The sequence below is a fragment of the Ruditapes philippinarum genome, unplaced genomic scaffold (genome assembly GCF_026571515.1).
Source record: "Ruditapes philippinarum isolate M1 unplaced genomic scaffold, ASM2657151v2 ctg754_1_1_1_1, whole genome shotgun sequence".
Classification (NCBI taxonomy): Eukaryota; Metazoa; Mollusca; class Bivalvia; order Venerida; family Veneridae; genus Ruditapes; species Ruditapes philippinarum.
Genome location: NW_026855630.1, coordinates 80,084 through 152,172, shown reverse-complemented (window position 1 = coordinate 152,172; position 72,089 = coordinate 80,084). Strand labels below are relative to the sequence as shown.

At 31.7% G+C, this 72,089-nt stretch overlaps 1 protein-coding gene across 1 annotated transcript; it reads left to right on the top strand.

The window, feature by feature from the left end:
• Window positions 1-19,964: 19,964 nt before the first annotated feature.
• Window positions 19,965-68,060, top strand: LOC132743957 (protein RRP5 homolog). The gene is made up of 42 exons (XM_060732560.1): window positions 19,965-20,095; window positions 23,057-23,166; window positions 23,827-23,982; window positions 26,847-27,017; window positions 27,736-27,894; window positions 28,713-28,836; window positions 31,021-31,151; window positions 31,957-32,028; window positions 33,052-33,156; window positions 34,646-34,855; window positions 35,060-35,127; window positions 35,825-35,881; window positions 36,628-36,688; window positions 37,767-37,913; window positions 38,478-38,657; window positions 41,084-41,218; window positions 41,890-41,955; window positions 42,769-42,960; window positions 44,954-45,031; window positions 48,513-48,608; window positions 49,162-49,381; window positions 49,791-49,928; window positions 50,765-50,901; window positions 51,183-51,296; window positions 52,938-53,005; window positions 53,375-53,497; window positions 53,770-53,863; window positions 54,712-54,794; window positions 55,397-55,550; window positions 56,333-56,416; window positions 57,333-57,432; window positions 57,659-57,896; window positions 58,325-58,444; window positions 59,762-59,884; window positions 60,488-61,346; window positions 61,822-61,941; window positions 62,831-62,903; window positions 63,859-64,039; window positions 64,490-64,658; window positions 65,256-65,409; window positions 66,487-66,652; window positions 67,316-68,060. Exons 2-42 carry the CDS (start codon window positions 23,086-23,088, stop codon window positions 67,482-67,484), a joined length of 5,976 nt encoding a protein of 1,991 aa, XP_060588543.1. The 5' UTR covers window positions 19,965-20,095; window positions 23,057-23,085; the 3' UTR covers window positions 67,485-68,060.
• The last annotated feature ends 4,029 nt before the right edge of the window (window positions 68,061-72,089 follow it).

Sequence of the window (72,089 nt, the reverse complement as noted above, 5' to 3'; positions counted from 1 at the left end):
AATTTCTTATTTACATTTAGATTTATATAGAACTTTTTACGATTCGATATTTTCATAGTATTGGATGTTGCATTTCGCGTATGCACATTATGCGTAGGGCAAAAAAAAAACGCAATAACCATGACTATAATTAATTTTATCATGCTTAAAGGCTTTAAGCATGAACGCCGTATGAACACATCTGCGGATGTTTCTAAATTCAAAATTTTACTATTTCATGTTTAAATGTTGAATTCTGCTTAAGCCGGTGCTAGGGGGCGTGGACGGTAACTTTCACTTTCCAGTACCGTCCATGAACAGGCTCAATCAAACCGAGCCTGCAACATTTTCAATTTTGCCGTGTTGGGCTTTCTTTAGGGATTCTGTATTTATCTATTTTAATAGACGTGGTTCACGATATGTCACCCAGAAATAGTAATTTTGGGATAACTTTTCTTAAAAACTTGAATTGATGTTTATAATAGATATACGAAAATATGCGGGACTATTAACTCATTGATAAAAAAACGCATACAAAAGTCCACTGTTTCAAGTATCATTTGAAACAGCAGGGTGTTAAAGATAAAATTTTATTACCCCTGTATTACATAATATTACACAATTAGTATGAGTGTAATGGCAAGGCGGTAAGTTTCAAACAGATTGACACGTGACCGATTGTTTTTTTCCAGCTTGTTTACAAAATGTGTGTTATTCCACAACCCATCTTAATTTCTCACAATTTTGAAAAATTATTTAAATATATTTTAAATATGTGACTTAAATATTTTCTCTTTGGCATCACAGTCAAATCGGATAAAGGATAAAATCATGTAAACTGAAAATTAAAAATTCATTACATGTATAACCTGTGGGCGTTAATAAAAACGAAAGGAATAAATCACATGCCAACATAATACATGAGTCATTTTTATAAGATTTCAAAATTCAAATACATGTGGGTATTATACCAATGAGTACACAGCATATATACAAACATACATACATACAGAAACATAATATCAAGGTCATTAAACATATATAACATATATTTAACATTTACTGTATATTTGAGACATAAGTTTGGTTTAATATGAACAGAATAATCATATTACAGAAGCACAAGTTTTGCACAATGATATCAATTAAGTAACATTACATTTACTTTCCTAGCTACTATAATTTACGAATATTCAACATTTGTTCTTAATTCAAACATTTTAAAGATAAACATTGATAATTTTCTTATAACATTTTCATTTTGAGATGTTAACAATTCAATAAATTTTGGTATATTTGTTTTGTTTTTTTTCCAATAATATTTATCTATGAGCTGTTTTCTCAAATCATTGTACTGTGGACAATCTAATAATACATGAAATCCATCTTCTAGTTTTAAGCAAATATATCTTTCATTATAAGGAATTGCTTCAGGTTTATGTCATCTTCCAGTTTCTACTTATAATCTATACGAAGAAGTCCTGAAACGTTATAAAGATTTCCTAAAATTTTCAATATTAATCATTGACAGATATGATTTAAAACCAAAATCACAAAATAATACTTAACTTCTTGCTCTTAATGAATCTCTTAAAGTTGCATACCAATTTTGTATAAATGTATCTGTTAATCTTTGTTTTACTACTGCTAAAATAAATCTATATCTCCAACGCTCCTGATTAATCCAAACTTCATTGAAACCTAAAGATTGTAACAAAATTATAACAGACTTAGCCCAGGACATTGAATTTGGTTTAAGTTCTAAATCTCTACACATAAGATCATATACAACTTTGACATATTTTGTACTACTTGAATGAACAACTTTTAATCAGTATTTTATAACATTAATAGCTCTCATTGTTTTTAAAGATGTCCTTCAAAGTTCATCATAGATAAAATTGTTTTGTGTTTGTCTTTTAACTCCTAACAACTTCTTACAATACTTTAAATGTATATTTTCTAATACATGACTATCAAGTAAACCCTATATTTGTGATCCATAGTTAAGAATTGGTAAAATAAGTTTATCAAATAAATCCAGTTTATATTTAACTGACATACAAGGGAATCTTAGAAAGAATTTCGGACATATTATGGTATACCCTCTGGCGTCCGTCCGTCTGTCCGTCCGTCCGTTAGGAATTTGGTTTTCTGAGCATAACGTAAGTTTTTAAGTCATTTGGTCCACAATATTCAAACTTCATGGGATGATTGTCCATATTGAGTAGAAGACCCCTATTGATTTTTTGGATCACAAGGTTAAAGGTCAATGTCATTATTACCTTAAAACTGAAAATAGTTTCCGCTCAATAACTTAAGTATTAATCAACCTACAGCTGTAAAATTAAATAGGATGAACAGCCATGACCAATGCTTGACCCCTATTGATTTTAGGGTCATAAGGTCAAAGGTCAGGATCACAATGATCTTTACACTGAAAATTGGAGTTTCTGGAGCATAACTTAAGTTCCATTTGGCCCACAGTGTTCAATCTTCATAGGATGATTGTCAATATCAAGTCGAATACTCCTATTAAGTTTTAGGTCACATGGTCAAAGGTCAATGTAACTATTTCCTTAAAACTGAAAACGGTTTTTGCTCAATAACTTAAGTATTAATCAACCTACAGCTGTAAAAAATTTTAGGATGATGTCCAATACATGACCACTATTTATATTAGGGTCATGAGGTCAAAGGTCAGGGTCACAATGACCTTAATACTAAAAATTGTGGTTTCTGGAGCATAACACAAGCTCCATTTGGCTTACAGTGTTCAAACTTCATAGGATGATTGCTTATATTGAATAAAATATCCATATCTATATTGGGGTCACAAGGTCAAAATCAAATTACCTTAATATTGTTAAAAGTTTTACAACTGTCAAACGTCATAGGGTGATCACTTATATTGAGTACATTTTGTATATTATGCTATACCCCTGGCGTCTTTCCGTTCATCCGTCGTAGCATTTTCACTTACAGGATAACAACTTGATAGTGCTGTTTTGGAAATAGCAACTGTACATATAAATATATATGAAGGTTCTTCAGCTATAAAGGAGGATTGCTTTTTGAAGGAGGTAATACTTTTTATTTATGTGTTACTGTATCAATTTATTTAATTTATGTATACATGTACATTGTATTTGCTTCATAAATTAGTACAATGAAAGATGGCTGTTTTACAGAAGTCACATTTCTTTTGTTTATTCATTCAAAACTAACGCTTTTTGGGCATATAATGCTCCGCCTAGCAGTGCTATTGTTGATAATGTACAGGGCAATCTATCAAACGGGTATAAGTATTCAAAACAAAAAGTATGTAACTAAAAGGTGAACATTTCAATAAAGCGATTAAAATAATGCAATTCATTTTATGCAAATGTAAACGGAACTGACATATTTTGGAAATCTTCAATATATTTCAGTTAAAGTTCAGGAAGCAAATTGCGTCTTTCATATAACTTACTCAAAATGGAATGGAATATTCCACAAAAAATATAATTACATTGTATTCATATTATTGTTGATGCATTTTTAAAAAGCTGATAAAGAAGACAACTTTCACAATACAAATAAAAAACAAGTTACTTTACCCTATGTGGTTTTACATTTGCGTCTCTCGTTAAACAGTACGACTACATCTTAATCAATGTATTTGTTGACATTTAACAAAAATAATTTCTAAGCAAAACAAATGTGCACGTGTCATATGGTGTGTGTTTTATGTACAATTCTTACTTAGTAAGATATTTTAAAATATATTTGTTGAAACTATGTTATCACTTAACTTTACTGCATATTGTGCACTGCTAATCGTTTTCTAGATGACGTACACTGTGTTCCATTTGTTGATAATGTCTGAAATATGTTGCAAAAACTTTCAAGTGATCATTCTGCTGAAATAGAAATTCAGATTTATGGCCTCGATTTTAATGGAAATTGACATAGAAACTCAGCCAAAAGAGAAACGTTTATATGACAGGCAATTATAAATAAATGATTGATTAAATGAGAGTGCGATGTTACCAGAAAGTGCAGTTCGAAAATAACATGAAAGCTGACAATAAGCATTGGCACAAATGTAAGTTAATTATGAAACTAGATGTTGCAACAAATATCTGAAATATCAGATTGTCTTAATTTATCTAATCACTAAAACCTAATTTATAGAAATGAAAGATTGGATAAAGATATACATTGGCAAGGAGGGGTAATTCAATGAGCCTTTTATTAATTGACTGCAAGCAATTCCCTAAAAGTTGTGACACTAATCTTGGATACTTCCCAGCAGGAACTCAACAACGTTGAAATATGGTCGTGACGTTGTTCAACCAATATTCAACTATGGACGACCATACGGATCTATTGCCAATGTTACTTTATTCAACTTTGATTCAACGTTGTTTATGGTCGAAGTTTTACATAAAGTTTAATCATTATATAAACTTATATACCACTACTTTTGTGTTTTAAATCCTTTATTGAATTAGTCTGTAATGAAAAATTGTGTTCCAATTTTTTTCCGGATATTCAAAATTAGCGCTTAAGCAAATAAAGTTGAATTAAATATTTGAATTCTTTACAATACAAAGTAGGCTATAAATATTTCAACTACTGGATATTTATCTTGTCTTAAAATACATTATTTTCAGAATATTCTTGTAACATTATTAATATAAAATTTACATGTTTGTTGATTTCACGATGCATAAAATGGTCTTAGCTAGAGCCTAACTGATGCACCTAACTGTTTTTTCGGCACTAAATCCTTTACAGAGGTGGACTATTGCTTGCCTTCGATATATTAAACATTATTCACTACTATTTAATGTTGAGCGCCAAGTCATGAGCTGTCAGTACCATTTTTCATGTATTTTGTATCACGTGGCTTGAACTAATAACCTTTTTTTTTTTTTTTTTTTTTTTTTTTTTTTTTTTTTTTTTTTTTTTTTTTTTTTTTTTATTTCCCTCGTCATGGGTATGTGGGGGTCGAGGGCATCCCCCTCCATACCTTACAAAGATTTTATTTATCATATTATATATACACATGTATCAAATATTTGTTGATTTAGTAACAATTATTGTCATTGAGTATTAATCACAACTTCACATTTCCACAATAATATATACAAATGTACATACACAAAATAATATACAAACAAAATCACAAGGAAAATAAAAGAAGAGAAAAAAGGAAAGGTAGCTCATACATTGAACAGAGAAAACATTATGTAGTTGTTTCTTATACTCAAACTTTTAACAAAAAGCAATGGCTGTATATTAATAAATTATAAATTTATATTACTTTAAAAAGAATTAAATGATTTTTTGAACAATTGTCCAATTTCTTATGTTATCTTTTGTATTTGTTGCACATGGATCAATAATTGAAGAGGCTAATTTAAAACTTCTAATTAATCCATCTATAATTGGTAAAATATTTTTTCTCCTACATAAATAAACATATCTCTTTATCTCTAGACATAGGATATTGTACTTTGACTGGCTCTTTTTTTGTATAACCTAATATAAAAGTTTGACAATTAATATCAAATAAAGCATCATGATTCCTAACAATTTTAATAATTTCTGTAATCAATATTTTGACAAATGAGCATTCCCAAAATAGGTGTAACAATGTTTCATGTTCTGATTTACAAAAAGTACACATACTTGTAACAGATAAATTCATTTTCAAAAGAAGATAATTAGTAGCTAATATTCTATGTGTTAGTCTTGTCTGAAACCATTGCAAGTAAGAATCATTGGTAATGTCAAAAACCCAACTATGTATTTTATTCCAGTCAGATTGACTTAATTGAAAGCAAGTGTTCCATTTAGTCTGACAAGTTGGAATATCATCATTTTTTATGTATATATTGTACATGTCTGATGTACCTTTAACACAAAGTAGTATAGGCTTTAAATAACAACATATAATGGGAGAATAGGAAGCAATTTCATAATTTTCACATAACTTTAAACTTAATACACTTCTGTATTTCTTGACAGCACTTGTAATTAATTCATAGTAAATGAAGTTTACTTTAATGCCTAATCTTGCTTCCAATTCATTCCTTTCAAGGAAAATACCATTCACATTCATAATATCTTTGATAAACCTTATACCTTTATCATACCATGTTTTTATAAAAATAGGTTTTCTATCCATCAAAATATATTGGTTATAGAACAGAGGCATTTCTAACAACATTTCCATAGAAATAATCGGTGTTTTTTCTACAAATTCTACATAAGCACCTAAAACATCTTTCCAAAATGAATTTTTCAAAATATTAAATATATATGCTGTATATAACTTTCCACAATTAAATAGCTTCCTAATATCTAAAAAGTTTTCTAAAATAGTGTAACATTTATCACATTCAGATGATACAATTCTTCTTAACCATGAAAGTTTTAAACTTTTCATGTAAGCACATACATCAATCATTTTTAGACCACCATTTACATATTCTTTCACCAATACAGAAGATTTAATCTTTGGTGTACCTTGCCACACAAAATCATAAAACATATTACTTATTTCCTTTAACATCTGAGAATTTGGATTTGGAAGTGATATAAACAAGTTAGTTAATAAAGGAAGTAACAGTGACTTTACAACAGTTATTCTACCAATAGGTGTTAAAGCCCTTCTTTTCCAACACTGGATATATTTTTTGATATTTTCAATTTTTGCAGTATAATTCAAAGTTATCATTTTTTCTAAATCAACGTGAAAGTTGATACCAAGTAATCTAAATGATGTACTACCCCAAATTAATTTCCACCTAGTTTTTATTGATCTAGTGCTATATTTTAAAGAGCCAATCCATATAACATGTGTTTTTTCAAAGTTAACTCTTAATCCAGAAATAATAGAAAATTCATGTAAAATATCAAGCGTACAATTTAAAGACTGATCAGATCCATCTAACAGTAAAGAGGTATCATCAGCATACTGTGAAATCTTATACTCTGTTCCGTTGATATGTATACCTTTTATATTTTTATTAGTTCTTATTTTGATGGCTAATATTTCGGCACATAAGATAAAAATATAAGGACTGATTGGGTCTCCTTGACGGCAACCACGCCCTATTTTAAAAAAGTTAGACAAAAATCCATTCATTTGAACAGCAGTTTCAGTATTTGTATAAAAAAGAGATATCCATTTTCTAAACATTGGGCCAAAATTAAAGAATTCAAAAGTCTTATTTATAAAATCAAAAGAAAGTGTATCAAATGCTTTTTCAAAGTCAATCATTACTAATAGTCCTGGCATTCTTTTTTCTTCTAAATAATTCATTATATCGTAGACTAATCGTATATTCTCTCCGATAAATCTTCCTTTTAGAAATCCTGTTTGGTCTGTATCTATCAAACAATTTAAAACTGACTTAAGTCTTTTGGCTAATGTGCCTGAGGCTAGTTTTAAAGTATAATTCAATAAAGTTATTGGTCGCCAGTTTTTTAAATATTGTTTTGGTTTGTTTTCTTTCGGGATACAGGTAATTATACCTTGCCTTTGGGTAAGTGATAATTCACCTTTAATAAAAGAATAATTAATACTTCTGACAACAAAATGTCCAATTTGTTTCCAGAAAACTTTAAAAAAATTTGATGTAAAACCATCAGACCCTGGGCTTTTGTCATTTTTCATATTCTTAAGTGTTTCTGAAATTTCCTTAAAGGTAAAGAGACCTTCTAGCGAATCTGCTTGATTTCTGCTCAATTTTGGGACAGTTATGTTGCCTAAGAACTCTTCCATATTAAAATCATCAGGAGAATCAGTTTTTGTATACAATGTTTCATAAAATATTTTACTTTCTTTTAAAATTTCTGACTGCTCATATATAATGGTACCATTAGTTTTTTCCAAAAAAGGAATGATTTTTGAAGTATAGTTATATTTTTCAAGATTACAAAAATATTTAGTTGGTGTTTCACCATTATCAATCCATTCTGCTCTAGAGCGTATGAAATTACCTTTAATTTTGTCTTGTCTTATTGTTTCCAATTCATTTTGCAAGTTTGATAATCTAACATTTCCAGGATCATTTGAATTTTTTTCTAAATATGTAATCTGTGATATTAAATCATCCTCTCTAGATTTGGTTTTCTTCTTCTTAAAACTTGCATAAGAAATAGTTTTTCCTCTTATTTCCATCAACAGAGTTTCTAAAAATAACTGGTCATCAATAACAAATGATAGTTCACTATTGCTAATATTTTCAATATTTTCTACATTATATACAGGTAAACAGTATTGTTTTTTTATTTCTTCAATTTTTTCATTAATAATATTCAAATATTCTTTATCATATAAAAGAGAGTTATTGAATTTCCAGAGACCTTTACCATGAGGCACATTGCTAAGATCTAAACTAAGTGTTACAATAGAATGATCTGATCTATAGCTAAGACCTACATCACAACTCCTTACCTGAGGTAAAAAATCCTCAGTAATCAAAAAGAAATCTAACCTAGCCTGCTGTGTCGGACTTGTCCGACGCCATGTATACTGTCTAATATCTTTATTACATTCTCTAAACGGGTCAAATAAATGTCGACTATTAATATTTTGAAGAAGTAAATCTCTAGCTTTCTTATTATTATCCATTGATTTATAATTGTAATAATCAAGGTTAGTATTTAATACAAGATTGAAGTCACCACAACATATATACGAATCATTTTCTAGATTATCAACAATTTGAAAAATGTGGTCATAAAATTCTGGCATGTCTATATTTGGGCCATATATATTAACTAACGTGAACTTTTTAGAATTAAGTGTAAGATCAAGAACAAGGTAATTACCATTATCATCAGCAAAAATCTGATGTACTTTCATATCTAGATTTCTTTTGAACAAAATGGCCACACCACGGGCATTAGAAGTACCAAAACTAAAATAACATTCAGCATTCCATTGAGAATATAAATGCTTTTTCATATTGGACGTAAAATGTACATCTTGAACTAATAACCTACTTTAGTCGGTCTACTTAAAACCTTATGGAGTATATTTTTTTTGGAGAAATGCTAATGTATTAAAATTTACTGAGCTTTTAAACAATGATAACAAAGTAGTTATTCAGAAGTTATCATTGTATGTCTTAAAAAGTTTTGAACTAAGAACACAATATTTGAACCGAATTATGTAAAATATATATAGATATATACATGTGCATGTACAAGAATTGATGGATCTTGCATATATCGTATTATGTAATTGTATTATGTAATTGTTAAAATTGTATTTCTTTATTATTTTTTCTTAAGTCACCAGAAATTCTCCCCTGTTAAAGTTAAAAACATGATTTGTGAATTAAAATCAGTTAGATATATATTTTTTCCAGGTGATTGCAGATTAGATACAATTTGTTATTTACTGTTTATATACTGTTTGACTGCCATTGTGATGATATTTTACTGTGAAATTTAGATATTACAATCTTTTGTGTATTAATATATTTAGCTATGTAAGATGATGGACATATCATGTCTTTTCTCTGAATAAAGTATATATATATATATATATATATATATATATATATATATATTATATATATATATATATATATATATATATATATATATATATATATATATATATATATATATATATATATATATATATATATATATATATATATATATATAATCTGGTAATTATTATAAATTATATATGGAATATAAAAAATACACCAGCATAATGCTACAGCATAATGCGTCCGTAAGATAGACATTGATAAATTTTATTGTAATTTATCCAGGGATTGAAAGCTATTTTTTACACCATGTCTAAATATATAAAGAATTTGGTGCAGATTTAGGGTAACTGGTTTATGATGTAAATACTAATGTAGTTTCATCATGCTTACTTAGTGTCTAGATCATTTATTTCGGTAGGATTTTTGCTTCCTTATAACCCCACCTCAATTCTTACTGAAGTGGCAGAAATGCATCAAATGCACACATAGATACAAGTTCTTCGAGTGACGTTATGAGACACCCGTACAATTATATTATTCTTTAAATAAAACATCCCAAAAGGCACTGAACACTATCGTTCAGAACTTTGTTTTGGCAACGATCTTATCCGACTTTTATGATATCAACATTATTTGAAAAAAGTATAAGTGTATCATTGAAAGACGGTATCCGGGCTTTAATTGTTTACTGAGACGATGTACTTTTTAAACAAATGCGAGTACATATGGCGGTCAGGGCTAGAGTAGATGGAGTAGAACCACAGGAATAATATTATTCAGGACAAAGACATTATCACGCAATACATACACAAATTATTGTTGACAATGCTGGTGTTATCCGTTACTTAGAAACCGCGTTATTAGAAAATGTTAGATTATTTTGAGATTATCCCTTTATATAACTTGTCCTCGATCCTCAAACCCCGTTCCTCATTATAAGCCGCAAATGTCTAATAACCACATCCAGATTTCTAGATGTTCTAGTTTATTCTTCTCACTGCAAATAATGCATGAATCTCGCACATTGCTCAGAAGCGTTTTTAGTACATGCTTTACAAATATAAATATGGTGTATGTATTAGAGAAAAGCAAAATGTATGGTAAAAAACTGAACAAATTTATTTTTATATAATATTAACTTACATCTTAATTTTCACTACATGATACCTGTTTAAGAAAACATCAAGGAACTGTCTTAAGCTTTTAAGGGACTGTTTCTAGCATTGTAGCGTATGAGAGTTGTGATCCGAACGTTCATGGCTACGTTAGAACCTATAGCTAGGGGTAGCTATCTTTATCAATAAGAGAAAGAATGTATTCTAGAGTCTTACAAAGTACACATGTCAATGAAAATAGCCTGTAGTTATGTGAGTTTGACCTGTCACTCGTCTTACAGATTAGGACTACATTTGCAGATTTTTATATTGATGAGGTATATGTTACCCCGATCTATTGATTTCTAAATGAGGATTCATGAATAGATGAGGGCTCAGATGCTAGTGTTTTAAAGGGACTCAACTTAGGTTGTTTTATTAATGGGACTGGAAATATTCTTCCGAGATTAATATTCCACTTGATGGAGGTCAACACTTGTGTGCATAATTTCAGATCATTAACTAACTCCGTTATTCTAGAATATATATTCTTATACAATGTAAAATGACCAAAAATTGAAATTGAATTGAGTTGCAACGCTTTCACTCAAATTAAACTAAGAAAATTGCTCAGAAATAACGATTTTCAATTTATTTCTAGTTATAATTCACAATACCCTGGTTAAATTACATTTTTTTGTAATTGCTGTTTTAAGTGCATCAGCTTTTTTATGTTACAAATTCAAATTTTATGTTTTTTAAGATTTTTGACCCGAGTGGATAGTTGGCTTTATTGTTAAGGTCACTGCCATATGGTGTTTAGGTTGACCAAATGTTTTTTCTCTGTCATTTCTCGTATTAAGATGTTGGGTATTTTTGAGTGGTAACTGTTGTTGACATACGGCGGTGAAGCGTGATTTGCATCATAATCATACACTATATTTGTCCTGGAGTTTCATTTTACAGAATCGGACAAGGTTTAAATGTGACTTAGTTCTGGTTTAGTGCACTCGTTTTGAAATTGTATAATGGTGATGTTTATTTTGAGATTTAAGAGATGGAACTTATGCTGAATCTTGTTTTAAATCCTTTAAAGGGAGTCTAATGTTTTATTGTGTGACAGTGTTTTTAAGTTTATTTGGTTGATTGACATTAAAGATGTCTGCTAGGTACTGTCGGTGAGCCTCATAAATAGTATGTAGCTATAGTAGATGGAGCTGCTGCCAAACGGACACAAATGTCAGACATGATTTGAGAAACTGGATAAATAGTGACGTTTGGCCAGCGCTTGGAGACTTACATTTCTGTATATCGGCTGAATTACACTTGTACAAAATCGAATCCGCAACTTAAAAAGACGGATGTTGTACTTTTAACGATGACGTCTATTTTAGTGATAGCTCGTGTATAGATAACTCTGATTGGTTTGATAGAGAATGTATCAATGCTAGAATTTTGTATTTAGATGCTTAAAGGGTTTTTAATAGAAGTAATAATGATATTGTAATGGAATACCTCCCTTACAAATTTTGGACATTTCAAATGACATGACAATTTACGTTATACTTTCAACAGAAATCAACATGTGCATATATAATTCTATAAATCATGAACTGTTCTTACTTAAAATGTATTAACAATGATCAAATAGTGCTACCTTTTTAACAAATGGACTTTATTCCACGAAACACAACGTAAAACTTGAATATCAGCATTGTTGACAGTTCTCTTTTAAGAAGAGTATCACATTAGGATAGATAACTCTCGCCACAAAATGGTCAGATGACCCTAATTTATTTCCTGATGAATATCTAATAATTTGGAACATTTACAGTTACTATAATATATCACAAAGTGAATATCTACAGACATTATTGGAAGATTCAGACGGCGCTTTCTTCTGTCATTTTCCATGTTTAAAAATGGCGGACACAGAACTTTGGAACTACTTATTTGTATTTCGGTCTGGCTTTTTATGAATGTATATTTGTTTACATTTAAACTTTCAGGATTTCTTATTTATGTAAAAATAATTGTAAGCCTGATTTGAGCCGGATGATTTTCTGTCTTTATCATATTTTATTAAGTGAGAACTGTATTTTATCTGCGTAATAGAATACGTCTGCATATATTACTACGCTCGAGTATTTTGGACCGGCTTTTTGTTAATATGTATTTTTAAATGTTATTTCAGATATGTTTATGTGGCTTTTCAATTAAGCCATATATGTGCTACTTATGTCTGTTAGAACTTCTATTGTTATTGCTATATTGTTAAATATTGTTAAAGACTGATCACTGGACCTAGTCTTAAGCCGGGATTTTCATTGGCTGGGGCACTCTTTGTAGCGTCCCAAAAGTTTATAAATAGGGGTGACTGTCGTCATTTGGCATCTTCTTCTCAACCGTAAAAACTTGAGAAGTACCAAAGCAACAAAGCTTAAATTCTTTGAGCCTTAAGTCGTATTGCGTCTGATATATCTATATATATATATATCCTGCAACCACTTACTTGCTTACTTATAAGGTATCTACTATATATTAGATAAATAATAACTTACCTTAATTTGCTGGTCGTTAAGCTATCCAGTACTATCGTAAACAACAACAGTTTACTTACAGAAGTCTATTACAAATTCATTTGATGCTGAACCTAATATGAATTATCACGTTATGGCAGACCCTAAAAGATGTATTGGTCTTAGAAATTTCCAACATCCTGTCATACTTTACATTTATTTGTAACTAAATGTTCATAACCGAAGAAGATCCCATTGCATAAGCCTAGGTCCTCTATTGTCGAGTATTGTCAATGCCGGTATTTAATCCATCGAAGAAGAATTGTTAATGCCGCCCGATATTAATCCGTTTATAACGATAGATCTACGTCACAGAGTAGTATTGTCAGCGAATATCATATACATATTTATTGAGATGTACTTGTTATATATGATGTCACATTATTAAATGACGTTTACATGTTAATCGAGTTACTGATGTCTTGTACCAGTTTCCTGTGTTTATACCAATGCAGGACTTACCTATATTTGTACACTCCATCCTAAGTAATAGGTTGTATAAATCCTGGTTATATAAATATCCTGACAAGATGACCAGATACTTACAAAGAATCCCTTGATGAAACTATGATGTCTCTATTATGATCTGAGCCTACCTCTTATGATGTACTGGTATACTACAAAGATGGCTAAGATGTGTTGAAGCTATGTCTGATGTTAAAAACAACAGCTACTTGTAAGTGTATGTAATATGGGGTAGAAGTATTGCCATACACTTACTAGTTAATACAGTGGCCGGTATCCTGATTAATAAGGATTTGGTAACTACCCTAGGGGGGTAGGTCCTTACAATATCAATAGAATAAATTTTGTGTAAATATAAAACGGAATATAAAAGTATTATTCGTAAAAAGAAAGGAATATATTATTGTAAGATGTCCGATATAGAAAATTTAAAAAAAAAGTAAACCGAAGCAGTTTTGGAAATATTTTAAAAATAAGTCGTCTGCAGACAATAGCAATATTCCAATAGATGTATTTAAAGAATATTTTGCTAATTTAAGTAATGATATATCAAATTGTAACAATATTGAGGCTGAAAAATTTTGTGAAGATTATTGTTTTGATGAGATAAATACTGAGTATGATGAGTTAGATAAACCGATTACTTTAAATGAAGTTCAAAATGCAGTAAAAAAATGTTAAACGTGGAAAATCATTAGGTAGCGATTGTTTAATAAATGAATACTTCATAGAAAGCATCGATATTTTAGGTGCCCATATATGTGATGTATTTAATGTTGTGTTAAACTCTGGTTTTTGACAGAGGGAATTATTATCTCTCTTCATAAGAAGGGGCGTACTGATGACGTCAATAATTACAGCGGCATAACATTAGTTAGTTGTTTGTCAAAATAATTTACCACTGTACTTAATGTTAGAATAGCATCCTTTTGTGAAAGTAACAATATCATATCAGATGCACAATTTGGTTTCCGTAAAGTGCGTTCTACTACCGATGCTATTTTTGTTCTTACGTCATTAATTCAAAAATTTGTTAATGAAAATAAACGTTTATATGTTGTTTTTGTCGATATGATGAAATGTTTTGACAGTATATATAGAAATGCACTATGGCTAAAAATGTATAAATTAGGAATAAAAGGTAAATTGCTGCGTATTATAAGAGACATGTATCAAAAAGTTAAATCTTGTGTCAAATCTTTAAAAGCTCTTAATGTTTTGTTTTACAATTGTAAAAAGTTTGATCTTAAACCTAAGATATTATGTCAATTATTTGATGCTTTCATTGGGTCTATTTATGATACGGGTCTGAAATTTGGGGTAACACGACATCTAAAGAATTGGAAAGAATCCAATTAAAATTTTGTAAACGTTTGCTTAATGTTAAAGCGAGTACTTGTTCTGCTGCAATATATGGTGAGTTGGGGCGTTATTCGCTGTATGCCACTTGTTACGGAAGAATTGTCAAGTTTTGGTGTAAGTTGAAAAACACTGATAATATTGTTTTAAAAACTATGTATGAAGATGGTTTATTTGATTGTAATAAAGGACACCGCAATTTCAAATGTTAAAAAGCTACTCTGTAATTATGGTTTTGCTGAAATTTTTAATGAAAATTGCGTTGATGCAAAAGTGTTCCCTATGCATTAGTTATGAAAGTTATCTTGATATTCTGCCTCGTAAATATAGATATTATTTTTGTAGATTAATATTATCTGTACATCCTTTAAGAATACAGATTGGGAGATACAATAGGAGTAATACACCTCGTGATCAGCGATATTGTTTATGTTGCAAAACATTTGACATAGAAGATGAATATCATTTTATATGTGTATGCCTTTGTTTTAATAGTCTTCGAATGCAGTATCTTAAAAAATGTTATTATGTTAGACCATCTGTGTTTAAATTTATAGATCTACTTTCAACGCAAAATAAAACTATTTTAATTAAGTTATCAAAATATATCCAAGAATCTTTATCGTTGAGAAACACAATCATTAACTCTTAACATAATTGAATTGTTATTATCATCTTGCATAAAGTTTGTCCTCTTTAATCATTGTTTATTTATCTAAAAATGTTTATAATTTGTATGTTTATTTAAAAATGTTTATAATTTGTATGTTTTCACATGCCATGTGACTATGTTTGATCATTTTTTTTGTTAACAAGACGGTGTACATATGTATAAGTTTGTAAATAAAATTCTGTTCTGTTCTGTTCTGGTGTCGAAGCAGTGGCTATGAGGGATATGTGTATTTACTACTTTTACGTATTAATCAGAACTCAACAACGAAAAACGGGCCACTGGCGCCGAGTTCTCGCGGGAGTTCTACTTGGGCTAGCGTTATGAGACTTACATTTCGGAACATCGCTTGATTCACACTTGTACACAATCAAATCCGCAACGGAATCAGACGGATGGTCTGGAAGCAATGGCTGTTGGCGCACCGTGTTTTTACAAAATTTAGCGTAATTCATTGGGTATTAATACAAGTCGCTACTCTGGTAAATACCATGGAAAAGGAAGCTGAAAATTTATAAAAATCTTTTGAACTATCAGAAAGTAACGCAAATAAATATGAAACTGTCTTAACAAAATTGGTCGAACATTTTAATCCAAAGAAAAATATAATTCACGAACGAGCAAAATTCCATAAGAGAAACCAAATGCCTTGTGAAACAGTAGAAAACATATCATATTACACAACATAGTGTTAAGAGAACGGGCCCTGCTGTCAACATAGCGTTGACATTCAAAGAAAAAATGGTAATTACTTTGCACTATGCCACATTGACAAAGCGGAGATGGAGAAATATTTTTCTTAAATAGATGCTGATTTAGAGAACTACATTCAGACCACTATTAATTTCGCTGTATATTCTATATTAACATTAAACCCTGTGGCAATTTTACTATCTCTCCAATCAAATCAAATTCACTTTTGCTTACAGTATCATCCAAGATAAATAATTTCAGCTATAGCAAACTAGGGGTCATGCGGCATTTTTTTCAAAGCATTTCAGTTCAAAACACATTAATTAGTCTGACAGTTTTCAGTAATCGGCCAGAACCATGTGAATTCTGTCATGTAGAAAATCCCTCAAAAATTACCTAGTCGCATACACAGGCAAGAGTATCGGACCTGGGAAGAAAAAATATGACCAGATTGATAAAAAAAACCTGTGTTCATCTTAAAAGTGTCAAAAAACCAAAAAAAAAATGTAAATAATGACCCCCTTTAAAATATACTATAAGTTAAGAGAAGGCCGGGAACTCCAGATTCGAGCCTACGAGCAAGGGATTCATTTCCCGGGCCGTTGTGAAAACAATTGGCCAGACAATCAAAAAAAAACTTTTATCACTATTTCACGTTTATATTAAGCTTCAAAATGAGACCAACCCCAAGTCTCTAGCCCTACCCGTTCATGAAATATCTATCAGGAAACGAGCGACTTCGTGCTAAAAATCCTTGGTAGACAGAATTGCGGCACAACAATTCGGTACGTAAACATAGACTAATACATGTATGTCAGCTGACTACGGGTCAAAATTACTTGAATTTACTAAATAATATTACTAAATACATTCAGTTGGACCACTCACAACCAACAGTAGCATCTAATACACATGAGATTCGAGTTTCAAACATTTACACGGTCTTTCAATCGCTTTCTACGCCATTAGGCATCTTGTGTGAAACATTGCAGTTTTCGTTGCTATTGGCCAATCAGAAGACTCGTTACAAAATATCGAACAGCTGATTGACAATGGCGTAGAAAGTAATCTAAAGACCGTGGACAGGTTTGAAATTCGAATTTTGCGTGTATCAGATGCTACCTACGGTTGTGAGTGGTCCAACTTAATGTATTTAGTAATATTATTTAGTAAATTCAAGTGATTTTGACCCATACTCAGCTGACATACATGTATTAGTCTATGTTTACGTATCGAATTGCTGTGCGCAATTCTGTCTACCAAGGATTTTTAGCACCAATTCGCTTGTTTCCTGATAGATATTTCATGAACGGGAAGGGCTAGAGACTTGGGGTTGGTCTCATTTTGAAGCCTAATATAAACATGAAATAGTGATAAAAGTTTTTTTTGATTGTCTGGCCAATTGTTTTCAAAACGGCCCGGGAAATGAATCCCTTGCTCGTAGGCTCGAATCTGGAGTTTCCGGCCTTCTCTTAACTTATAGTATATTTTAAAGGGGGTCATTATTTACATTTTTTTGGTTTTTTTGACACTTTTAAGATGAACACAGGTTTTTTTATCAATCTGGTCATATTTTTTCTTCCCAGGTCCGATACTCGTGCCTGTGGTCGCATAAAGTATGGATCAAAATTGGCATTTAACAACTACATGTATTTGAAATGAATTCTGTCAGAAAATGTCCTTAGTCTATCTCTTTCATTCAATTATTCATTTATATCTGGCATTAAACACAGGCACTCTTTTATGTGGACTTGCTTCCTTATTTTGGGCAACGAAAGGCAATGAACGAAAGGCAATCAACTGTGGACTGATTCCACTACAACAGGTTGTGTCTTATTCCGTATCGGGGTGAGTTCTATCAAAAATTTTCAATCCTACTACGGGTACGTTATGATACCGAAATCAACTTGATTTAGGTAACTTTTCCGAAATCAACTTTTCATTACCGAAATCAACACATAAAAACGGCCCAAGATAAAATATGTTGCTTATTTTTGTACATAAATAACAGAAATTGACTTCCAGTGAAAAAATCTATGAAAAATATTTTATTTAAATGATGTTATTGACATAAAAACATTATTCGAATTACTTCCCTTGTCAGATACTAACCGAAATCTGTTTAGCATTACCGATTCATTAAGTACGTTAAAATTATATAATATCTAATAATGTTTTTCAAATCTTTGGATATAGATTAATGAATACAACTTATAAGTTAAATATATTGGGAAAATATTTTGTTTTGATGATGGTATTGACAAAGTATATTATTTGATTTACCTTTCTTGTTTGACACATCGAATACACACTATGTAGTGTATAACTCTTATGAATGAATGAATGAATGAATGAATGAATGAATGAATGAATGAATGAATGAATGAATATTAAGTTAATTTAAACAAGTAACATTTTTTGTTTAAATACTAAAAATGCTATTTTAAATTAATAAGCAATTAAATAGATTATGTAATATATATCTATTCAGATTTGTTTCTCCTTTTGGACATTGTTTTTTAAAAAAAAAATCATTTTGATGCTATTAACGTTTGAACAATGTTTAATGCAAATGAAATCTATTGTCATTGTTATGGCCACACAGTTACTTTTAGAACATTAATTATGATATACTGTATACACATGTATTTGATTTTACTTATATGAAATCGTGAGTTTTAGCGAATGCAAATTAAAAAACTCTATTTAAATATTTTTCTTAGATCTTTTCAATTATATATCATTTATTTATCACATGAATTTATTATTAAAAAGCTAATAAAAAAGTCTTCAATGAGGCATATTTTATATTTATACAATAGCTTTTCCAAAATTATTCTTGTGTCAGTATCGATAAGATCATCAAAATCCTTTTTTTTTTTTCTTAGTTTTTATGTCAAATGAAATCTTCATTTAACATTAAATATCACAACAGGATTCACAAAAATTATTTAATTTTGCTTTTACACGTCGATTTCTGCATAGTAATGATCTTCCTTTGCGCTTACATTAAAAATACGAACGAGACTTGTAAAATATCAAATATAGAGTTTGAATTGAAAATGTACTTAAATTGCAGTTTGTAAACGTATATTATCAGAATTTAATAATTTGATATCAATTAAACTCTATATTTTGATATTTTAGAGGTCACTTTCGTATTTTCTATGGTAGCAAAAGGAAGATTGCTGAACTTGTATGCTGAACTTGTTTATAGAAATTATGTAAAAAATGGGGTAAATATCATCATAATGATTATTTTTGAAAATAAATGATATTGATTTCTGATAATATACGTCTACAAACTGCAATTTTAGTATAAATTTTAATTTAAACTCTATATTTAATATTTTACCAGTCACTTTCGTATTTTTCAATGAGAGCTAGCTAGCGAAAGGAAGATCTCAGCTAGAATTTGTGTATAGAAATTATGCAAATAAATGGCGATTAAATCATCATAGTGATTATTTTTGAAAAGAAATATTATGTGCTGCTAATAATATACGTCTACAAACAGAAAATTCACTGTAAAATTCTATTAAACCGGTACAATTCAAATTTTGAAAGTCACTTTCGCTCACTTTCGTCAAAAATCTCACTTTCGTATTTTAGGCATACCAGTACCGTCCTACGACCGTTCGGAATATACCGGAAAAGACAGGATTTAGACTATTCACAAACATGGCTGCCTCCATCCAAAACGTGTTTTAATCTTCTGATTTGGCAAATACTCATAGCTACTTAGAGGTAAACTTCATATTTTTCAAAAGTTCAATGACTTATAATTACAACATCCGTATGAACACTTTGAGAATCTGTCCGGAGCAAAATCCTAACCATATTATTAGTGATGGGCCGATTTATATATGGCACAAAACCACAAATTATTTTTTCACCCCCTCATGGCAAGGGATACAAAGGTTACACAAGGTGACAGTGGGATACAGTTAATTTTTACACTTAATTTTCCTAAAGTTACAAATTTCTGGTGAATAAATTATTATTCTATTATTCATTTCACAAAAATATTGGTTGTATGACCCACAAAATTAATACATGTATCAAAATTTTATGTGTTTTGGAAAAGAGAATCTGTTTTCTATGAAAACATTTTGTAACCATAAGTAACCTATGTAACCCTTGTAGCCATGTATCCTTAGCATTGGTGAAAAAGAATTGTGTTTTTAGGACATTTCTAAGCCGATTAGCTCACAGGCGTACGGCACATTTGCCATGGCAATAAAGGTCAAATTACATGTATCATAAAACAAACACCACTTGATCATCAAGAACAAAATTACTATCTAGCACCCGTTACTATATAAAATATATAAAAGGTAAGTAACTCGATGAAGCGAATTCAACCGACCTGAAACACACTGTATTGTCTACTCTAGCCATACGGCACTTTTCAAAATTGTTTGAACGTCGATAATGCATATGTTTTTTTATGTTTTAACCGAGGATTTTAACCAAATGTCATTGTGTTGGCTAAAGAAAGAATATCGATCGTCTTCATCTCCAGACGGCGATAAAAAGAGTGTTTAGTTGCAGTTGAATAAGATTAATTGAAATCGTTATTATACATTATTATTATAAGAATCCTTTTTTGTTTCAATAAGTTAAATTTTCAACACCTTTAAAAGGCTTTATAAATAAATAAAAACACCAAAACTAATTGTTGTTTGAGTCCGATAATTTTGTCAATTACTGATAGTAGAAGCTTGCCCATCATTAAGGAAAGCTATTTTGCATGTTCCCCATTCTAAAATTTAGGTTTATTGATTGTGCTTTTATGTTCAATATTTATCTATTTAAAAATACATTTATACAATTGCTATAATTAATTTGCTCATATTGTTTACAAAAATTGCTTTCACTGGTTTTTTTTCTTCAATGACAATGTTCTATTTATTTATCTATTCCACTCAAATCATGCCGTTATGAAAGAAGCTTCTCTGGGTTGAAGTTTGGCTGTTATGATTATCTATTCCATGCGGTTAATTAAAGGCACTCCACTGAGGTTTAAAAGCCTAAAAACATAACATTTGATTTTCTTACATAAATAAGCTCGGGCACTTTAAACAGGAATATATTCTAAGACAATTAAGAAATATACTTTGAAATAAATTGAAAATCGTATTTTTATGCTTTTCTTTGCCTGATTTGAGTGAAAAGCGTGGGTCATCTTTTTACAATTTGAATAATTATTCTGAAAAAACAAAGTGCGTGAATGATCTGAAATTTTGTACAAAGATAAGTGGTCTACACCTACATCAAATGGTACATTTATCTGGAAAAAATATTTTCAGTCCCATCATGTCAAATAACCTCAGTGGAGTCCCTTTAACAAAAAATGATTCAATAATTCATCTTTCATGCAAATAAAACAACAAATCATCAGCATAAAAACAACTATGTTATAACTTAAACTATTTATGATTCTATCATAAATATAACTTTACATACAGTATGTACTCTGTATAATGCGTCATGTAACTTTGACAAGATGACAACGCTTGAATTTCCTTCATATTCTTCTTTTTTCACAAAATGGCAGAGTATCTTTATTAAAGTACATATACGACAATAAATGCCTGTTCTGGCTTAAAATCCTCTTTTAAAGACACAAAATAACATGTGCATTTTCGACTTTCATACAATTTTGAAAAGTGACGTACGGCTAGACAATACTATGTGTCCTGGCTAGCCGTACTTGACTCATGTATGGCTTAAACTTTTGGCTAGCTAGCCACTTTCTTTTTTTTAATACAAGACATATGATGTTTCCATTCATAAACGTGCAAACATAGCACAATAGATATCTTTCAGTAACCGTTAAAAATATTGAGCAATCTATCTTCATTTACGATAAATGAATTATCAAACACATTTTGGCCACCTGAAATTCGAATAATTTTCAATTAAAATACCAAAATCTGAGAACGGAATTTTACAAATACTTTGTCATGTGGCAAAATAAAGGAAAAAAGGCCTGAAATTATCATAATCTCCCCATGATCATCAAGAACAAAATTACTATCCAGTACCTATGGCTATGCATTGCCATTTTTTCTGACGGGATACTTGTATTTCCAAAAGATGTGATTTACGATATGCAGATTTTGAAGAAATGCAATGCATATTGTGATCCTTACGTCATACCATACACCACTAAAGATTTTTCTTCTAAAACAAATAACTTAACAATAATAATAATAACAAGTGTTTAGCAATTAGGTCAAATGTGTAAGTGTATTTAATGTTAAGTTTGCAATTTTTGCTAACACTCCACATCCAGTTTTCTAATACAATGCCATTTCTGTTGGTTCCCAGAAACCACAATGTTCCCATACTCGTGCCTTATGATGAGGGTAGATTAACTATAGTATCCCCTTCTTCCAGATATTTTTGCAGCCAACATATTTTTCTTAAAGGGGTAAAATGATGTCGGGAGAAATGAAAGTTCAATACATGACGAATATCACATTCATCCCAACTATATCAAAGTTGTCTTTTCCCCCCAATTTGCTACATTTGTATACAAAATCATCTAAAATAGCATACAATTTTTAAGTAAGGTTAGTATTTAACAACCTTGTTTGTCTGAAATATTCCCATGAAATGGGAACTGTGTTTGTTGTACTAAAACACTAGACATTTGTTCAGCTTGCAGCACTATTTATAAGTGTTTTTTTTTTATTTTAGATAAGAAATAATAACATTCTATTGCAATAATGGAAGAGGAAAATTTCCCTAGAGGAGGTATCAAGAAGGTTGAAGGAAAGAAACACAAAAAAGAATACAGTTTGTTTCAGGTACATTTTGTACATTAATACTATTGTATTTCAACATGTTCATGACTGTACTTTTTAAAATAAGTCGTAAGAAAGTAGAAATCATAATAAAGTCAGATAAATAAACTATAAATTTTAAGTTTTTTATTTAAAAATAAAGCATATAAGGATTGAGAAGTGTATTTGCTGATACAGGTGATTATATCACTGGTATCCAACTGACAAATCTTTTTTTATATATGCATAATAATAAATAATCTGCATATATGTATAATGAACTATTAAAATTAATTTATTAAGTGAAATAGTATATGTACATGCATCACCATATTCACAACTGACATATGCAACAATTTATTAACTTGTTAGCTGTCTAAAATATCAGATTAGATTGTAGCTATTGTACTCTGTAAGAAAAAAAATACTTTCATCCCCTTAGAACCTGAAAAAAAACTTTTGGGTATCATATGGGCAAATTTGTTAGGTAGGTAGGGAAGGGGAAACCAATTATATTTTATTTTAGGCCTAGGGGCTCTGAAAGCTATATTTTTTGGAGTTATGCCCTTTATAGTATAGAATTTTTGTCAAATTTGTTTATTAGACAGTTGACTAAGACAGCAATATAGCACATTGAGAGCCAGTGTTATACATGTATCCTTTATGAAACTGTAAATATTATAGAGCCCACCAGATGATGTAGAGAAAAAAAAAGCATCTAAAAGAAAGAGGAAAGGAGGGAAGAATGATGCTGGGCCAGAAGTTAAGAAAAAGCACAAAATGGAAGGACAAGTGTCTGGTCAGGTGGGACAAGAGCAGCCACAGCACCTCACTAAAAAGGTATTCATGTGTTTGTGTGTGTTGATGAAAGTGTCAAATTTGTGAATGGTGCTGGCTAGAAAAGTAGAGAAAGGGGCCATTGGCCTGGCATTTATGAAACAAAAGAAAATAACAATAGAAATGGCCCTTGGTATCTGTGAATCATTCCATGAGGTTGTTATGTGGCTATTTTCATTTGTGTTGCTAAAATAACTATAAAGTAGCCACATATAAGTACTGTCTCGTTTAGAATGTCTATCCATCTGTGTGTATGTTAGGACTACACCTCAAAAAGAGCTGAAACTTTACAGGAATGATAAATACCTTGAGTCTAGTTAGTATAGTTTGGTATATCATCACCATTTTTCCATTAAGTGATTTTTGTTAAGATTTATAGCCTGAATGATTTATATTTTTTTCAAGTTTGTCGATACTCGTATACTACTGACTGATTTTAATAAAATATTGACAGATCGCTACCTCAAGCAATGTACTTGGGCATATTTAATGCTGTTTTATTTTTGATTGAATAATTTTTTTGTAACAGTCCAATCATGCAATATTAGCTATCATTAGGGAAAACATGTAATCACTGATAACCCTTGTTCATACATACACATGTATCCAGTCATTGTTTACAAAATAAGTTTTATTTTCTATTATCTTAGTGATCATGAACCAAATTTTCGTATTTCAAGTGATTTTCATGATTTAACTGTAACAAAACAATATGAATTTGCCTATAATATATAGAATATGTGGATTGGGAGATACAATAAAATCCTCCCTGTCAGCAATCCATTCTAGAGATGAACGTCATATATCAGAACAACACCTCATTTAAAAAATATCACTAATCAAGACCTTGGCCAACTTGAGTACATGTATTATGACAGGGTGCCACTCACCAGTGTAGTTGATACTGCCAGTAATTAATATACAGTAGAACTTCTATGAGTCGAACTTCGATTAGTCGATTTTCTCGATGTGTCGAAGAAAAATGAAAGTCCCGATTTTTCCCCCTATATATTCCTTATAAAGACTTATATATGAGTCGAGATTTTATGTGTCGAATATTTCGATGTGTCGATGTTTTTTTAGGTCCGTATAAAGTAAATCTAGTGCAATTTAACACAAATAAGTCGAAGTCTTTCGATTATTTTGACACCTTCGATCTCGAGACATTTTTCACACCTTATCTGGCTGCGAAGACGATTTCCAATCAACTTGTGTGACAGGTGTCAACAACACATCCGTGTGTTCAAACAGCCTTTGTTTGCGATAAAATGTGTGATAAAATGCTTTAATCGTTACTATTTTAATTGCCGTAGTGGTATTTAAAAGTAAACAGTAAGAACTACTTTCATTTGAAAACATCCATGACCCGGTGTTGCGTGAGAATAACACGCGAAATATTTACTATATGCCGGTTTAGTTATCGCCCTTTCTGACTGTTTCGCCTTTTGTAACTCTATTGTATACGTCAACGGGTAGTCAAAATAATAAGCCGTGAAAAACGTTATCTATCATGCTATATTTATCATAATTAAATGTAAAATATCTGATTAATGATTGAAAAACATGAAAAAGGTTTCGTTATAGATCTTAAGCACTAGTCACGGGTCGAAATTTTGTCATGGAATTGAGAGCGATTCATGAGTCGAAGTCTCGATGTGTCGAAGTTTTTACCCAAGTCCCTTCAACTTCGACTTACCGAAGTTCTACTGTACAAGGTTCTAGTAATTGATACTTTAAAAGGTATAATTTGTCAAAACAAGCAATTATCATAGTATTGCAAGCAATCCATAAGTCCCCTACCGGTTAGAACCCCATCAACATTCTGATGGGCCATTGGCCATTCAATTTTACCAGTGAATGAATGACATGAATGAACTTAAATCTTTTGAGTTCTAAGTTTGTCTATATCACAGTAATGTGTTAAGTTTCCCTGCCTAGCAAGGAAATTATGTTTTACCCTATACAACCTTGTCATATTATTACGATGTGGGATTTTAAAGTAAATCCTATAAGGAATGAAGAAGTTGGAGTGAAAAATACCAATTTTTCGAAAAAAATCTTAGTTCAAGGGGGACATAATTCTGGAAATAGTCTTGCTAGAGTATTTAACCTTCTTAAAAATGTTGAGTGATAATAAGAAACATATATATGAAGTTTGAAGTAGATACATTAGGAAATAAAGAAGTTATTTAAAAAAGACAATTTTTTTTTTCATAAAAATTCTAAGTTCAAGGGAGGTAATACTGATAATTTTTGTGCTAGAGTTGTAAACATTGTCACATATGATGTGGTTGATGACCACAAACTTATATTTAAAGTTTGAAATAAACACCTTAAGAAATAAAGAACTTATAGTGAAAAAGCTGAAAATTTTAAATCAGAAATCTTGAAATTCAGGCTTTTTGTTGCCATAGCAACCAGAATTTTCAACATAGGAAGAAAAGAAAAAGATGTGCATAATCTCCAGACTGCTATCTACCCATATTTCAAGTTTCATAAAAATATTTTCAGTTCTTTTTGAGTAATCACTGGATCCAGTTTATGTGTTAAATTTGCCATATTTTCAGACTATTTGTTGCCATAGCAACCAGAATTTTCAACATAGGAAGAAAAAAAAAGACGTGCATAATCTCCATACCGCCATATATCAAGTTTTATAAAAATATTTTTAGTACTTTTTGCATTATGGCGGGATCCAGTTTTGTGGACAGACGGACTGACAGACAGACGGACGGATGGAGGGTAAACCTAAAGTCCCCTCTGGTTAAACCAGTAGGGGACTAATAAAATTAAAAATATGAGGCTGTGTGGAGGTTTGTATTGAGACATTGTATTGAAACTTACTTAGATCTTTCATATATTTACAGTTGCTGTATCCAGGAATGATGATGCTTGGATATGTTAGACAGATAAAGAACTATGCTGTCATGATTGCCCTGCCTAATGGCTTATCAGGTGTTGTACCAATAACTAACATCTCACAGGCATACTCAGAGAGTCTACAGAGATTTTCAGAAGGTCAAAATCAAAATGCAGAGGTAACTTAAAGTGTTTATGTCTGTTTATGAATCTATCTTTCAGTGAGAGGTATCCTCAGTTTGTCTTGATACCAGAAACAAGTTGTGCCGTAAAAGTAATAAAAGATATATCTAGAAAGCAGTCTTAGAGTATTTCCGTTATAAATACTGAAAAAGTGCAATCCTACTTGGGGATTGAAAATTCCACACGTCCGTTCGTATTTACGAGCATACATCAATGCAGGACGAGTACAAAATCTTTGTATTCTCATCCACCAGGACAAGTGGAAAATTGCCAATGTAATAGAAAGCTAGAATTCTTAAAATCATTTTGTTTACATTTACGATGGAAAACCGGAAACAAGTTTGTGTTTTAGGTTTTGTATAATTTGCACACTTGATAAAGCTCTGAACGTTAATTGGTTACAGGTGTGACTGGAATGACCCTGGCAATGCCCTACAAAGTGCACAATTTTATACATAATAAGCTTTGTTTCTCGTTTTGGTCGTTAAATTTATGTAAAGAAATTGATTATGAGAATTTTTAGCGGTCTTTTGCATAGAAATTACAATTTGCCATACAGACAAACCATCTTTGGTATTTTTAATTTATACTAAATAATTGCATGTGAAATTATTTTGTTCATATTTTAATACCCTGAACTAAACAATGAAAGGACTATTTGAAAGCTATGATAAAAAGCCCCATTGGGCTGATTTAATTGTGTAATATTTTCAGGGTATCTGCACATTGGCAGAGCTGTTTCAAGTTGGCATGATAGTGCCGTGCAAGTTGACAGAGTTGGAAAAATCAGCAGAGAATAATATGCTGACATTGACCATAAACCCGAAGGATGTGAATAGTGATCTTTCATCAGCCAGTCTTAGACATGGAATGGTAAATGTTTATCTTAGCAATAATTTGCTGTACATTTTATGTTATGATTTGACACAATATTATTAGTGTCTAAGATTGTAAAAATTAAGACTTTTTTATGACTTCCTAAAAGTGTCTTTTTGTTAAATGGTGCTGGTTAGCAAAGTAATTTATGCATAAAAGTTTCATGAAATCCATGATGAGGCATGATTTTCTTGTACTGTTGATAATTAAGCTTTTGGAATCATTTCTTCATTGCAAAAAAAGAACCATCCTAATTTATTCTAACAAACCTGTATGAAATATGGCGTTGGACACTAAATGATATCAATCTTTTAAGTTCAAATATTCAAAATTCAGGATGTTGTTGTGTTCCAACTTTTCTTTCTTAGTTGTGTAGAATCTAGTTTTGTGAATTCTGGAGATAATCAAGTATTCCTGTAATTATGCTGTTTAATCAGTTACTAGGTGTTACTACTAATATTGTTTATCTTCCAAAATCTGCTCAAATAGATGTGTTTGACTTAGTTTTAAACAATGTACATACATGTACGGATATAAGCAGAAATCAAGTTCACAGCTTACTAAATAATTGTTGAGAATGCAGTATGTCAAAATATTGTATTGACTTACAAAAGGCATATTTGAAGAAAGAACAAGAGCTATTGGTTTGATGTGATTATCTTCAATATATCTCTTGTCCTGTTATTTGACAGTGTGTATATGGAAGTATATATCTTGTCCTGTTATTTGACAGTGTGTATATGGAAGTATATATCTTGTCCTGTTATTTGACAGTGTGTATATGGAAGTATATATCTTGTCCTGTTATTTGACAGTGTGTATATGGAAGTATATCAAGTGAAGAAGACCATGGATATATAGTTGATATTGGTGTGAAAGGCGTGCAGGCGTTCCTGAAGAAGAAATATGCAGCTAGATATATACAACTCTATAATAATGGTATGCTATCTTTTACTTGGATTTGTTGAAAGTATTTTGGTAAGTGGTAAACATTACATCTGTAAGATTGCTTAAAGTAGGGTTCATGTTATTTTGCTAGATATGCCTTCAAAAAAAGCTCATGTTATTATAATCCCCTGCCAATGGAATCAGAAGGAGGATATTGATTTGCCATTGTCCTTTTGTCTCTCCATATTAGAACATAAATTGAGCCACGTCATGACAAAATCAATGTTATGCATTTGCGACCAGCATGGATCCAAACCAGCCTGCGCATCCGCGCAGTCTGATCAGGATCCATGCTGTTCGCTATCAGTTTCTCTACTTGTTATAGGGTTTGTAAGCGAACAGCATGGATCCTGATCAGACTGCGCAGATGCACAAGCTGGTCTGGATCCATGCTGGTCGCAAACGCATTATGTTGGTTTTGTCGTGGCGCGGCTCAAATGAAATGGTGTTAATGTTTAAACTGAGCATTTTCTAATAAGATAAATTAAGTCAAATTTACAATTGAAAAGACAACATTCAATGCAGATTAGGAAGTGTTACTAAAAAGTTGGTTTGAAACATTTTTAGCTCACCTGTCACAAAGTGACAGGGTGAGCTTTTGTGATCGCTTTTCGTCTGGCGTCCGTCTGTCGTCCGTCTGTAAACTTTTACTTTAAATGACATCTCCTCAAAAACCACTAAGCCAATTTCATCCAAACTTCACAGGAATGTTCCTTTGGTGGTCACCTTTAAAAATTGTTAAAAGAATTTAATTCCATGCAGAGCTCTGGTTGCCATGGCAACCTAAAGAAAAAACTTTAAATATCTTCTTTTAAAAAACCCTAAGAGCTAGAGCTTAGATATTTGGCATGAAACAGCTTCTAATGAGTGGTGTCTACCAAGTTTGTTCAAATAAAAGCCCTAGGGTCAAAATTGGCCCCGCCCCAGGAGGTCTTTGATTTTCCCTATATGCATATAGTAAAAACTTAAAAAATCTTCTTTTAAAGAACCCAAAGAGCTAAAGCTAAGATATTTAGCATGAAACATCATCTAATGAGTGTCTACCAAGTTTGTTCAAATAAAGCCCTGGGGTCAAAATTGCCCCCGCCCCGAGGGGTCATTGATTTTCCCTATATGCATATAGTAAAAACTTAAAAAATCTTCTTTTAAAGAACTCAAGGAGCTCAGAGCTAAGATATTTAGCATGAAACATGTTCTAATTGGTGTCTACCAAGTTTGTTAAAAAAAAGCCCTGGGGTCAAAATTGCCCCCGCCCCGGGGGTCATTAATTTTCCTTATATGTATATAGCAAAAACTTAAAAAATCTTCTTTGAAAAAACCCAAATAGCTGGAGTTTAGATATTAAGCATGAAACATCTTCTAGTGAGTGTCTACAAAGTTTGTTCAAATAAAAGCCCTGGAGTCGAAATTGGTCCCACCCTGGGTGTTATTGATTTTCCTTATATTTGTATAGCAAAAACTTAAAAATCTTCTTTGAAAAAACCCAAATAGCTAGAGTTTAGATATTAAGCATGAAACATCTTCTAGTAATTGTCTACAAAGTTGTTCAAATAAAAGCCCTGGGATCAAAATTGGCCCCGCCCCAGGGGTGTCTTTGGTTTTAACTATATGTGTATAGTAAAAACTTAAAAAATCTTCTTTTAAAAAAACCCAATGAGCTAGAGCTTAGATGTTAAGCATGAAACATCTTCTTATAGGTGTCTACCAAGTTTGTTCAAATAAAAGCCCTTGGGTTAAAATTGGCCCTGCCGGGGGGGAGAAGGAGGGGTGGGGTGTAGATCGTTGTTTTTCATTATATGTGTGTAGTAAAAACTTAACATCGTGAAACATCTTCTAATGGGTGTCTTCCAAGTTTTTTTCAAATAAAAGCCCTGGGGTTTAAACTGGCCCCACTCCGGGTGCCTTTATACAGGTGAGCGACCTCAGGGCCATCATGGCCCTCTTGCTTAATTGATTTGATTGATCAGGATTTGCATTTCTATCTTGAGGCAATAGAATGTGCTTACTAAAACAGCCAATTTTGTCAAAGGTCAAGGGGATATTCTTATCTACAGGCTGATAATGCAACAAATTTTAAAAGCATATTAACCAATGATATGAATTGCCAATCTGTAAGTTATAATGAATTGCCAATCTGTAAGTTATAATAACCCTGGTAATATAATATACTTGTAGATAATGCACTACATGTAGGCCAGTATTTGATGTGTAAGATTCAGCTAAAGGGAGACAGAATGTCAGTGTTGACAGGACAAAATAGAGTGATCAACGTTTCCATAGATCCACTAGAACTGAAAAATATCGAGGTACTTGTAGATCCATTCAAATTATTGTTATGTTCTGCTGCTTTGAAAACTGGGCATTTGTTTTAAAGTTGGTTTCAGATATTGTAGGTGAATTCATTTTTGTTCTTTAAACAGTGATTTAATATTGTTATCTTAGTGCAGTTATGGGTTAACTCCCTTTAGATTTAATATGAGTTACCTCGTTACTGCACTAAGGTGATGACATATTGATATTGCAATTCAGTTTTGCTTTGAAACAATAAGTGTATGTGTGTTTCAGAGTTTCTTTTAACTCATTTGTTTGAAGTGTTCATTAGTTAGATTTCTTCATGAATTGACTGCAGCTGTGTGTATAAAAAATTATATAGTCGCGATTATCCAGTAAAAATCGATGTTGAAAAAGTGCAGTATTATAAAAAAAACTTAAAACTTAAAAATTAATGACATGTAAGTGTTGCAGATAACTTTATAATATAACATTATAATTATTAAGTTCCGTACAAGTTGAAATTGTTTTCTATTATACTGTTTCATCTTAAACAATACTTTATTACTTGATAAAATATTTGGGGTTGGCAGAGTTTTATTTTTGTGGTTCTATTTTGGAGAGAGGAAACAAACAATTTATTAATGATGACCTTAAAGTTCAGAGATTTCCTTTGTTAGTTGTTTTATGCAAAAATTGTAGTATATTCATAACTTACATATTTTAAAATGTCATCTACTAATAACTTAGATATACAGACATAACCTGTTAATGTGTGATGAGGAAATATTTTGTTCTGAAATTTAAAAAATGTTTCAAACTTTTGAACTAAATTTTTAGAGTCCTGAAGACAGTGAAATTCCTTTCACATCTGTAGTACCTGGGATGAAAATGCATGCCAAAGTTGAAAAGGTAAGTCAGCTTTGATACAATCTATGAAGAAAGATATGGTGTGTATAAGATATAGCAATAAGTTATTACAGGGACCTACACAGCTGAGAGGTTTAAGGTTGGACATCTTAAAGCTACATGCCTCCAGATGAGTCCAAATATTTCAATAAAATCAAACTTGAGAAAAATGTACCAAAGATGTAAGGAAAAGTAAAAAGTTAAGATTCAAGTCATATTTTACATATTATGTGCGATTAATGACTGATATTTCAGTATTTACAACTATATTTCTATTTCGTTACTAACGCGGTAAAGACTATTTATGCATACTTTGACCACTTACTATTTGGTAATTTACGTGGTTTGTAAGTTGCATTGATAATGTGGAAATTGCTTTCTTTTGGTTAATTCACAATATTACACATTCAAATACATTTTCAAAATTTTTAATGAAAATTAGCATGAATCTGGAGGTGTGCTGCTTTAATATGACCTATACAGTGCTGATGAGACTTAAAGCTCAACTAAGCAAAAAACGCTTTGATAAAAGTTTGTTCTGATTGCATTTTAAGTCCTAAATACTCTGTAAAGGTAATATGGCCTTTTTCTATTATTACTGGTGTAGGAAGACTTGAGGTGCCTCTTTGTGCTTTATTTTGTTAACCTTTCAACCATAGAGTCCTCTTATTAAGTACAATTTAGGAAATGAATAATTTGAAAGGAAATTTTTAAGCACTTTCCTCTGTACATGTATAGGCTATAAATTGATGAACTACATATTTAAGGTTCCTTAATATCATGTGATTTCCTACTGAAAATTTGTCATTACAATATAGCTTGTATAAATAGATAGTTGAATCTGCAGGTGTGATTTCAGAAAAACCAAGATTGTGTAACAATTTTATCACATTTTATCTATTCTGAGAATGTTAACTACACTGTATTTGTACAAGTGATAGATATTATGAACTGCTGTTTTTGAAATGGATGCCTATATTATATATAAATGAACATATTTAAATTGTTTTATTCTTTTTTTCTAAGGTTGTAAAGAATGAAGGGTTGATCATACAGTTTAACAAGTTTAGAGGGCTGATACATAAATCACATCTACCACGACAACCTGACAAGTACAACCATGGTGACCAGGTACTGATATTTCTACTCAAAATAGTAACAATGGTTTCAAGTTGTAACGTCTTTCCTTAGAATGGCTTCTTTTATCAAGAAATTTATTCAATGTATTTTATACATATAAATATGTACATTTATATGCTCAAATGAACAAACGTCTTTCCTAAGAATTGTTTCTTTATCAAAAAAATAATTTAGTATTATATATATTCAATGCTCAAATGAACATTTTACAGACTGTATTACCTAAAATTCACATCTTATAAATAAATATTCTTTTAACATTATTAACCAGGTTTTCAACGAAAACTGGGTTATTGTAATGCCGAAGTCGGCGGGCGGACCGGCGGGCAGGCGACAACTTTTGGTTTCCGCTCAATAACTTGAGTTTGCTTTGGCCTATTGACACCAAACTTGGTGTGTAGGTAGCTTATATCAAGAGGCAGCTTGGGATTGCTACCCAGGTGTCTGTGATCAAGGTCACTGTTACTAAAAATAGAAATTCAGTTTCTGCTCAATAACTTGAGTTTGCTTTGGCCTATCGACACCAAACTTGGTGTATGGATAGCTTTTATCAAGAGGCAGCTTGGGATTGCTACCCAGGTGTCTGTGATCAAGGTCAAGGTCACTGTTACTAAAAATAGAAATTCAGTTTCTGCTCAATAACTTGAGTTTGCTTTGGCCTATTGACACCAAACTTGGTGTATGGATAGCTTTTATCAAGAGGCAGCTTGGGATTGCTATCCAGGTGTCTGTGATCAAGGTCAAGGTCACTGTTACTAAAAATAGCAATTCAGTTTCTGCTCAATAACTTGAGTTTGCTTTGGCCTATTGACACCAAACTTGATGAATGGGTAGCTTATATCAAGAAGCAGCTTGGGATTGCTACCCAGGTGTCTGTGATCAAGGTTAATGTATTTAGTTTTCATGTTATAACTTGAGTTTGTTTTGACCTTTTGACACCAAACTTGCTGAGTGGCAGCTTTGGATTGCCACTTAGATATCTGGGAGCAAGTTCAAGGTCATTTGCTTACAATAGAATTTTCAGCTTCTACTTAATTACTTCAGTGCACTTCGACCTATTGATTGCTGTCACATCAAAACTTAGTCGTTGAAAACCTGGTTTTCGTCGCATTGCGGCGCTTCTTGTGTCTTGCTTTAAATTATTGACCTCTCTGTGGTGTGTGCACTACACACATTAGAACATATTTTTTCATGTGACTAAATTATCTAATTAGATTTATGAAGGTCTTTGATTCTAAACAGGTTCCAACATGAACCAATATGACTCGAAACTTACTATATGTCCTTGACATTATCATGGTAACTAAAAGTATTTACGCCTATAAAAAGGTTGTATGAGTGTATCAACAGTACATGTATATAAATAACACATAGATTTGTGAGAAGTAGTTAAAATATTCTGAGAAAAATACTGTTACCCCAAACAAATACAAATACAGACTTTGTAATAAATTATTTATTATGTTTTTTATTTGTATAGATCACAGGCAGTGTATTATTTATACATCCTCTAATAAAGACAGTAACATTGACTGCATTACCACACCTTGTAGACTATGTCGGGATCCCACTAGGCATATTTGGTGAGCTCAAAGTTGGAGACACTATAGAAGAAGCCATAGTGAAGAGGACAGAAAAGAAAAGAGGTGTTTTCTTAAATCTTCAAAATGGTGTAACAGGAATAGCTACAGTAAGTTTGTCATTTATTTGGGGCGAAAAAAGTAATTTCTTGTAAAATAAGTTAATTTATATGGATTGCTGTGTTTGTTATGATTATCATGTAATTATTTGACAGATGTACAGACCCATGATTATATTATTGTGTTATTGTTTTACAGATGTACTTATGGATGTATATTTATCATCATGTTATAATTATGTTATTATTTTACAGATGTATAACCTAAGTGATGACACTGTAGAGAATTTAGGTACAACCTTTAAGAAAGATTCAGTTCACAGGTAAATATTCTTATTATCATATATTGAGTATCATATTAAAATCACTGTTTTTAGTATGGTACATCGTGTTTATTCAGATTTAGTTAGATTGTGCTTATAAATGTTGAAATTTAAATATCATTAAGTGGAACTTACTTCCAATTTATATTATTTCTGTGACTATGTGGTTAAGATCATTGATTTTAAATACCACTAGCCCCTTACTGCTGAAAGTTTGGACTTTGGCTTTTGTCATGTGAGGAAGCTTTCCAGCTGGCTTATGGGACTTTTGTGGTACTACTCAGATTTCGGTTGTGTCTGAAATAATGCACGAAGGTGCACCTGTGATCTTTCTCCACCTGTAATGCTAGAAAGTAGACACTGTTGGTTGACACCTAAACGAAAAATGTCACTTTAATACAGCCTATTAGTTATTGGAATATCTTGATTTTGTTTTGAACTTAAGAAATATTTCAATTGATGAAATACTAATTTGTTAAGTCTTTTGATATTTCGAGGATTTTCTCCCAACTTACTTAAATATACATATACTGAAAATGGTTCAAACAAATTTATTCATGATTAGATGAAAGGCAATTTTAACGTTCTTTTGTTTTGTTCTTTGACTTTGGCTGATGAAATGGATGAAAATTTTGGTGAAAATTTTATAATAAACTATGTGATATGATCATTAACAGACTATGTGTATATGTTATAGGTGTAGAGTGCTAGGATTCTGGCCTATGGAAGCTCTTGTTATTGTAACAATGAAGCAGTAAGTATACTTTATCTTTTCATTCTGTATATATATTTTGTATCAATTTTACCTAAGAATTGTTAAACAAATGTATATGAAGCTGTAATATGTTGAGGTACATGTATTTATCTTGTTTAAACACCGCAATTATGCATGTAGAAAGATAATCAGGGATGCTTTAATGATCCACAGTTATAAAGGATACATGCATTCTTTCATTTGTATATCACTTTTATTGTATGAACTATATAAAGTCACATACATTAGAAGTGTGCTGTTTTTAGAGCACTTATTTTAAGTGTATGAAGTTACAACTAAGGGGTATCTGTGGCCAAGTGGTTAAGGTTGTTGACTTAAAACCACTCACTGCTGTAGATTTGAATCCCGACAGGGACAGGGACTTTGGATTCTTACATATGAGGAAGCTATCCAGTTTGCTTATGGAGCGTCAGTGGTTCTACATGGGTCCTTGCTTGTGCCTGAAATAATAAACAGAGGGGCACTTGAGCTGGAAAGTCACCATATGACCTATACTGTGTTGGTGCGACTTAAAACCCAACCAAAAAAAAGGTTAAAACTAATGTCATTTTAGATGCAGATTAAATAAACATAAAATTAAAGTTTTTTGTTCGTCAATTTTAAATCTGAGCTCAATTTTAAAAACATTCAAGTGTTTGAGATGGTTAAAAAAAATGAAATATTGTTATTTTCATTCATGGATTTGGGAGCTATGTAGACTGTATGTACATGTTTTGATATTACAGGAGTGTGTTGAATGAAAAGTATACAACTATATCAGATATACAACCAGGGGAGATTGTTGATGTAAGAATTATGATCATTTCAGTAATAAAAGATAGTGCAATTTGAACCGTGTCACGACAAAACCAACATAATGCGTTTGCGACCAGCATGGATCCAGACCAGCCTGCGCATCCGCGCAGTCTGATCAGGATCCATGCTGTTCGCTTACTAACCCTATTACAAGTAGAGAAACTGATAGCGAACAGCATGGATCCTGATCAGACTGTGCAGATGCGCAGGCTGGTCTTGATCCATGCTGGTCGCAAAACCATTATGTTGGTTTTGTCGTGACGCGGCTCAATTTATATTTTCTGACTGAATTAATTATTATTTAACATTACTATGTATTTAGTATATCTGGGGATAATTCTATATCTATATGACTATTTATTACATGTTTTTCGGTGGTTTATAGAAATATATCAGTGATATAAAACTGGTAATTTCACTGTTTGAAACAGTGAAATTACCACTTTGATAATTTCACTGTTTTGAATTTAAGCCCCTTACGTTGTTTCAGTGAAATACCAGCGTGCACAGTACTGGGTACCAACTTAATGACGTGACGTCGTAAATGACGTCACGTTGTATTATTATTTGGCGCGCTTTTCATTCAGTATTAGGTTTAATGTCTTTCAAAACGTTTCTTTGCATGTAATAAAAAGAAAATTTGTTTAGTTTAGTGTAAGATTGAAATATATTTCACCTTGTGAACACCAAAAGTTCATATTTCACTCGTGGCTGCGCCACTCGTGAAATATACCTTTTGGTGCTCACTCGGTGAAATATATTCCGATCTTACACTGAACTAAACAAATATCCTCTATATATGTGACCAAAATAGAGCCACCTCAGTTTAGTCAACTGAATATATAACATATATTTTGTTGGATCAGTGGTTTTACATGTAGACTGAAGAATCTTATGACCCAAGATTTAAGTGGAGCACATAAATGTTTGAATGACCATATGTTTCTCAATCTTTTAATGTTATTGTTTCAGCTGTGCAATTTTTCTGCAAGCAAAGATAATCTAACTTTGTTAAGTCTTATTATACATTTGTGATGTTCATGTTTGAAGATAATTTATTATCATACAGGTTAAAGTAAAGAAAATGGAGAAGAAAGGTATAAGAGTTGAACTATACAGGGGAGTTAATGGATGGATACCCAATAATCAACTGGCAGACGTAACTCTTCAACATCCTGAACACAAGTTTAAAGTTGATGATAAACTCAAGTGTAGGGTATGAGGCTTTGTCATACTTTTGTTTGTCTTCACTACTAGCAATTTATTTATTTGCACTGGATAAAGGCTCTCTATGTCATGCCACCAACACAGGGGACTACAATGGATTTAAAAGCCTCTCTTTTTATTGCTATCCTTGGTGCTGGTGTGCATGTTATAGCTTATTAAGTCTAATTTAAATGTTCATGTATATGTATTCCATACCGAAACAAAAATCTAAATTTTATCCAAATTATGTTTTAAACATTTTCTTTCATATTGGCAATTTTTTCAGTTTGCTTACTACAAAAGGTTTGTGGCTCTTCCGGTAAATTCACCTTCAACTGTAATAATAAACTATTGCAATAATGCAAAGTTTGGCTTCCCAAATTCACCTTGAATGTCATATTAAGGATTATTTTATATAAGTATTAAAAGTGTGACCAAATCATATGAAATAGAAAGAAGAATATATAAAAAAATCTGGTTAATCTGTTGATTTTTATATTTGACTATTGAGTATGCAAAGAGGGGCGAGTGTTACATTAAACTGCTATTTCTGAACATGATATTGTTGTTTCAGGTATTGAGTGTAAACAAGAAAGATTCATCTGTAATCTTGACTCACAAGAAATCGCTGTTGACCAGTAAATACCCAGTTATCTCCAGTTTTAACATGTTAGAGGTGGGACAGATACTCGAGGGGTATATCTCGGCTATTGAAAAATGTGGATGTTTTGTCAGATTCTACAATAATGTTATGGTATGTGTTTTAAACATATTGGAAAGTATTTGTTGTATTTTAAATTTCAAGAACAATGTGTTAGGTTTGCCTTTCAGCTGTCTGTTCATCCATCTGTCAGTGTATCTTGAAATCTGAACCATAGAATGATTCTTCATGGACAATGTCAATTTTGGTGTAGGTTCCAGGTTAGGGAGGCAGGCTGGTCAGACTGGACGAGTGAGCAGGCTGGCCTTACACTATACTGGTGGTAAACATTTAGTAAGGGGTAAAACAATAAAAACATTGATAAATACTGTCATGGTGACAATGGGAAGCATTGGCCTTATGGTTAAAGTGTCAGCATCTTGCCCAGGGATCATAGGTTTGAACCCTATTCCAAACATGTTTCTCCATATGACTCCAGAACTGGTTTAGTTCCAGGAAGCGAACTCAGAAGTGATTTATATCAGTTGCAAGTTATTGTGTCGCAATCAATATTTAATGAATATGTTTTAAATTGTTTACTGTCATGATGCTCTGATATCAATGAGTCTTATTGATAAAAATAATATTGTATTTTTAAGCAAGTTAGATTTCAATAAAAGCGGTGGTGTGTTTTAATAAAAATTTTGCTCATACATGTACTTGAGTTATGAGCATTACATACTTAAAATAGTATCTTTAAGTAAAAGTTGAATGCTTAAAAGAAAAAAAATAGATGATTTTAAACAGCTTAAATGGAGGGACATAGGATAACTGAATCTTTTTAAAACATTTATATTTATTATGCCTCCGCCATGTAATGGCCGGGGCATATAGTGTTACCCTGTTCCGTCATTCCGTCCTTCCGTCATTCCGTCCTTCCGTCATTCTGTCATTCCGTCATCATCAGTTTCCGTTCATTATCTTAGTAAGGGTTGCACACATTCAACTCAAATTTGACATATGGATATGTCGTGAGAAAATACAGGTCAAGTTCGAATTTGGTCATGGTTCGATGATTTTTGGCAGAGTTATGCCCCTTTTACTTTAAAATAATATGAAATTTTCAGTTTCCGTTCATTATCTCCCCAATGGTACAACACATTCAACTCAAATTTGACATATGGATATGTCGTGAGAAAATACAGGTCAAGTTCGAATTTGGTCATGGTTCGATGATTTTTGGCAGAGTTATGCCCCTTTTACTTTGAAAATAATATGAAATTTTCAGTTTCCGTTCATTATCTCCCCAACAGTACAACACATTCAACTCAAATTTGACATATGGATATGTCGTGAGAAAATACAGGTCAAGTTCGAATTTGGTCATGGTTCAATGATTTTTGGCAGAGTTATGCCCCTTTCACTTTGGAAATAATATGAAATTTTCAGTTTCCGGTCATTATCTACCCAATGGTACAACACTTTTAACTCAAACTTGACATATGGATACATCACAGGAATGCGCAAGTCAAGTTCAAAGTTGGTTATGGTTCAATGATTTTTGGCAGAGTTATGCCCCTTTCACTTTGAAAATAATATGAAATTTTCAGTTTCTGTTTATTATCTCCCCAATGGTACAACACATTCAACTCAAATTTGACATATGGATATATTTTTGGAATGCCCAGGCCAAGTTGGAATTTGGTAATGGTTCAATGATTTTTGGCAGAGTAATGCCCCTTTCACTTTGAAAATAATATGAAATTTACAGTTTCTGTTCATTATCTACCCAACTACTCAAATTTGACATATGGATATGTCAAAGGAATGGGCAGGTCAAGTTTGAATTTGGTCATGGTTCGATGACTTTTTGGCAGAGTTATGTCCCTTTCACTTTGAAAATAATATAGATACATCTTAGGAATAAGCAGTTTAAGTTTGAATTTGGTCGTGGTTCAATGATTTTGGACAAACTTATCTTTCTTGAATGTTGTAAAAATTTTGAACTTTCAGTTTCAGCACTGAAATGTATGTAGCCAATGCCCATTATTTTGGCTACAAATATGAAATTTGCTATTTTCAAAAGGTTTAGACTGAATAATTTCAGTGCCTTGAACATTGTATGAAAATGGTTTGTGTTAACATTGAAAAGTTTTAAGGGCTTTGAACTTAAAATGAAAAAAATTATTTGTGCAAACAAATTTGGAACTAAATATTATAACATCTGAAATTTTGGCTGCATGCGGGGGCATCCGTGGCATGATGACACATTTCTAGTCTTAATAGCTTTAACTAACTTAATTGTTGACCTACTTTTGGTAGTGACTTATAGTGTTTATCCAGATAAACTTGATGTTTAAATGAGTGACCTAAGACAACTTAAGACAGTTAATGGAAAATAGATTGTCAGAAATGTTCAAGTTTAGGCCTCATTGACAAAAAAGTGTTAATGGTAAATAAACTTTATAGTTTGGTAATATGTTTTCTTTAAACATGTATGATAGTCATCAATGTTAATGTTATGTTATAACATATTTCAGGGATTGGCTCCACGCTCGTTGTTGAGTTCCGAGCCTATAGAACGCCCAGAGGATGTGTTTTATAAAGGTCAAGTTGTGAGGTGTAAAGTGGTTGATGTTACACCTGCAAACAAAAAGTTTAAATTGAGTTTTGTTGTGAGTAAAGGTTTTTTTAATATACTTTGGGAAATAAATGATATTTTAGGAATTTACCTATGAAAATTAAAAGTAATTTATCATTATTAGATAAAAAGACTGTTCAAAAAGGAATAAATGTTGTGTAAGCATCTGACAAACAATAACACCCTCAAGTTGTTTATTGTCATATTTAACACACTTTACACAGCCATCATGGCTAATTTTTCACTTTATCACAGCCTGTTTAAAGCCCATGATTGTTGACTGAATCCAATCATGTGATGATGCTACCTAGCTAGCTTACAGAATGTTACAGGTGCTTATTTATCTACCAGTTTATTCATTAAAGAATGGATAATGGGGCATTATATCAATATTCAATCAGTCGGACGTATAGCAATATTATGTCTTGTAGTATTATTTAATGTCAAATAAAAAAAAACAACAAAAAACATGCTTATTAAATTGTACAATAACATGCAATCTCTTCTTTATGCTTTTCCTCATCTACAAAATTTGACTCAATTTTTCACCTGAAGATTTTATAACTGTTTGGTATACAGTTCATGAATGTATTCAATCTAGTCATATTTTTTTTTTATTAAAATTGACTTCATTTTCAATAAAAATTGTATGTACATGCAGATTTTGGAATATTATTCAATACTTTATCAAATCTTGTTTTCCAGCTTGAAGGTAAAACAGAGTTTGGCAAGAAAGGGAAGGATTTGCCAAAGGACTTTCAAATTGGCAAGGTAAATTTACTTAATAAAATCATAATTAAAAGATGATATAACTAGCACTTGCTGTTTCTATACATACATGTATTTTCTAAGTTTAAACATATTTGTCTGCCCACTTCGCTCATTAGGGAAAGCATTAGATTTGTAATCTAAGGATAGCCGGTTAAGACTTTGGACATATGAACATATACAATGAACAGGTGAGTGAAAAGTAGGTATTCTGGGGGGGGGGGGGGGAGTATTCAAGAAGAAAGACAAGGTGTTATATAGGTAATCTTAAATAAAAGTTTTCATGAAGGTTAATATGAAGATGTAAATATATTTCATATAGTAGTAGTTTTATGATTATATTGTGTTGTATTATGTACAAATAAAACATAGCAATTAAATGCCATTACCAATTGAAAGTACAATGTAATATAAAAACTTAAAATCCCAAAAAAGAATTGCATATGTTAAACACTAAAGTATGGTCTGACAGATTTATTGCATCCACGCAGTCTGATCAGGATCCATGCTGTTCGCTGTCAGTTTCTCTACTTGTTATAGGGTTTATAAGCGAACAGCATGGATCCTGATCAGATTGCATGGATGTGCAGGCTGGTCTGTATCCATGCTGGTCGTAAACGCACTATGTTGGTTTTGTCATGGCACGGCTCATTTATAGTTGTGCTATTTTGATTTACGGCAATGGAAACATTGATTTTATAACACAAGCTGGAATTTGATGCAGTGAAATTTATCATACATTGGTAACCATTTTACATGAGTTCATTATTTCTTGAGATGTTTAAATTTTCTTTTTTTATTTTCTTTTTTATATAGAAAGAGAAATGCAAAATTCTGACAAAGACTGAAGATGGGCTTGATGTTAAGCTTAGCTCCTCCCAAAAGAAGGCGTTTATTCCTAAGACACACCTATCAGACTCCATTGAACTGTGTGATGCATTATGGGACGTGTACAAACCTGGAGATGTTATAGAGAAGGCAATGTATTGGAATAAATCCAGATATGCAGTATCCTTAGATAACACAAGATGTATAATGATGTACAGTTGGAGATAATATTGATTGATATGTGATATATATGAAGGCTGACCTGGGAGTTTTTATAAGTACTAGTTTTTTGGCTGAAAACTGAAATGACCAATGTTGAAACCTTGTTTATCAGTTTAAGTAACATAATATTGTTATAAATGGAGCCATGACTGAAAATACTCATTTCCATAGAAACACACATATATCTGGAGCATGCTAAAAATATGCATTTTTCTAGAGCTTGCAGCCTTAGATTCTGAGCTCTAGAGCGTTAACATCAAATCAAATCAAAATTTCCCTGAAACAAAGTATCATTAGAACAATATGATTATGTAATATTTTCCTACAAGTTAAATGTTTTTGTGTCATTTCAAAATCAATCAATAGCTTTAAAAAACCCAAAATAATGATGTCAATACATGACATGGAAATGTGGAATGTTTCAGAAATAATATATCCCAAACTGTGATTTTATCGCTTGATAAAATCACTGTTTGGAGTTCGGATGCGAGGAATTATATGAGGGGCGTAGTCCGAGTGATAATGATGCGCATCCGAACGACAAACAGTGATTTTATCAAGCGATGAACTGTACTTATTTCAGCACGTCACATTTTTAGTGGTTACTTCACATGTATGTAATGATTATGTCACATGTCATATAGAACGTCAACAGTGATTTTATAGCATAATAACACACACTTTCTGTTCTTCTATGTTCAACAGGGAAAAATGCGGGTCGTGTTAGAATATATAATTTTGACTTTTTACTCAGAAAATCACTGACAAAGATATAGAGAATGATAAGATCACATTTCTTCTTTTCCTTGTAAAACCATTTCTGAAAGGATATTTTGATCCATTCATTTGATATTGATGAACTTGGTATAGCTTTAAACATTACAATGCTAATTATTCTTAATTCTAACACAACCCGCATTTTTCCTATAGAAGATAGAAGAACATAGAAGAACCGAAAGTGTGGGTTATTATACAATAAAATCACTGTTGACATTCTATATTTAGACATGTGAAGTAACCATTAGATATGTACTGACTGAAAAGCAAACAGATGTACTGACTGACCTAGGTTATGTAGATTCTGTAGTCAACAACAGGGTACAGATTAATGGGTTAAATTTTGCTTGTAGGTCTAAAGGATCAAATTCATTAAGACGAGATATTTAAGAAATAACATCGGCGTGAGAGGTGTATATCGGCTTTAACACCGGTTTGGAGTTTTGATGAGTAGGAATTGACCACGAAGGCCGCTGATGTTATTCCTATTCTATCACAATAAAATAAGGAAGATCACTAATGTTTTTTTTTTTCAAGCGGAAATAACTTCCACTGCCGATTTTCGTATAATGCTGTTCGATTTTCGCACCCTACTGTTGCAAAGATATAGAAATTATTAAACAAAATAAATAAATAATAAGAAAAAACGTTATTTTATCAAGTTTTCAACAATAAAAACTTACGTCGTATTGTGTTTACATCAGTGCCCCATTTATCATTCTTGTGTATGTGAAATAACGTCAGCTTGTATATGAATGAGTTGTTTACTTACGATGACGTCATTACGCTGCTTACAGATTGGCGCCGTTTTGTCAAAATATTTATTAACTGATATGGATCAAATATGTGGCATTAGTGTATGTGAGATATTATTTCGGTATTGTATGAAATGAAAACATTATAAGAACTGAAAATATAAATAAAAATGCTTTTTATTGTTGCTCTAAAAGGCTTTGTAAACTATATAATTGAGGGTGTAAACATAAAAGCCACATATATAAGTAGTCCCTAACCAGTGTTTATTGGCAGTTTAACACCGTTTTTTTCCTTCTTTGTCTATAGTGACAAAAATCACGTGGAGTGATAGAATTAGTTTTCTTCATTTCCATTTCTTTGTGTTCTTATACAGAGAAAAATGTATATAAGATGTTACAAATCTTTAACATTGAATTAGATATTGACATGTAAACCTTGCCTTCTGTCATCTGCTGAAAACAAAGATGAATTTGTGACATCATTTGCTCCACTCAAGGTAGGTTCTATTTTTATGCCCCCACAAAGTGGGAGCATATAGCGTTGCACTTGTCCGTACGTCCGTCTGTACGTCCCGAAATCTTTTGAACGCAACTCCTCTTAAACCGGATGGCAGATTTTGCTTAAACTTACAGGGATGAACAACCTTAATGTGTAGATGGTAGTTAAGGAAGGAATTTTTGCTGCGACCAAGTTTAACAGAATTATGGCCCTTTGTTGATTTTTTCACTATATACTATGTAGAAATTTTGTGAACGCAACTCCTCTAAAACCGGATGGCAGATTTTGCTTAAACTTACAGGGAAGAACAACCTTAATGTGTAGATGGTAGTAAAGGAAGGAATTTTTGCTGCGACCAAATTTAACAGAATTATGGCCCTTTGTTGATTTTTTCACTCCAGTATATAACATATAGAATTTTTGTATAGGCAACTCCTCTTAAACCGGATGGCAGATTTTGCTTAAACTTCCAGGGATGAACAACCTTAATGTGTAGATGGTAGTAAAGGAAGGAATTTTTGCTGCGACCAAATTTAACAGAATTATGGCCCTTTGTTGATTTTTTCACTACATAACATATAGAAATTTTGTGAACGCAACTCCTCTAAAACAGGATGGCAGATTTTGCTTAAACTTCCAGGGATGAACAACCTTAATGTGTAAATGGTAGTAAAGGAAGGAATTTTTGCTGCGACCAAATTTAACAAAATTATGGCCCTTTGTTGATTTTTTCACTATATACTATGTAGAAATTTTGTGAACGCAACTCCTCTTAAACCGGATGGCAGATTTTGCTTAAACTTCCAGGGATGAACAACCTTAATATGTAGATGGTAGTAAAGGAAGGAATTTTTGCTGCAACCAAATTTAACAGAATTATGGCCCTTTGTTGATTTTTATGCCCCCACAATGTGGGAGCATATAGCGTTGCACTTGTCCGTCCGTCAGTCCGTCTAGTCAGTCCGTCCCGAAATCTTGTGAACGCAACTCCTCTTAAACCGGATGGCAGATTTTGCTTAAACTTACAGGGATGAACAACCTTAATGTGTAGATGGTAGTAAAGGAAGGAATTTTCGCTGCGACCAAATTTAAAAGAATTATGGCCCTTTGTTGATTTTTTCACTAGATACTATGTAGAAATTTTGTGAACGCAACTCCTCTTAAACCGGATGGCAGATTTTGCTTAAACTTACAGAGATGAACAACCTTAAGGTGCAGGGTTCTCACTAGGACTTTAAAACATGGAGTCCATGGACTCCCAACCCTGAAAAAGTTGGAGTCCAAAAGCGCGTCGCAATTAATATGTTTACAGATCAGTCATTCAATGCTCACAATAGTATTGCTGATATTTTGAATCTTCAAGAGACTTCCAAAGTTTATAGTTATTCAAAAGAAACTTTGAACTACATAGTATAATTATTGTTTTGTTGTTAATATTTATTATGAAATTATTTCATTATAATGCATCAACACATGGAAATCGGTTTTTTTTTTTCACTTTTATACCAAATCAAATTTTATTCTGGTTAAAAAAGTCCACTCTTAAGACAAAAAGTTTGTATTTGTAAAAAAAACGTAAATGTATATAGGCAGCGTTTAGCGGAATGAGTGTGTAAGAGATTCATCCGATCGACAATTGTTTTAGCAAATATCTTCAAAAGGGGGCAAATTGAAGATCCCTATTTAAAGATTGAATGCTGATTAAATAATAAAGGAACAATTCATTCGCATGTTTGGCTTGGAAACCGAGAATTTTTGCGAAATTTTAGGGTTTCTGGCGAACGTGAAATCGCCGATGTTCGGGATCAATTTTCGTATAGAATCTAAATTTCAAAGAAAAGCGTATGTGTACCTGGCATTTCGGCACAATATTTTAAATTCTTAATACTCTTATAGAAAGTTTTTGCAAGAATGAAACTAAAGCAAAATTGTGCCTAGAAAATACCGAAAATATTCGACAATCATTATAATGCCAAAAATATTCGACAATCATTCAAAAGTACACTCATTTGTAATTTGAGAAAACAGTCTTTAAACTTGCGGCGTAAATAGTCGATAATTTTATCCTTTTGTCGGTAAAATTTGCTAAATTCCAATCAACTGTTGATCCAATATATAAAATTATCACCTCGGTTTATATCTGGTAATTACATGTACTGTACAGCGCGCGTATACATAAGTCTGATCAATTAGCGTGATAATGATCGGAAGCGTTATCGCTGATTGGCTAATCGCTTCACGGGTCGATGTGCTTAGGACCGCCTACATGTACCTATAGACTGACAAGCGCTGACGCATTTGTGTATTTGTGGTTGTAAACAATCGGTAATGTTTATGCGTCCCCAGGCAAAATTAAGCGTACGTGGAATCCTTGCTCTGAAATATTTGCGTCCAGCTGTAATAAACATGCGTACCGGGACGCCGAAATAAGCGTCCCCGAGAACCCTGAGGTGTAGATGGTAGTAAAGGAAGGAATTTTTGCTGCGACCAAATTTAACAGAATTATGGCCAGGGATGAACAACCTTAATGTGTAGATGGTAGTTAAGGAAGGAATTTTTGCTGTGACCAAATTTAACAGAATTATGGCCCTTTGTTGATTTTTAGTTTTCAACTTGTGGCACATGTGGTCCAAAAAATGTTTGACCTAGAGTCATAAGATTGACAGAACAGTGGCGTGTGGGGGCATCCGTGTCCTCTGGACACATTTCTAGTTTCATTATATACTTTGTAGAAATTTTGTGAACGCAACTCCTCTTAGACCAAATTTAATAGAATTATTGCCCTTTGTTGATTTTTAGTTTTCAACTTGTGGCACATGTAGTCCAAAAAATATTTGACCTAGAGTCATAAGATTGACAGAACAGTGGCGTGTAGGGGCATCCGTGTCCTATGGACACATTTCTAGTATTTTAAAGCTCACAGGTCAAATCAAATTTCAAACATCATAATAGTCATTACCTTATGTATTACCTTTACAGTTAAGTTGTTGTGAATTTTAAGGTCTTCTCTCTTAGCATGGAATAAAAGATACCAGCTTTAAAGATTGAACACAAATTCATTATATATACATGTACATTGTATAAAATATTGTTATATGATGTTAGATATATCTCAATTCAGTGCAAACAAACTGTTTGTTAGTACTGAAAATATTTTAGAGATATTTTCAGGTTCTGTTCTGTATTTTGCATGACAAGATATGTTTTCCTTGATTTCAATATATACACAATTTCATATTTGTTGTATAGTAAGGTCCTACAAATTGACATAGTTGAAATGATGGAGAGTAGGCATATTATGTATTTGTAATTCTTGTTATAAACTTAGTCGTACAGGTAGTGACTTTTGTTCTACCATGATGATTATAAATAAATATGTATGTACACATTTTAAGATGAAATTTCCTTATAATGGTTTGAATTTTATCACATTAATTTCATATTTAACAATTGTTATTGTGTTTTATATGATATTTCAGCCAGGGATAATGTTACCAGGGGTTGTTAAGAATATAATGCCATATGGTATCTTTGTGGAGTTTCCTGGTGGTTTATTTGGGCTGGTTCCCTTACAGGTAAGTCATATTATTTGTTAATATGTAGCTGAGTTTTTCAGCGTAAGGAAATTATTAGGAAATTATTACAGTAGGGGAAACATATAAAAGCAATACTGGTATCATCAGAAATTCCATTCATTTAATGAAATAATTTGGCAGATCTTGGTCAAGGTTGAAATTGTAGGTCAAATGTTATATGGCTGGTGTATAAGTGTCCTGTGGACACATTTCTACTTTACAAAACAATCTTTATTTATTTTTAATAGAGTTCATGCAGTTTTTAAATGTTTTATCTCTGAATATTTCTGAATCCAGAACAAGTATCTTGAAACTTAAAATGTTTATACGGATAACATGCAAGCTCAGAGTTCAAAGTTCTACAACTCTTTATTGGACTAATATCTGTACAGTGTCATCGGTCTTTTACCCATAGACAATTTCATATGTATTTTCTGCTACATGACTTCAAACTATACTTGTCATCTATTATGAAGGGGGGGGGGGGGTGAATTGTTGAATTGCATTATTCATTTATAGTCTTGATAAAATATATTCTATTTTTTATGACCAGTATGCTTTGGATGTAAAAGTACCAGATGTTAAGACATTTTACCAGCCTGGACAAACTGTTGTAGCAAAGATTATAGAGGTGAACAGTGAGAAGAAAAGGTTTCTGGCTTCACTCAGAATGCAAGATTGTTACTATGGTAACACACAAGTTGGACTTGATTTGACATGGAACTACCTTAAGGAAAGAGAAAGACTGTTTGAATCATTACAAAATTCTGAAGGTACTTTAACTATATTATTCAGATGAAATGTGTGTCAATTCTGAAACAATATACTGTTGTAAAGTTAATAATTTTGTGACATAGAATGTCAGGCAATAATAATTGCCAATTGGATTTGTTTCAGGAGGTTAAAGTTATACTCTCAATTTTAATTCAAATTGTTATTTAGAAGAAGTCCTGTTAGAATTTACAGGACGTTTGTTTGAGCTTGGGACAGTGTTAAAGTTCAAACCTATTAAAAGACTTCTTGAATATTTGGACAAGAAGCATGCAAATGTTATAGTTTGAACAATATCTACAAAAAATGTTTGGAATATACAAAATTATATGATTATCTCTTTTGTATTATAGAAAAGGGACATCTAGCATTGTCTGATATTTATTTTTATCGCTGTATTTCATGTTGTAGAAAAAGGAAATCTGGCACAAATTAAGATTGGTAGCATCCACAAAGTTACTGTAATCAAAATGACAAGAATAGGTGCTGTGTGTGAGTTAAAGAATGGTATCAAAGCTATTGTTACTAGTGACAATATAAATGAAAAGCGTAAGTGCAGTTTTTAATTGTCATATTTTTTGCTTGACCAACCTTGCCATATTTTTTCCATGCCAAGCTGTGATTTTGCATAATTTGCTAAATGGACTTTTCCATCATTTTATCTGAACAAAAACATTTATCATTTTAAGGAAAATTCTAAAATATGTTACAACTGAATAGCAAACAGTGCAGACCATGATCTGATGACAAGGATGTGAATGCTGATCTTTGTCTGAACTGGTCACAATTGGTAGATTCAGCAGCCTTAGTGTTAATAATATTTTGTGATAGTTCTTGTTATAACAGTAGTTTAAACTGTATGTATTACACTTTCTGTTCAAAATTTCAGATCAGAAATCAGGCATACAGATTTCTATGTATATAATATATAGGGGTATTTTTTAATAAGTTGTAAAGAGTGTCTGATGATGAAATCCTTTGAACTTGGCATTGTTGTTTGACATTCTGATTTGGATTTGGGATTCTTCTTGTGGAAGCCATTTATCTGATTGTAGGATCATTAATGCTTAAGGCAATGTCAACTTGTATATGAAATATTTGAAATGGATACATGTCAGAAAAATTTGGTATATATTATCTTGTAACCTTACTAACATGAAACATGTCCCAGCTAAATATATGATTTTTTTATGTTAATGGCATTCATGCTGAAGCGTGACGCCTTTTATGGAATGCATTCAGAATTTCTGAAAAGCCAATTGCAATTTTTTGGCCCTTTCCATCAGTCTTTGGCGAGGACATTCCGATTGATGGAAGGGTAGTTGTTGTTAATTGTATTTGTTTTTGTATCTACTGAAGTAGCATGTGAATAATATTGTTTACAGAGAAAGTTGGAGTGGGTAAAACATTTGACAGTGTAGTGTTGTATGTAGACTTGAAACAAAACTGTGTAGAAGTTTCTATAGATACTAAAATTGTTCCTCATGTTAAAGAAAGGATTGAAAGTGAAGACATGGAAAAGGTATAAGTTTTTTTATCATGTGTCATTATATCATTTGTTTAAAAATAATTTTAATTATTTATTTCATAAAAACAAATGTCAAATCTTATTGGTTTTATAATAGAAATGTTATTTATAAATGGTAGATTTATCAATTAATCTAGATTTTCTCAGGATACAATGATTTAAACAAAAAGCTGGAATTTATGTCTTTAATTAATTTTATTTTAAAAAAAGGGGGGAATTGAAATTTCTTCCGAGTTTGTTCTACTGCATACTGATGTTGTGTTTTTTATTTCTAGGCAAAATTAGGTGAGGTATATCAGTCGTGGGTAGTCCTGATTAAAGAGGACTTTGTCATAGTTAGACTTACAAACCAGGCCAGAGGGCAGCTGGCCTTCTTACCTGCTAAAAGGGTAAATATTCTTAACATACCTTAAGACTGCACATTTCCAAACCAAAATACAAAGTTTCCAAAATTAAATCTCATGAAATCTTATGAGTTTGATATGATAAATATTAACAATGCAATATAAATGATGATAAACTTACTTCAATGTTATGCAAGATTTTGTCTGTGACACTATTTTCACCATCCCAGTGGAACCAGGATTGTTTTCCTTATTTTATCACAGATAACATAATGTTTGTGAATTGTTTGTTTAAATCTTTATATTTGTACACATGGCAATAATTTTACTATCTTAATTTAAAAACACTATCCAAATATTCATAGGAAGTAACATAAATCTAAAAGAATGTGCATGCTTTCATGAAGAACTGCAAAATAGCATTGTAAACTCTATGCCATTAAAGTTAGCTGTGATTGTTTTGCCTTAATTACCCTAGATTTTTAGCTCGATTATTCTGCAGTCACACATTTGTTGGCGTCCCTGTGGTTAAGTTTTTTGTGTAAGCTTGTATCTCCATAACTACTGAAAGGAATGGATTAAAACTTCACACACTTGTTCCATAACTCTGATTTGCTTTTTTTGCATAATTATGCCCCATTTTGGACTAAAAAAATCTCTGTTAAGTTTTTGCGTGTAAGCTGGTATCTCCATAACTACTAAAGGGAATGGATTGAAACTTCACACATTTGTTTCCTGTGATTATCTAACATGATTGGCACAAGTCCCATAACTCTGATTTGCTTTTTTGCATAATTATGCCCCTTTTTCGACTTAGAAATTCTTGGTTAAGTTTTTGCGTGTAAGCTGGTATCTCCATTACTACTGAAGGGAATGGATTTAAACTTCACACACTTGTTCTCTGTGATTATCTTACATGATTGGCACAAGTCCCTTAACTCTGATTTGCTTTTTTGCATAATTATGCCCCTTTTTCGACTTAGAAATTCTTGGTTAAGTTTTTGCGTGTAAGCTGGTATCTCCATTACTACTGAAGGGAATGGATTTAAACTTCACACACTTGTTCTCTGTGATTATCTTACATGATTGGAACAAGTCCCTTAACTCTTCATTTGTTTTGGTTCATAATTATGCCTCTTTTTTGGCTTAGAAATTCTTGGTAAAGGTTTTGCTTGTAAGCTGGTATCTCCATAACTACTGAAGGGTTTGTGCCTTTATTGGGACAATATTATGCATTCATAATAATAAAGCAGTGATTTACTTGATAAAACATCTTAATAACAAGCCTTGTACCTTTTCGGACAATTTTATGTATTCATATAGGTAAGCATTATTATACTAGATAAACGCCCTTGTGACAACTTTTCGAATAGTCAAGCGTTACTGTCTTCCGACAGTTCTTGTTATTCATTATTACTGTTAATTGGCTTTATATTCCAATAAATGCAAGGTAAAATGTGACATCTCTTCATTTCTGAACAAATAAACCATTTTATAGGTCTAATAATTAAACATTATTTTTATAAATTTATGTTACGTAGGCAAAATCTTGTGATTATTGCATTATGAAACAGTTTTGACAAAGAACCAGTAAGTCTCAAACCAGTAGGCAACTAGGCACCTGCTATAGTTGTATCACATTTGCTACTAGAGATATAACAGTTTTATATTCTATGTTTTATTCAGCACTGGAATGATGTACTGGAGAGACATCAGTATAATGTGGGACAGAAAAACAAGGTACAGATTAAAAGGTAGGTTTTTAGTTTTCTGTATATTTCAAATTAATTTATGTCAGTTTATGTACTAATCTTTGAATAGAAATTGAAAAAACACCACATGTAATTAAAATGCTTGGTTTGTCTGTAAAGGTTGGGAGTCATATAGTACTCTTTTTAAAACAAGTCTGGAAGAAAATATTTACTTTTTCTTTTGAATAATGATATAGTCATGTAATTTGATTTATTTTATTTAATTTATTTTATTTGTTTTATTTCGTGGAATTATGATTAGGACAGAGACTGACTCGTTTCCTCAATGTAGTATTGATTTGGAGGAAATTCATATTTGAAATGTTAATAATAGGTCAGAAATATAATATATGCATTATAATGATATTTTAGGATTGAGGGAGATATGATACTGGCCTCACTAAAGGTACATGAAGATAAAGAACTAGAGGATGAAGAAAAAATATCATATATACCGACACATAAACTTCAGATTGGAGACAGATTTGATGCTACGTATGTAAACATTACTTATTTTATCTACATGTATGTGTATTGCAAATTTAAGATGTTGGTTTATGCATCCAAATATTAAAATTGAGGTTCGAAGAGAGCATACTATTGCAATTGGTGAATATGACCTTGACCTTAAAGGATTTTTTGTCCGATTATTTTTTTAATATTAACATTAAAAGTGACTGTAAAAGAAAGTTCATTATTTATTGATATGTTTGAGACAGGAGTGTTTGTATTTAAAATCATTTCAATGTATATATATATTGTTTCAGTGTTCGGAAGATGTACAAAGATCAGATTTACATCAATGTGTGTGGGACGTATGGAAGAGTGTTTGTCACGGAGATGTCTGATGAAGTTGTTGATGTATGTGAGAAATAAGTACTGTTTTAATACAACCTTTCCAAAAAACTGGATTTGCCCCTGTGGGCGGTTAGGCTGTTTTTTCTATATGCATGGAGGGATTTAAGTTTTAACCCTGATGTAAAGATTCACTACCTTAAGATGTAGTGCTTTATAATGAACAAGGTCTATAGATTAAAGGTCAAGGTCACACTTCCACATGTGTGGTAAGATCTTAGTAGAACTTGAGAAAAATATTCACTATCAGACTGATGTAGTGTTCCAAGTATAAGGTCAAAGGTCAAGGTCACTGTTAGAGGTCAGTCAGAGGAAAACACTTGTCAAATATTCTATAACATGGCCCAAAAAGTCAACAATGCAAGGCATTGTGTTGAGTGCAAAATTCATGCCATCTGTGGTCATGGTCATAGTCAGATGCAGAAGTTCAGGTCATATAAAAAAAAGGAAAATTTTAGTATTGACCTCTTAGTCTTCATGAAATTAGGCATTTTAATGTAAGTACACATGTACTATTATAAGTGATATATCATTTGTGATGGGCCTGTCTTATGACAATGGCTTATTATTTTATTAGTTACAAAGATATGGCCCTATATAAACTGTTGTTTGTATAGTGGTGAGTGTTATATTGCAAACAACCATTTTTATACGGCCATATAACCTGTCAGAAATACCTTTTTGACCTGTATAAAGCCAGGCCAGCTTGCTTTTCAAAAATATTATATTTTGTATAAATCAAGAATCTGCATTTGATGGCTTTAACTGTTTACCTAATGAAATAATAAAGATATACATGTATAGGAAATATATAATACTATTATGTTATGACTGTGATATGTATTTGTATATAGGGAAGCTGTCCACCATTAAGAATGCAGAAACGTGAACATGTAAAAGTACGCATTATTGGATTTAGAGATCACAAGTCAAAGGCGTAAGTAAATTAGTTAATTTAAAAATTACACATCTAAGGTCCTCAGATTCGCAGTAATATAAGGACAAAGAAGTATTCTTACTTAGATTATATTCATAGAGGTGATATTATTTTGTTAAGCCTCAATATCCTTGATAGCAACTACTTGATTGCTATTAAAATTTTCTGGGGAAAAAATTTGGATAAATCATGATATCAATTTTGAAACTTACATATACATGTATTTATTATTATACTCGAACATAATTTGATGGCAAACCAAACAACACAGTAATTTCATGGGGAAAAATATAGTTCATAATGAAAGGGAATAACTCAGTCAACTGTTTTGTTTGTTTGTTTTGTTTGGTTTTTTTTTTCATAAAAAGTTGAACAACAACAATCAAAATGGTGTTTGCAATTTCATACATAATAATTTGTATCAAGTGTTGACTGATCCATTTTAGACATATGTATACAGTGATGGTACTATCAGATATGTTTCCTGTAAAAACTTGGGTGCTATGTTAAAGTTACGGAAATGTGAATTATATTGGGGAGCCAATAACAACTGCAAGTGCATTGTTGTTAAGTTATTCTAGCATCCATCATTTATATTACAGGTATTTGCCAATATCGCACCCAAAAACAAAGAATGCTATGCCAGATTGTTCGATGAAGCCGAGTGTTCTTGCTCTAGACAAACTTCCAGATGATTATATCTGTTCAGGTGACAAATATAGCATAGGGGAAAAAGTAGTAGCTTCTGTGATTACGGTAAGTTGAAAGTTATGATAAGATAATTTACATTTACCCTCATGGGCATGTTCATCTTTCAAACTGGACAAAACCATTTATGATTTTTAGGGAAAATTGAAAAAAAATTCTACTCATTAATCAAACAGTGCAGACCATGATCACACATGATGTGCCGATTTATATTGTGCGATCTTAATATTTTAAATGGGCATGTTCATCTTTCAAATCTGGACAAAACCATTTATGATTTTTAGGGAAAATTGAAAAAAACATTCTGTGCATTGATTATTTCCCAGAAAGCTTTTATTGAATATGCAATTGATCACTTCCATTTTTAGCTTGACTATACGAAGAATAGGTAGAGCTTTTGTACTCTCCAGTGTGTTAACATCTACATTACACTGAGGTTAAGTTTTTACATGTAAATTGATATCTTCAAAACTTCTGAAGGACATGGGTTGAACTTTGCACACTTATTTGAGAGCGTATTGGGTACTCGTTATCTAAGACCCATAACTCTAACATGGATTTTGACAGAATTGTGACCTTTTTTTGAACTTTGAAAATTCTACATTATCCAGACACTCGTTAACTATCAAGAACTGAGAAAAGTCAAGCATGCGGTCCTAATGTCAACTCTTGTTTATCTTCTTTGTTAAACACCTATAATTTAACTGCATTTAAATATGGCTTTCAGTATGTTAAAGATCATTTTATTTTCTTCTTTGTATTATTACTTTTCTCTTTTGTCCTATTCAGTTTGAATCTACAATGTTTTTTGTTTTTTTTGTTCATTACAGTTTTCTAATGGCTACCTACATACAAAGATATCACCACGTGTTCGAGGCAGAGTTTATCTTCTCAATTTGTCTACAAGTTTAGAAGTAAATTATGTTTTAATTTTTTATGTTTATAGAAAACAAATTAAATGGCATAGAATATTAGTATTTGTTAACTTGCAGAACACAAAGTTGTTTTTTTACATTGTTTATAAACTTATAGTTGCTATTTTAAATCTCTGCCAAGGCAGGTTATTTTATGTACTTGCATGTTTCAGTTTGCTGAAGCTAAAAAATTTTAACATAAGATAAGACGAGATAAGACAATAAAAGCAGGGTGGAAATTGTTAGGCCTCTGTGGCCGACTGGTAGACGACTGACTTCAAATCATTTGCCTCTCACAACTGTGTGTTCAAATCCCATAAGGGAATTTGGATTTTTTCATGTGTTTAAGCTACCCAGCTAGGTTACTAAAGGTTGGTGGTTCTACATGGGTGCCCACTCGTCCCTGAAATAATTCACAAAGGGGCACCTGAGGTTTTCTTCAGGTGGAAAGTTCCTAGATGACTTATAAAGTGTCTATGCAAACAAATCAGAGTAATTTATTGCATACTTTACTTTTATATTTAATTGTCAGGTAATAGAACTGTTCACTTATTAGGAGAGAAAATGTGTGAGTCAAAAATCTAAATGGGTAGAGTCCTAAAACAGTATTCAAAAAACTGGGTCAAGTCTTATTGAGGCTGAACATTTTTCTCACCATGTGACATTTGGCGCCAACAGGGGACATGATCATATATATATATAGCTACAAGTCAAATTTCATTGTTCTTGTTGCTCATTAGAAATATGCAGACATATCAGTATCAGTGGGGAAGTGTGTCACAATATTGTATAAAACTGTTCACTAACTAGGGGAGAAATGCTGATGGTGAGCTCAATTGGAAGAGTCATTGGTCTGGTATTCGTTTTTCACATTTTTCTCTCCCTGTGATAAAACTAAAGATTTCTGTTGTTACAGATGTTAAGAAACCCAACTAAACATTTCAAGAATGGTCAGGTATACAATGCAACTGTTATACAAAAGGTGTCATCTGGTGAAGTTGAATTATCGTTTCTAGGTAAAATTATTAAAAATTTTATGTTGTTGATCTTATTCTTTTGCAAGTTTTTAACTCTATATAAAAGTGGATTTCTAGTTTATTATTGTGACATATACTATATCAGTGTGATTTTAAATTTGGCTATTAAAAAAAAACAACAAAAACATGCACATAGATTTATTTTATAATTCATTGAAAAAAGGTTGTTTCTTCAAGACGTTCATTTATTTTCCAAATTTTTCAGAGGCTCCTCTCAAAGAGTTATGTCCTGGTGTTGAGGTGCGGGCAGTTGTGTTTTGTGTAACAAAAAGTTTTGGGATGGTGGTTCGGCTGACTGATAATATACGAGGCACGTTAGACATAACTGACATGTCAGATAACTATGAAAACCTCCCTCTACAAGGATACAAGAAAGGGGACATAGTGACTGTACGCATTCTGAAAGTAGATAAATTCAACAAACAAGCTGTTGTTACCATGAGGTTAGTGTATGTAAAAAAGCAAATGTAGGTTTTATCCTTAATTTATATGGGTTAATTTATATTGGCTGTAACTAAGAAACATAGTATCTGTCAAGTGCTTACGATTGTCTACTGAAATTTCACAATTTGAAGTTATGCCCATCCCCTGAAGGCAAAAATAGGTTTGCTTTAGGTATGACTTGCATTTCCTAGAATTGTAATGGAAATAGCTTTTAAAAGAAGTCCACTGAAAATAAATTGCTCAACATTTTGATATTGTGTATGTAATCTAATGGGCATCTCATAACTTTATAATTAAATCAGGATCAAATAAAACCTTGTGCCACTTTCATTAATTGATATTTAGCAATTTAAAATGTTCAAGTCCATCATTCAGATATACCATTGTAACAGTTGTAACATTGACTAGAATGTTTTCTATATTACAGGCCTGATGAGACTAACAATAAGCCAGTAGACCGGAGGATAGAACGTATGGCTGATTTGAAGATAGGAGAGTTTATCCGAGGCTATGTAGTGGCAGTGGCCAACAAGGGTATAACAGTAAGGTATGTTGTGAACAATAATAGATTTATTCTAGGATTTCTTTAAGCAGGACTTTTGACAAAGAATCGTGGCACTACGAGGGTTGTCCAAAAAATTCGTGCACTGCAGTTATTGTTCTGAGAGTTATTAATGAAAAAACATGAATAATATATCACTTGAAAGGGAAATCTGTCTCAAATAAGAAAACAAAAGAAAAAGCCGTGTAACCGGCGTGTCGTAAAAAAGAATTGTCATTAAGTTACCTTAGTAACGTAATACCGGCGCACGACAAAAATTGGGTTAGTTCATTACTTTTATTGTATTAATTTTCTATTGCTTGTAAAGTGGCATTTGCTTTTTATGTCATAATTTGTTTTACTGTCAATAGAGGAATGATTGATGGAAAGTATTATGTAGTTTTTATTGTTCATATGCAACATGTAACATATTCACCAGTGCCCGAATATATTTGACAACCCTAGGCACTTAAGCCGGCATTACGGACGGAGGTCTGCCTGACCGGTTGGCATCGTCTACCCACCCTATACAAAGCGTTTGTGCCATTTAAAAACCAGCCATCGTGACACTGAACTGATGCCGCTTGCTTTTAAAGTTCTTTGTAGGTATATGTTGATGTTTCACCAATACTTGCGCAAAATTGAATGATCGTCTGTATTTCCAGACGTTTAGCGACTGATATTTTCACGTAATTAAGGTATTGACGACCACACAAAAAAGTTTATTTACGACCTTCACAATAAGGCAAATGACGTCATATTTTCAAGTGACACCAGGAATACGTACACACACTTAAAGAATACAGTGATGCATTAAAGTAATGAACTAACCCAATTTTTTGTCGTGCGCCGGTATTACGTTACCAAGGTAACTGTATGACTATTCGTTTTCACGACACGCCGGTTACTCGGCTATTTCTTTTGTTTTCTTATTTGAGACAGATTTGCCCTTCAAGTGATATATAATTCATGTTTTTCTATTAATAACTCTTGCGACAATAACTGCAGTGCACGAATTTGTTGGACAACCCTCGTATTCTAAAGAAACAAAAACACCTGAACTTTTTTACTCTTTTTATTAAGTGCACTAAATTGATGAAATTTTTAAAGAATTAATGGGTATAATTGGGATATTTAATGAACATTTGTTTGTATACGAGAATACAAAAGTTGATGAGAAACCTAAAAAGATAACTAATAAATATTAAGATGCCAAATAACTGGGCATTTGAAATAAAATAATAATGTTCTTAATTGACAGAGGTTGTTAATTTGGTAAACAAACTTGATACATATTAGTGATGTTTTGTTATTTAATTTCAGACTTGGTGTTAAAATGACTGTTGTGTTACCTCCTGATTGTATAGTGAAAGGAAAATATGTCAACTTAGACTTAATGAAGGAAAATTTTGAAATAGACAGTGTCATTAAACTGAAATTTCTTGGGTTTGTATTTAACTACATACATCATTTCCACTAAATCATCTTAACTATTGGTACATGTATTTAAACAATATTTCTGAAACACTGTTTTATGGTCTATAATAATTTTATATGATTGTTCAGGAATACTTTATCATCAATAAATCAAAGCCCTTTGGCAACTTTCATCAGAAGATCACATTTATATACCTATTAGGGAGCACAGCTGCAATAAGTAATAAATTTTTTTCCCACAATTTAGTCTTATAAATAGTTCTGATGTCTCAAACCTTTTGCACAAATCCCTTAACCTTACTTTGTTTTTGAAATCTCAAACAAAATTGTGTGTGTCAGCAGCTTAATACATCAAATGCTATACAAATGGGCATTCAAGGGAAAGCTGACTTGGGTTTCAAACCACTCTGGGGATAATTCTTTAAAGGGTGGAAGCTATCCCATCATCACCATAGCCAACCATTTCACTTTTGTTATAAAGCTCATAGTTGAGCCCAAAGGGTTTTCCTGCTCTATTATAGCTGGTATGTCACCCGGTGATCTTTATAGTATCTTTTTGACATAAAGTAGAAAAAATGAGTATAAAGTATTTTTCTAACAATATTATTCCAGATTTGATGACAGAAATACTGCAAAATGGTCAGTTCATCACGATACAGATTTTCCTGAGGAGTGCCTTTCTGACAGACCGTTCTCTAATGAACCGTTCTCTAATGAAATTAGCAGAAACAGATCCATTTCAAATTCATCAGCTGACTCTGAAGCTACCAAAAGTAAGAGAACTAAACTGAAAAACATGGAAACAGCAAGTGATATTGATGAAACTATTGAACTAGAGATAGGTGGTTTAGAAAGAATGGACGATGGTAACTTAGATGAAAGGGACAGTGTTACAAATAGTTCAGTTGTGAGTGAAGCTACTACAAGTTTGAGTGATTGTTTAGAAGGAAAAATAAACAAAGATTGGGATAGTCTGAATAGATCTGTGTCTGATAGTGATTTCAGCATAGATGCTAGTGATGATGATGATGATAATGATGTGGAAGACAAGGAGGAAGGAGATGATGAGAATGTGATTGATAGTGAATCTAAAGACAATAATAAAAACACAGGGAAAAATAAAAGAACTAGGAAAAAGTCTAGAAGTGAAAATATGTTAGAAGAAACAAAGACTACAGTAAATGCTAGTGAAACCATAGGAGATGATAATGCAAAGTTAGATATTGTAGAAGATTCAGATACAGAAGCAAATCTTCAGATTAAAGAAAGATTAACTAGAAAACTGTCTGAAAAAGCAAAGGAGATTCAGAATGAAGGTTCTAGTGTAGATAAGAGCACCAGAAAGAGGAAGGTACGAGGGGATAGAAAACAGTCCGGATCTGAGAGTGAGTCAACTAGATCAAAGGTTAAAAAGGTGGAAGACTCTGATAGTGAAGATGATGTTAAAATCGTAACCAAGTCTGATTTGCAGGTAAATTTGAAAAATATTTGTTGTTATGTTGTCTAATTACCCTATGTCCTTTGTCTGTAATTTCAGGCTATATAGCATGTAAACTTGCTTGATAATATAGTCTTTAATAGCTATCTATACCTGTAACTTGAAGTGGTGAAAGTTCTTTTGCTAAAAGATATTTATAAAATTTAAATGTAAATATAAAATTTACCCGATTGTATTTGTTCTGATAAAGTTAAATTAATAGAGTTTATTCTTAAGATAAAAAAGTTAAGTTATGTTATTGTAATATAGTATAATTTATTTTGTTTGCTTTAAAAGATATTATTATATAATTTTCTTTAAAAAAGTGTATTCTACAAACTAATTGTGTTTGTTCTATAAACATTAATTAATTGTGTATATATTCAAAAAAGATAAACTTTAGATAACTTTAAGATGATTTCAATCTAACAAAAGAGTTAGATAATTATTTGCTATAATTTTTTTGAAGGTGTCTGAAAAGCCTGTTCTAGATTTAGGACAAGGATTTAGCTGGGATACAGAGTTTAAGTTGCCATCACAGAAACAAGAGGATATTAGTTCTGATGATTCAGCTGATGAGGATTCTCAGGTAAGGCTTAAAGATCCTGTATGTTGTAATTAAGGTTATTACCACACTTAAGTGAAATTTTATATACGATATGTATATAATTATGCTTCTAAAACAATTTTCAAACATCAAAGAATATGTAAAATATGTACTGCAAATATTTGTCCACATTATATGTAATCATTAAAATATATGCATTCATTTCTTATTGAAAAATTTGACTTAGACTTTATAGAAAATAAATTTCTAATTACCTCCCTTTATTAACATGAAATGTAAATTCGGTAATATCTTTACAAATAATGCTTTTTGGAACTTACAATATTGATAAATCTTCATTTGAGCATCATATTTATGATATTAAACCATAAAAAAAATAAGTAACTGGATCTTTAAGAAAGATGGTTGCCTTATATCAGATTTGAAATCCAGAGGTCTCTGATTTGATCTTCGGGCAAATCGTAATTTTTTTGCAACAATTGATGTTGTACCTGGGGTTCGTTTGTCTCCCAATGCTGATACATAGATCATGTAGAAGTTGGTATTCAAGGATTGTCAGTTAGGTGGACTGACTGGCAAGGTGTCACTAGAATTGTGTTAAAATCATCAACATACAAAAATAAAAGAAATTCTGTAGGAAATGATTTAGCTTGATAAGGAAATGTCAAAATTTTGAATAGTTTTTTTAACAATGCAAAGTGTTGGCATGGTCAAATAGTGAACATGTCAGGGGTGGCCAATGTTTCCTTGTGCAAAAAACTTAACATTTACTACTCATTACTGGTTGGTTCCAGGAACAGATTGTAGAATGTATCTATAGGCATATACCTTCATACACAATCAATTTAAAATGAATTAACTAATGTCATATAGATTTATGTCTTACAACATGTTTGAATCATTTTTGTAGAAGCAAGTGAAAAAATCCAAGGAACAAATACGTGAAGAAAAAATAGAAGAAGAAAAAAGAATATATAGGGTGAGTACATACATGTATGTATATGAACGTTTTTCTGTGAGTTTCGAAATACTTATTTTTCATGTTTGCTAAATGGGCAGTTGAGTAAGCATTTCATGATTGGTAATAAAATATAATGTATAGCAAACTTAGGCAGTTGAAATATAGATAACTTTTGTGATGTGTATTTTAGGTCTATAGATATGCTGACAATACTTGGGGAAAAAAAAGAATTTCCAGTTAAAAAAAATAAATATACATTTTACAAATCTACAAACATACATTTGTATCTCAGATTGTATTTATTGCAAGAATAAACAATGGTTACATCAGAAAAAAAACTTTATAGAGAATTAGTAAAGATAAACTGATTTAACATTATGCTTGTATCATAGTTAGGGGACCTTTCTGTTGAAAATGTGTCAGAGTTAAATTGTATACATATACATGTACAGTTTGTTAACTGGAGTGCAGGTATTAGTTACCTACTCTCTAGAGCATGCTCATGGATTGGCTCATTTTTTCTGGGAGTTACTTATTGTGAAGACAGAGAAAGGGAAAGCGATAAATATATCGTATTCAGATGCTTGTTCATTAGTTACTTTTTTATAGGGTGTCATATTGTGACATCAGGGAATGTGTTTTTATTTTTAACCATGATACAATAGAGAAAGAACACCAAAACACTCATCAATCTGAGTTATACTCTGGGGCTATGCCCCCTCGTACAAATCAGATAGTCTTGTGTTTTGATGCTCTTTCTATTACTCATAAAGATGCAAAAATAGAAAGGTGATCTAGAGCATGATATATTACATAAGCATTCAAACATGCTTTTATTTATCAAAAAAGAAATGTCTACTTGAATGTGAAAATAAAATGAAAAAAATGAATTTGTTGACTCTCTTATATTAGTAAAAAAACATCTTATGATAAAATAAATCTGTGAACAAAAATGAAATTGTACTAATTCTAGGTAGAGATGCAACGTTTAGAAGGTGAGATACAACCTGAGACAGCAGACGACTTTGATAGACTGGTTCTACAATCTCCTAACAGTTCTCTTGTCTGGTTACGTTACATGGCTTTCCATTTAGAGACAACAGAAATAGACAAGGCCAGGGCTGTAGCGGAGAGGGCATTGAAAACCATCTCTTTTAGGTACAGTATTTCATTAATATACGTCTAGTGATTTGAAGGAGAAATATACAGCCTAACATTCTCAATCTGGTTTCTCTGTGCTTTTCTTTGCATCCCTATATTAACTGTCATCACTGTTTTGTCTGGACTAAAGAATAGAACAAATATTTGTTCTGTTTTGTACTCTGTACATTATAGCTATATGATAAGGCAGCAGGAAAAAAAAATGCCGGTTTTACTCATAAATGAAAGTTTTTACAAAATTGACATCCTTTTATTTATGGCTGATTTTTGCTTTACGAAAAAAAGATTTATTTTCTGCATTGATGTACTTCTCCAAATTTTTATGTAACCAGTATATCCAGTCTGAAATTGTGTTATTTAGGTTGAGAGACATCTGAAATTTGAGGACATAAATACTTATGTTAATGTATGTTTAATATTTCACAAACATGAGCTGTTTTGTTATAGAGAAGAACAGGAAAAGTTGAATGTTTGGGTGGCATATTTGAACCTAGAGAACATGTATGGTACATCAACAACGGTGACAAAGGTGTTAACTCGTGCAGCACAGCAGAATGATCAGATCACAGTGTATCTACAGATGATCACTATATATGTCAAGTCGGGAAAAAATGAGGTAAGACAGTTGCTATATCAAATCTGGAAAACAATTGTAAAATTTGTATGTTAAGTCTCGAAGAAGAAATGAGAAAATACAGTCTGTTTGTCAAATTTGGAAGAAAAATTAGATAAACAGTTTGCATGTCAAATGTTCGACTGTTCATAAAGTTAAAAATAGCTGCGTACATATTTTAAAGTCTAGCTGATATATCAAATCTGGAAGAAAAATGTTAGGACTGTTGATGAGTTAAGTCTGGAAGAAGAAAAAAAACGAGGTAATACAGTCTGTTTGTTAAATTTGGAAGAAAGATGAGGTAAAACAGTTTGCATGTCAAATGTTTTGGAGAAAAGTCTAGGTTAGGCAGTCATTGTGACTGAATAGTTGATTACAAGTTTAGAAAGCAACAAAAAATATGTAAGATGGTCTAAATGTTAAGCCTAGATAAAACGATATTATATCTGTTAAAGATCGTGTTGATTCAGGTAGAGTAAGTATGGTTTAAAAATAACATACATTTACAAGATATATGCATACAATAAGATTTTAATTAAGCTATAAAAGCAGCTGGTCATTTTGAGATTAATTGTACATAACATTGTTCTTTGTTTTTAGGATGCTGAGCAGTTATTTAACACTCTGGTGAAGAAACACAGTGGTAATAAAGATGTGTGGATCAAGTTTGGAGAGTTCTACTTCCAACAGGGTCGTTTAGAATCTGCTCGTAAACTGTTACAACGATGCCTGAAAAGTCTGGAAATGAGACAACGTAAGATGTTAACAATTTTCTACTAATTACGTCTTGGGCTCTATGTATAAGATATTTGTATTATGCCCATTCAAAGATATAGTAAGTGAACAGGTGAAAGTCAAAATTAGTGTAAATTTTGCCATAATTCCCGTCAGTTTTATAATTTACTTTGCATGAATGATTAATAACTTTCATGGCCCCAGGAATGTCTGTTAATGTTGATCGGAATATACCTCTTAAGTTTGATTTATAAAAAGAGTGTGGCAGTCTTTTTTACATTTTAGGCAGATTTATATTTTATCGTTAACATTTTTCAATATTAACTGTTGATCAATCAACATTATAACAAACTTTTTTGAAATATGTAGTCAATTCAGCTCAACTTGGCAATGAAAAAATGAGCATAATGTCACTTTAATCTTTTTTCTGCTGATGTCCTTTAATGGACTTTTCATGCTTTAAATGAAAACTTGCCTGCTAGTATTTTCAAAGATATCTTAGTTAAAATATAGAAAGTTACAGTCAACAATTGTAGTGTCCTGTAAGTCAGTGCAGGTTATTGTAAAATTGAGGTAATAAATTGTTTTATTTAGATTATTGTAGCAGTTGTATAAATCCTGTTAAAAATAAAATCAGTTAAAAACAACATACAGTATATAAAATAAATATATGTATATGAAATAAAGAGTGCCTTTGAAAATGAATTTATGAAATGCAAAATAATTGTAATTTAATTTTACAACTCACATTTGTTTTGAAAAAACATCATAATAGCCATTTTTGGCTTGTCTGTTTCAAAGGAAAAGTCAAGCTATTAATAAGAATGTGACATTGTCATCATGCAAAATATAAATATATCCCATTATTCAAGCATTTTAAAAGTTATCAGCATTAAACTTGGAATACTTACTTAAAAGAAGTTGTTAGACAAGGGGCATAATTCTGAAAGCTATAATACCTTTAATACTGCAAGCCGTGCTCTTGTTATATGACAGCCTCCTGTACCTGAGGTTATATAATTGTGCATTACAAATGTAGGGGTGATGGGAATGTTTGATTGCACAGGTATCTGTTATATGTAATTGTGTATTTCAGATGTAGATGTAATAGTGAAGTTTGCTCAGATGGAATTTAAGCATGGAGAACCCGAGAGGGGTAAAACTATGTTTGAGAACACATTAAGTACCTACCCAAAACGTACAGACCTCTGGTCAGTTTATATTGATATGGTCACTAAGATTGGAGAATTTGATTCTGCCAGGTAATTTTTTATCTCCAGTTGTTAAATATCAAAAAAACCTGACCTGTATTTACTTAACTATGTTCTTGAAATTCACTACAGATTAGGAATTCTTTCAGAAAATTTTCTACGAAGGTCATTGGTTCTACTTAGTTAGTTGTAGCATATGCTATAGTCCACCTTTTTGTGATCCTATGTCTTTAGAATCTAAAACAAGATACATTGTATTAAAATATATGTTCTCTTTGTCATAATATGAACATTTTTTCTCTGTCTTTGGACAATTTCTTTGGATATTATTTCAGTGAATGCAGAGATTTCGATTACATATAGCTAGCTCTTTGATGTATTGTTAAAACAAGTAACCAACAATTTTGTCAAACAAATGATAATTATTGAAGTTTTATAATTTGTCAACTATTTATAAAGCTACAATGTAATTATTACAATATGGCAATAGTGTGCTCATCGTCGGATACCCATGGTTGATTAATATGTAACATAACATGTAATGTTAGTGGTTTGGCCGTGGGTATCCCACAATGCAGTGTGCTTTACAGTGAATAGAAACATGATGTTTTTAGTAAGCATGGTAAATTGCATAAAATATTATCATCAATACTTGACAGTTGAACCATGCTAATGAAAAAAAAATTATGATTTATGTGTCTGATTTTTTTCCAGATCTATATACAACAGGGTGATTGAACATAAAATGGCTGCAAAGAAAATGAAATTTTTCTTCAAGAAATATCTTCAATTTGAGGAGAGATATGGGTCAGAGGATAATGTTGCTGAAGTAAAGAGGAAGGCATTACAATATGTGGAATCACAGGGGTTTGTGGATGAATGAATAAATGTGTACAGTCTGTGAAAGACCACCAGATTTTGCATAGAAATGAAGTTTTAGGGTTGTTGGTTATTAATGTATAAATTATGAGATTTTGTTGACATAAAGTTTTAACTTGAATGAATTGAAAAATAGATTTAATGTTGACATTTTCATTAGATATTATATAAGAATTTTAAGAAAATGTATGTGATTTGAAGAGCAAAAATTAATTTTATGAATATGTAGATGGTGTGTAATGTTACACTCTTCAGTGAATATATTATATAGTGGTTAATAACGCCCTGCACTACATGAACGAAAGGCTTTGTGACAAAACAGGATGTACAGCATGTCAAATGATGTTGTGTGAATCATATTAAAATTGTATACTGATATAATATTATAAACATGATATTATATCAGGGCAGAACTTTAAACATTTAAAGATAAATGAATGTTTCCTGTAATGTTATTGAAGATACAGAAGTTTTAATGATTGTATATAAGTGTTTATATCTCGGTGGTAAACTTTATTGTTGTCTGTTTATTAGATGATTTAAAACAAAAAGAAGCCAATAAATGAATTATATACAATAATATTGTGTTTTTAATTCATTATTTTAGAGGTGAGGGCATTTCAAATATTTTTTTTAAAACTGTTTTTGTGATATGACTAAATAATAACTTGTCACTACAATAAATGCATATTAGCAACTCCTTTCAGAAGACTTAGTAATTATATAGTGCATCGGATACAAAAATAACAACATTCTCCAAGAAGCAATTGGTTCTTTAACCAGCAAATTAAGAAACAACTGTTTCTTTTACCTACAAATTGAGAAACAACTGGTTCTATTACCTACAAATTGAGAAACAACTGTTTCTTTTACCTACAAATTGAGAAACAACTGGTTCTATTACCTACAAATTGAGAAACAACTGGTTCTATTACCTGCAAATTGAGAAACAACTGGTTCTATTACCTACAAATTGAGAAACAACTGGTTCTATTACCTACAAATTGAGAAACAACAAGTTCTATTACCTACAAATTGAGAAACAACTGGTTCTATTACCTACAAATTGAGAAACAATACCTGCAAATTGAGAAACAACTGGTTCTATTACCTGCAAATTGAGAAACAACTGGTTCTTTTACCTGCAAATTGAGAAACAACTGGTTCTATTACCTGCAAATTGAGAAACAACTGGTTCTATTACCTGCAAATTGAGAAACAACTGGTTCTATTACCTGCAAATTGAGAAACAACTGGTTGTTTTACCTGCAAATTGAGAAACAACAGGTTCTATTACCTGCAAATTGAGAAACAACTGGTTCTATTACCTACAAATTGAGAAACAACTGGTTCTATTACCTGCAAATTGAGAAACAACTGGTTCTATTACCTGCAAATTGAGAAACAACTGGTTGTTTTACCTGCAAATTGAGAAACAACTGGTGTTTTTTACCTGCAAATTGAGAAACAACAGGTTTCTATTACCTGCAAATTGAGAAACAACTGGTTTCTATTACCTGCAAATTGAAGAAACAACTGGTTGTTTTAACTGCAAATTGAGAAACAACAGGTTCTATTACCTATAAATTGAGAAACAACTGGTTCTTTTACCTACAAATTGAGAAACAACTGGTTCTATTACCTGCAAATTGAGAAACAACTGGTTCTATTACCTGCAAATTGAGAAACAACTGGTTGTTTTACCTGCAAATTGAGAAACAACAGGTTCTTTTACCTACAAATTGAGAAACAACTGGTTCTATTACCTGCAAATTGAGAAACAACTGGTTCTTTTACCTGCAAATTGAGAAACAACTGGTTGTTTTACCAGCAAATTGAGAAACAATGATTCTTTTACCTGCAAATTGAGAAACAACTGGTTGTTTTACCAGCAAAAATTTGAGAAACAATTGATTCTTTTACCTGCAAATTGAAAAACAACTGGTTGTTTTACCAGCAAATTGAGAAACAATTGGTTCTTTTACCTGCAAATTGAAAAACACCTGGTTTTTTATGTGCAGATTTAGAAACAACGGTACTTTTACCTGCCAATTGAGAAACAACTGGTTCTTTTACCAGAAATTGATAACACCTGGTTCTCTACCTGGACATTGAGAAACAACTGGTTCTTTTACCTACAAATTGAGAAATAACTGTTTCTCTTACCTGCACATTGAGAAACAACTGGTTCTTTGACCTTCAAATTGAGAAACACCTGGTGCTTTTACCTGCAAATTGAGAACAACACTGGTTGTTTTACCTGAAATGGAACAGAACAAATTTATTACGCAATTAGATTAACAGACTTTCTATACCTTATAAATGAAAACAATAATTACTAATTACTGCAAATTGATAAACAATGGGTTCATATTCCCTTTGCAATTGAGAACAATAACTGTGTCTTTACACGCAAATTTGGAAACAACAGTTTAGTTATGCAAATTGCGAAACAAACTGTTCAATAAAAAATTATTTAACATGTTATGCTCAAAGTTCAAATTCTATTTATGATATAATTTGAATGGGTGTAAACCACAAGACGATTTTCACAGCCAGTGTAATTACTAAAATATTACCTTCGTATTACATTAACAATACAATAGAAAATATTTGAAGGGAAACCTATTCATGAACTATCTTGTGTAAGATCAAGGAAGATAATAAAACGATCATATTTCTTCTTGACTATTGAATGTAAGGATATTTGAATTGTGAAAAATACATTATAATATAAATGGAAAAGTGTCCTTGACCACAAAAACTTGTACATATTTTTTCCTTATTTTCAGTAACTGAAATTAATTTACAGTAAACACTTGTTAGGGGTAAATATCTTGAAAAAGAGGGATCCCTCGGAAACATAAAAACAGCAAAATTATATGAAAATTGCAGACTCGGTTTGAATGAGTCTGTATATTAGGGATAATGAAAAAATGCAACATCCTTACGTCCCCTAGCACCGACTTGAGCAGTACTTCATTCTTTGGAAGTCGAAAAATGTTTTGGTTGTTAAGTGACATAATGCTCATTTTTTCATTGTCATTTTTAGCTGAATTGACTATATATTTCAAAAGATTAGTTGATAATGGAAAAAATGAAAAAAAATATAAATCTGCCAAAAATATAAAAAGATTCTGACCCTCTCTTTTTATAAACTAGACCCACGTTGCAGTTGAGTTCCGATTGATATTTACATAAATTTACTTGGGTCACGTGAGTAATATCGTTCATACAAAGTAAATTAATAAATTATAATGAAATATGGCAAAATAAAAACTTATTTTTACTTTCACCTGTTAACTCACTATATACTCTTCGGTGGGCATAACGTCACTTTAACTTAGGGCTAGTTATAGAAAGCGGCGTTTCAGTGTACAACATGATAACCCCAAAATAAACTTCCTAAATTCATGATTTTTTTATGCTGAGAAGTCCAGGTGAGCTGAGCTGTTGTAATTTGTTTTTTATTATTATTAATTAATTTTACATATCGATAAAGCGATAAAACATGTACAGTATATGTACACAATTTTGTACTCGGAAAAGTCTGGAAATATTTGATAGCAGAAAGCATGCTGTGTTAACCGATTCTAATCTTGAATTAAATTTGTAGATTAAACTGTTAGGCGGAATGTTGATTTATTTGTCTTATCAAAATGATCTTCAGTGTTGCAAATTCTTGAAATTGTACTGATTTTATAAATAGATAAATATTTAAAAGTTTTCCATATTGTGCACATCAACTTTATTTGAAAGACCCTGCATACAGCAAAACCCTCACGGAAAACCACATTTAAAAACATATTACTATAGAAAATCGATTACCATTGCAGCAATCTAATTGTCTTTTTTCCAGTTTTTACTGTATTTGGTGTAAAACGTATAGTAAAAAAGTGTTCATGGATTTTAAAATGCTTTACTTAGAGAAATTAAATTAATTTCAAGTCAATTAAATTTGCATACTTAATCCACATCAATTGTACAACTTCGTCAGAGAAATAAGCACACAAAATATACAACTACTGTACAACTACGCGAGTTAAGAAGCACACTAAATGTACATCAAATGTACAACTACGTGATTAAAGAAGCTCACTAAATGTACATCAAATGTACAACTACGTATGTGAGTTAAAAAGCACACTAAATGTGCATCAAATGTACAACTACGGGAGTTAAAAAGCACACAAAATGTACAAAAACGTGATTTAAGAAGCACACTTAATGTACATCAAATGTGCAACTATGTAAGTTAAGAAGCACACCAAATGTACATCAAATGTAAAACTACGTATGTGAGTTAAGAAGCACACTTAAAGTTCATCAAATGTAAAACTACCTACGTGAGTCAAGAAACACACTAACTGTACATCAAATGTACAACTACGTGAGTAAAGAAGCACACTAAATGTACATCAAATGTAAAACTACGTATGTGAGTTAAGAAGCACACTAAATGTACATCAAATGTAAAACTACGTATGTGAGTAAAGAAGCACACTAAATGTACATCAAATGTAAAACTACGTAAGTGAGTAAAGAAGCACACTAAATGTACATCAAATGTATAACTACGTGAGTTAAAGAGCACACTAAATATACATCA

Bases quoted from the DNA above. Each gene is read 5' to 3' on its own strand.
- LOC132743957 (XM_060732560.1), top strand. From the start codon at position 23,086: ATGGAAGAGGAAAATTTCCCTAGAGGAGGTATCAAGAAGGTTGAAGGA. The intron at 53,006-53,374 runs GTAGGTTTTTAG...ATGATATTTTAG, and splicing joins AACAAGGTACAGATTAAAAG to GATTGAGGGAGATATGATAC. The intron at 64,659-65,255 runs GTAAGACAGTTG...CTTTGTTTTTAG, and splicing joins TCAAGTCGGGAAAAAATGAG to GATGCTGAGCAGTTATTTAA.